Below are 71156 nucleotides of genomic sequence, written 5' to 3'. Positions count from 1 at the left end.
AAGGGATTACTTTCAGCACAGCCACACCATTGTTTTCCAGTTGTTCAGTAACTAAGGGGTCTCAAAGCTTGCTTTCATTTCAATCTCACTTATAGTTTCCATATTCTCAAAATCTTTTGCCAGGCAATCATATTTATAAGGCTTCTCTGTTTCATCTTCCCCAACAGGTTAGTAAGAATTAGAATATTCAACACAGAAGATTTATTGTATTGTAACAGGAACCTTGATCTCTTACCCTTCTACCCTTTTATCCTCTCATCCTCTCTCTCTCTCATCCTCTCTCCCCCTCTCTTCTCTGGGGCCTGCTCTGAGCTGTGCCTGGCAGCTCCCAGCAGGGCCCTGCACCCAGGCCCTTTGCAATAAACCCCAAATTCCACAACCAGAAGAAGATTTATTGTATTGTAACAGGAACCTTGCCCTCTGAGCCTGTCTTTTACTCTCTCATTCTCTCTTTACCATGATCTTGCCTTCTCTCTCTTCCTCTTTGGGCCTGCTCTGAGCTGTGGCTGGCAGCTCCCAGCAGGGCCCTGCACCCAGGCCCTTTGCAATGAACCCCAAGTTCCAGCCCTGGCTGCAGAGATCTCTCATCTCCATCCATCCCCACTGTCCTACCCCCATCACTCCTACAGTGCTGCTCTGAGGCCACCCCTCTGTGACTGGTTCTGAAGGTCAGAGGTGTGCCAAGATGAAAGGTGTCCCCAGGGCTGCTGAGGAACAGGCACAAGCTCTCAGCTTTGATGCTGAGAAGAATTCAGGAGCAGCATCTCTGTGCTCAGGGCTCTCCTGTGTGCCTTGACTGAGAGCAGTGCTGCAGAGAGCTGCTGCAGAGCTGGAACAGCCTCATTAAATCTGAGCCAAAGAGACACCTGATGAGTCACTGGAAGATAAAGGAAGAGCAAGACAAGGAGTAGAAAGCAGAAAAGGTAGAAAGCAACACGTAGGTAGGAAATTGAAGCAAAATGCCCAAGGAATGTTCCTTGTCAGCCTCTGTCCCTGTGAGGGATCTTCACTGGGCTTCCTCACTGAAACTGCTGCCGTGAAAGTGAAATTCCCTCTCCACCAGTTCCTCTTTAATTAAACAATTGGAGAGAATCCAGGTGAAATCCCCAAACCACAGTGCTACATTCGGCCTGCTCCCCTCCTGCACTGGTAACATGTCAGAAGGGCTTTGGGACTTGGCTGTGAGCTGTCTCTGATTCATCAGACCTTGGCCAGAAGAGGCTCAGTCCGAGCCCAAACCACTAGCACTCCACTGGAGATTAGTTTGGAAGGCTGTGCTTAATCAGAGCTTGGGCACAGGTGGTTCTATTTTAGCCAGTCTCCCGAATAATTATCTTTTATTGGTTGTCTTTGGTCTCAATGCCCTGTACCTAAGCTGTTGTGCAGGAATGCAAATATGGTTTGGCTTGGCTGGAGCTCCCCTCTCCACCTGGAATGTTCTGGGTTGATGCATCCCACTCTGTTTTTCCTTTTAATTTCCTGCCTTGCCCTGCAGCCCAGGCTGCTGTGGCCATCTCAGCCTGGAGGGGCACTAAACCTGCTGTGCCCTGTCCCACAGTGGGGGAACCCCTGGGGCTCCTCCAGCACCATCTCCCTCTCCACTCTGGCTGAGCAATGTCCATGGATTAGCCCTGGAACTCCACGTCAACACAAATTATCTACAAAACCCCAGGCTGAGGTGGGGAGCTCTGGCTCTGTCCTAGTTTTGAATGTGGTGCAGCAAAGGGACAAGGCTTTTATGACCTGGGGAAAACCCCATTATTAATTTCAGATGTGATTCATTTCCCAGTGGGATAAATAGTCACAGAGCCGAGAAGATACCTGGGATCTGGTCCAATGTCATATTTTATCTTTGCCCTCTATCTCCTTGTTTTCTGGGAATGCTCCCTCTGGGAGTTATTTTGAGACAGAAGAGGCTGTGGCTGCCAGCCTGGGGCTGGTGGGCATAGGCTGCTGCTTCCCTGGCACCTCCAGGGCTTGTTAGAGAGGACAATTTAATTTGGGTTTGCAAGGAGCTAATTCTGTCCTGTCTGGAGTTTTGGTTATGTCATGAGTTATGGCACTCTTCATCCCCATTCTTCAACATGCCACCAAACTGTTTTTCAGCCCTTTTCTATTTTTCATCTGGCTAATCATAAATGGTTTTATTTTGTTTTTTTTACACCACTTCCCAGGCTGGTTTGATTCCTTGGATCTTGGTGATATTACATCAGGGCACAGAATAGCAACTGTGTTTAGAGTAACCAAAATAAAAGTGACAGAGGCTGTTAATCAAGAGATGTCAACTGGGGTCAGGAAGAGTTTCCAGCCATTTTTCATGAGCCACAGATGAGGTTTGAATGGTGGTGCTAAATAAGATGAAATGTGCCTGTGGCCTCCTCCACCATTCCTGTGTGAAAATGTTGAAAAGCTGAGGCTTTTTTGCCTTTATTTTATGAAGTGTGGCAGCCAAAGTCACCAAGCAAAAGGTGCTGGACCCATTTCACCTGGGCTCCAAAAGCCCACGGCAGCCTGGACTTACTTTCAGTATCTGAAATCCTGCTTGGAATTTTCAATGGATATATTTTGAGTGGTATAAGAGCCTAGCTAGGGTTACACTTAAAATGGATTTAAAATGGTTATAAAATGGATGACTTGTCAAGGAGTCTCACACTTTTATAAGTTCTGCTCCATTTGCATAATGGAGTTAATTGTCCAATTCCAGGTTTAGGTTATGAAGTCCCAACCTTCTTGTTTTTATATCTTTATTTCACTGTTGTTTGTGCTCTTGGGCTGAGATTTGGATCATTTGTCCTTGGTCCCCAGCTGGAGCAGGAATTGTTTTGTCTCCCTGCTCTGTGCACAGAGCTCACCATCCCCTCATGTGAAGCTCAGAACTAAAGCAGCACAGAATCTGAAAAATATAAAAGCTGAACCCTGAGGCATTAATGATTCCTGCTGGCCTTTGGGGCCATTGTGCTGGGCCAGGGCAGCTCACTGGATGTGTCTCTGTTTCTCCAGGGCTCCCAAAGCCTTGCACACCTTTGAACAGAGCACGTTCAGACCTCCCTCCCCTCCTCCAGTGTTTCCCTTGGCACCTCTGCTACTGATCACAGCCGTGTCTTGTTTGACTGAATTGTTCCCTCTCTGCTTCCCCAGCTCTCCTCCCTCAGCCAAGTCGTAAATCTGGGTTTGTAGCTGATGCTGTTCCCAGGGAAGCAAACAGGGAAAGTGCAGACAGGAGGTTATGACTTCCCTGAGGGATGTGACTGAGTGGAAGGATTGGCCTATCAGGTGGAATAGATCCAGAGAAGTAGTCTGAAAAATGGGGCTAGTGACCCAATTTGGAAGGAAACCACCCCTGTTCTAAGTAGTGTCTACAGGGGAAAGCTTTTAATCTCTGCATTCCTCCCCTCTGAGATCTCATGCTGGTTTGGGTCTTTGAGTCATGTCAGTTGTTTCATCATTTGTATTGTGTGTTTCATTTGTTTTTCATCAGATATTTTTCCTTTACCAAGTTGTTCATGAGACTGAATTACAGAAAGTGATTTCCCAGTGGGGCTGTCCCCACCTGAGCTCTAAATGGCCTCACACACAGGTCAGAGAGCTCTCAGAAATCCAGCACAGAAGACTTTTGACAAGCAAGACCATGAATGTCTGGTGGCCCTGTGGGTTTGTATGGGGTCAGGGATGCTGTTTGTGGTACTGTTGGAGAGGAGCATCCTGAAGGATCAGTGGGGGAATGTGACTATTTCCACCCTGCCCTAGGGTTATCCTGCCCCACTCCCTGTGCTTTAACAAAGGCTGCTAAGGGAGCTTTGGAGGGGAGGAATTAAAGCATTTCAATCACAGCAAGAGGCTGTTTGCATCCTTTTTAACAAACACTGAAAAACCTTCCAGTGTGGCTTGTTGGAAGATAATAAATCCACACTGCATTTGGCTTTTCATTGGCATGTGTGAATGTGTCATATTCAATAGGGGAGGATCTCTAGGCTGGGGAAGAATCTTCCTAGAATTACAGAATGGTTTGGGTTGGAAGGGACCTCAAAGAACATCTTGTTCCAATCTCCCCTCCATGTGCAGGGAGGACCAGGCTGCTCAAATCCCCATCCAGCCTGGCCTTGAACATTTGCAGGGGATTGCAAATCAATCTTGGATCTTGGTCAGTCATGACAAGGGAGAATGGGAGAGATTCACAAAGTCCTTTGTCATTGCAAGGGGCAGTGCTGCCCTTCCCCACCTGGGCACAGCCTTCCCTTCTCCTCCTCTCAAATTGGGAATTCTCTTAGGGCAGCACTGTCCCCATCTCAGTCTGGCTGAGCAGTGATGAACACAGTGATGCCTCACCACTCTTATTGTTACAAAATGGCCCCAATAAATGCTTTTATGCACGTTGTGGATTCCTTCCATCTGCTTGGCACAGACAAACTGCAGATCAGTGGAGCTGAGATGGTGTGTTGAGCATGCAGTAAAGCCATGATTAGCACAGTTTGGCTGTGTAGCCCTGTGCACTATCTTCCACCACAGGCATAAAATATTTGGAGGAAGAGAAAGCCTAGATCTGCTAAATGAATCCTTCAAAACCCTTGGGCGTGATGCTATTTAGTAAAAGGATCTTTTGACACTCCTTGCAGCTGTAGAAACATTTGTGTGCTGTTTAGGGGCTGTTCTGTCAGCAGCAGAGTGCTCAGAGTCAGTGAAACAAAACCTGGCAGCAACTTAAAGATGGTTTGGTGCTCAGGATCCCAGGGAACAAACACTGAATTTGTGTCCCAAAGGAGCAGAGAGAGGAGCCCCAGACCTCTTTCCTGGGTAACAGGCCTGGGATCTCCACTCTCTGCATCTGGTGGGCATGAGCTAAAGAATTCTGGTGGGCATGAGCTAAAGAAATGTCCTGCAGCCTGCAGAGGAATTTAAGAGATTGCATGGACAGACTGGATTTACCACAGACATAAAAAATGCTCTCCTTTTGCTCCAGTTGCACTGAGTGATGTCTTTGTCCCTTCAAATAAATGTAGATGATGACTCCTTGTCCTCAATCGAGAGATTGGCTCTGGTGTGGCTGCAGGGATTCCTTCCTTTGCCCCTCCTCAGCAGGTGACAGATCTTACCCGTAAAACCCCTGCAAGCTCTGCTTCCTCAAAACTCTACAGCCTCAGGAGGGTTGGAGATGGGAATTTGTGTGTCAGCAGCTGGGAGGCTGAAGGAGTCTCTGGGTGCATGCAAAGGGCAACCAATGCAAATTCAGAAATCCAAGCTGGCAAACTGCTCAGTAGTCACAGATCAAACTCCTCACTGGAGGGTTATTAGCTATAGCATTTTGATAATGATTATCATCCTCCATTAAAGCCTTGGCTTAATCCCAGTTTTCCTCCCCACAAATTAGGAGCAGTTGCATTAAGGGCTGGTCTAGAGGGAAATAACAGAAAGGGGTGATGTTAAAGCACAGTGCTGAGGAGATCCAGCAAGCCTTGGTACCCTGCACTGGCAATGAGCACCAAACCTCACTAGCAGTTCATCATACCCTGATTTCAAGGAGGAAAAAGCTTTTCTGACACAAACAAGTTGTTTCCAAAGTGTTGACCCCAAGTGGTTTTGGACATTGTGGATCTTGATCTGTGACAGCTTCTGAGGGTGTTCTCTGGCCAGGAGTGTTTGGGTATTCATTGCCCTTCATGTTTATATAAGAAGTTCCCACTGCTGTAACCACAACCAACACTATGGGAGAGGCTGGAACTAACCCAGAGTGCAAATTTGCCCCATATTTGGTAAATTTCTTGACTTCTGATACGTTTGCAAAGCCACGGAAGCAATTACTTTGGCCAAAAATTTACATGATGAGTTTCTCCCAATTGCAGTGAATTATCCATGAGCAGTTTAAATTTTGATGACACACATATATAATTTAAAGTAGTTCTGACACTTGCATATAATTTAAAGACATTCACAAAATAACTTCTGGTTTGTAAATTGGAGCAACCAGTGCAGGAGCACATATGGAAAAGCTGAGCTTGGATCCCTGATGATTAGTGCTGGCACTGCAGGCACAGTCTGCTCTTAGTGCAGTTTGGAGTGTGACCAGTTCAAACTTTTAACAGGAAGAGTTTTCTAGAGCAGCTTTAAAGTGAATGTCAAAAGATCATTAGATGATATGCAAATAAAGAAATTATCTCTCATAGAAAGGACTTTTCCTTCCCACTGAGCAATTGAAACTTGTTTTGCCACTTAAAACAATCTCATCTCCAAGCCCTGCTTGTGTTACTTGGCAAGTGCTGCCCAAATCTGATAACCTTGGCAGCGTGTGGCTTTGAGATTCTCTGTTTTCAAAGATGAAATTTGCAGAGCTGCTGTTGAAATCCCAGCTGAAGGAAGTCACAGTCTCATCTCTCCACTGCCCACTAAAACATCTCAATGAGAGCAGGAAAACAGCTGGCAGGCTGAGAGGAAGCCTGGTTACTTCAGCCCATCCTCCTGGCCTGCAAAGCAGCTTTGCAAAGCAGGGATTTGAAATGGGGTCAGTGGGAACTGGGAGCTTGGATCATCTTTGGGTGTGCCTGGGCAACACTTTGATGGCAATTGTGCCCATGTGTGATGTGGTGGCCACAAATCTGCAGGGAGTCACAGCTGGAGCTGTAGGACCAGACCAGAGCCTGTTTGTTCAGCAGCCTCAGCTAAGAATGGCTTTCACTGCCCCTTCTGCAGCACTGGGTCATTGGGCGCAGAGGAAAGCAGGACTGTGGCATGCTCTGGGTGTCTCTGAGCAGTCATCCCTGGACTTGCCTTGTCGTAGGAAGGATTTTTCTTTTAGTCGAGACGAGGGGTCAGCGTTCGGGGTCACCATGTGTCGTAGGAAGGAGACCAGGACACCAGATGGTTCATCACAGGTCTGGTTTATTGAAGAAAGTATCAAACACTTATACAGCAAATAATAAGCTTATGAATATTCTGTAAGCCAAGCAATCTATTGGTTAAACTATACCATTAACTCATCCGCATTCCTTTGGGCCTACGTTCTCTACTTTTCACGCCTCACTGTCCATTTCTTTATCATACTCCGCTAGGCCCAAGGACACACTATCTTGCACCTACAAGATTTGGAACTAACCATGGTCTTGTACTTTTCCATTCTCTATCCAGCTACATTCTCAACAGACACAAAAAGGCCTCTGCCTGCAAAAGGGCCTCTGCCCTAGTGAGGACATCTTTACCAAATTAATTCGGCTGTGTCCTCTCTCCTCAAGCCACTCTTTGACAAAACTCTCCACATTGCCTCTGGCTCTCTTGTTCTTCCCAGACACAGGCCATCAGCAGTGTCTGCTCTGCTGGGAGCTGAGGGAGATTCTCCCCTCCCAATCCAGCCCTGGAAAGCCAGATGGGCAGTCAGTGGGGCAGCTGGGACACCTGAGCCTCTGAAGAGAGGCTTTTCCTCCTCTCCCTGCATCTCTAACTCAGAGCTGGGTGACTCACACTGAGGCAGACTGCACTCTAGTTTAAGGTGGATGAAAAATTGCTAGAAATAATGTGGTCTGACACTCCTGGGAGCCACCAGCCAGCACTGAGGCCACTGTTCCCTGTTACTGCTGTCCCCAGTAAAAACTCTTAGGGTGCCCAAGCAATGTGTGCTGAGGAACATGTACCGGCTCATTTATTCTCAATTTCTTTACAGAACAGGCAAAAGCCGAAGCCCCCAGGTTTAATTTTGGGCTCAACCCAGGTAAAAGCCAAAGGCTTCCCTGTGCACAGCAGTGGTTCTGCTGAAGCAGACTGGGGCACTGGCCTGTGGTTTGCTCTCTGGTTTGGTTCCTTGTGAGGGTTTTACAGCTCCATAATGAAAAACATCTCCCCTGTTCCCTGGTGCAAGAGCTCATGGTGCTGGAGAACCTTCTCTTGGAGGTGTGTGCATCTGTCTTAGGGGAAACTTCCCTACAATTCCCTACAATTTATACAAGTCCAAAACCTGGTATCAGCCCAAAACCTGGTATCAGAAATACCAGGTAGAACCTAGACTCTTCTACCTGGTAGAAGAAACTATAAGTAAAAAAATTCTTCAGGCATCTTCTGCTTCTGCTGCTCCTGCCTGCTGTATCCCACTGCTCAAAGCCAGCATTAGTGGAAATTCCAGCTCTGTTGTGTCTGCCTGCCACTGCTGCAAGGCTATTTATCTGCACACAGCTGCTGCTGCTGCTGAGGTTTAAGAACTTTGTTTAGTCCCCCAGTCTCCGATGATGTCAAGGATTTTTGTGCAGTTTGTAAAATTGCCCATTCATATAAATGTGTCTGAATAGTTTCCATGGGAACACCTGCTCCACGCAGGGAAATGTGATTTGCTTTATGAATAAATATGGAATCCTGCTACCTTGGAGAGCCTGGGCTAGAAAACGAATGGCTGCTGGCTAAGAAACAGTGCATGAGAGACCAGCACAAGCCCTGGTCAGCGCAGCCAGCAGCAAAACCAAAAGAAAAGAAGAAAAAGTCTCAGAAATTAGCTCAGTCTGAACCCTCAGGTGTAGCTTGGAGCAGGATTCCTGCTGCTATGAGAAGATTTGGACTTTTAATTTACTACCTGAGAGTCACCAAAGTGTCAGAGGTCTCACTGTCCCTGCTGTGCTACCTGGGGTGGGTCTTTGTGAGCAGCTTGGATTCCATGGGGAGAGCACCAAGGTCTGAGCTGAAGGTTTTTCAGTCATGTGGGGTTTCACAAAACCAGCTGTGATGGAGGGAGCTGTGCTTTTGCAGCAGCTCTGGAGACTGAGGGGAAAAAGGGCTGGATGTCCTTTCAGCAGGGAGGGAGGCAGGTGAGGAGCTTCCCCTGGAGCTGGCAGTGAAGCAACTTCTAAATTATTTTGCTCAAGCTTTATGTTGGAGAGAATAAAACAAAGAAGTGAATACTTCAGGAAGGTCTTGTTTTTCTCTTTTAAAGGATAAAGAACCCCTCTCCTCAACCCTCCTGTAGGATGGTACAGGTGCACTTAAATTCAAGTATTTTCATCCACATGCCAGGCAGGGATGCTCAGCTGGCCCCCTTTGCAGCCAGCTGCATCTGTGACCTGGGATAGGTAAAAATATTTGTCACAATGACAAGCTGAGAGCTTAGTTTTGTCAGTTCATTTCTGTTTGCAAGTGTTCAGCCATAACCTGAATGAATCACAAAGCAGCCAATAAAGGATGGGATTAACCTTGAGGCTTTGTTTGTTTGTTTGCTTGGATTTTTTGGATTTTTTCCTTGGTTTTGTTATTCTGGATATTAGTAATCCCAGAGACTTCTCTCAGTTCAGACTGGCAGTTCAGAGTTGTGCCTGTGCAGCAGGAGTTCAATATACAGCATAGCTGTGATCTTTAGAGTCTCCTTGGGATTAGTGGAATTAGAAAACTGGAAATATGAAGTAAAAGGCAACCGTAAATGTACAGGACCAACTCCATTCCTGCTGTATCCCTTCATGGCAGGGCTGCAGCAGTTGGTCATGGGGTAAGGGACCTTTATTTTCTGGTCACTTTTGAGGGCATTTGTCTTTATATTTTCCCTGCCCTCTGACTATCTCATGTTTTCTCCATTTTAATCTTGCTCTTTTTCTCTCTCATCTCAGTGTCATGCTTGTGCTGTAGCTCTATCTCAGCCTCTGTTTGTCCTGCTATTTGTCATGGTGATTCCACAGTGCTTGGCACCTTCTGAGAGAAGTCAGCTAATCCTACTCCCAGTCCTCAGCCAGAACCTGTGAGGAGTGATATTTTTCAGACTTTACTGATTCCAGAGAGTATTAAACTTGGAGATGAGGACTGAAAACAGGGCTGAGGAATACAGCACATGACATCTGGAGCACGTTATTGGATGTGTTGCACACAGCATCCACGTTAAAGCAGGATTAATGATTGCACACTGCCTGCTGCTTTTAACGAAGCCTGCATTTCCTAAGGGGCTGATGAGCAGCAGGGACGTGCAGAGGAGCACACCGCGGTAGGTCTCAGCAGCAGAGGCCAGCAGAGGGATCCCTGGGCTGCTGCTTTTCCTCCTTCCTGCTTTGCTGAGAAATTCCAGGTATGACAGAAGTGAAAACACAAAGTGATGGGGCAGCATCTGGCGCCTGCTGGTGCATCCGGGCTGTGGGCAGCAGTCTGTGTCTGATCCCTGTCTGCCCTCAGCCCCACCCTCGGTGCTCAGGGCGTTTGTGCCTGCAGGCAGGGCTGGATGGATTTTCCAGGAGCAGGGAAAGGCTCCTGCAGGCAGTGTCTGTGTCCCTGGTGTGGTGCCCACATGCCACGGATGCCGTGCGAGCGCGGAGAGCGAGGATCATTTCACAAAAACGGAGTTTTGTTTTCCATCCCTTCTCAGCACAGAAGAATTACAGTAACATGAGTCCCTCTGAGTGCCAGCAGAGCCCTCTTATGTGCTGGTGGGCTGGGTACCAAGTTCCTGCTCTGGAGCTGTGGAAGGGCTGGAATTAGAGGCTGAAGGCACGGACTGTTCCCTCAGCTCTGTCTGCATCCCAATTTTCACAAAGGTCAGCGCTGAGATGCCAGCCCAGTTCCCTTTCTCTCAGCTGCAATCACCACTGATGGCTCAGGGTGAAGCTCTCTTCCTGGAAGGTTGAGTCACTGGTGTTCTTTGAAGCTGGATCCTGCTGCTTCCCTTTGAATTATCCCCCAGACAAGAACTTCCTCATGCTCCTTTCCCTTCTGTGCTCGCACAATGGCCACGCTGTGCCCGGCTGGGGTGGCACTGGTGACACATGTGCCACACTCAGGTGGTGGCTTTCCTGCTGGGTGTGCTGCAGCTTTACACTCACAAGGGCAAAGAGTTTCCTTTGGGGTGAGGAGCAGCTCAAGGCCCCTCTCTGGTGTTTATCCCAAGGTGTGCAGATGTCCCTGGGTTCTGACCTCCACACCACCTCCTTTCTCTGCTTTCCTTGCCTGAAAAGCTGGTTCTCAGCCCACAGATGCTGAATTCCTAATCCCACCATGCCAATTTTCACCATTTTCTCCCTCTGCCTTTTTTTGTTACTGTGGCTCCTCCTGACATCCCTGGTCCCCATGTGGAGAGCTCTGGGCAGCAGCTGAAGCCACCTTCTGCCTTTTGTTGTCCTCTTTGAGATGTTGACAACTCTGAATATTTTACACCACCTTCCACCCTTTCTAAGACATCCATCTCAGAGGGAGTTTCACAAAATGGCTCACCAAATCCTGATCTCTAACAACCAAATGCTGTTTTCCTTTTGTGGCGGCGCGACCTCGTCAGGAATGGGCTGCAAACCCCCAAAATTTCTCTTGAAAAGCCATCATCACCCAGCCTGTCTCACCCTGACATCCTGAAGAACCACAGGCTGCTTAACATTTGATGCATTTTGGCACCCTGACTGGTTTGTGGCCATTTTTTTGTGTGTGTTAAATTTAAGATGTGTTTTGGCAATGTGACTATTTTGTGGCTGGTTTTCTGTGTGTTTTTTGAACTTGGGTATGAAAATGTCTGTGATGTATTACCAGCCAAGGTCAGAGACAGACCAACAGCATGATTTATTGTCTCCTAGAACTAGAAAACAGCTTCTGTCTCTATACAGGCTTATCTCCCATCCAGTATCTTAAATTCTTCCATTTAATAATAATTTAATAGATCTTTGAGAGCATTTTTATCTTAAAACTTGTGGGGTTTAAGCCCTGGAGAATAGTTTAATACTTAAAGTAAAAGCTGCACAGCTCTAAAACAACCAGGTCTGTGTTATTCAGAAGAGGGGATTTTTAACGCTAGAGAACATTTTCAGGTTTCTCTGATAGAAGCACTTGCAGAGAATTGAAGTAGTTTTAAATTAATTTATACAAGGTAAAAAGATAATCTGAGCCATCACTATATAAGGAGGCATTTAAAGCCTTGTAAGACCAATTAAAGTGTGTGTAGGTACAGCCAATAAATTATTTGACACAGGTTTTTGCAACAGCTTTGGAATAGCCAAAGTTTTGCTGTTCCATTTTATTTCTGCAGCTCACAGAGGCTCTGAGTCACTTTATCAGTGACTGTTGCATCAATCTGCTCTTGGCAGGATGGAAAAAAATAATGCCCCCGTGGAATTTTGTGGCTGTTTTTGACCCTGAGGCCAAATCTTTGCCAAATCTTTGCAGGCAAATGCTTTTGTGCTTGCTGAACAAGGAAAGCAAAGGTGGTGGGCAGGGATGCAGCTCTGTGAAGGATGATTTACAGTGGGCAGGGTGTGCCCTCACTCCATATTTTGGGGGAGTTTGGCTTATTTTGCCCTGCCCTGCTGGTGAAGTGCTTTCTTGACTATAGGAATGTTTCTGTTGAGCAATGCAGAGCTGCTGCTGGGATGAATAATTCATGGGAAATCAGGAGTGGAAAAAACTTGCAACATTCAATCAGATTTTTTACTTTTTCCTTTTAAAATTCAGGTTATTGCTGACCTAATTCATCTCGAGGATGAGTTTAGCTGATCTGGACAGACAGGGATGAATTTAACATTAGAAGTGGCGGGGAATGATGTGATAATGAAATATTGAACCCTTCTGCCACTCAGTGCTCTTCCCCTCCCATCCTGTTCTGGCTGCTCCTGCTGCCATCTGGCATCTGGATGAACATGTGGAGTGTGGAGCAGAACTTTGGGATGAAAACACAACAAAGGTTTGCTCTGGGAACACAGGCAGAGACCTCTGTACGTGGTTATTCCCAGGTGCTCTGGCTCTGGGCACATCCTCAGTGTTGTTGGGAGCTGCTGCAGCTTCACTTCAGGAAATATTTCTGCTGGTTTCATTGTACTTTTTGCTGTCACTCCTGGTGTTTGGATTTGTTTTTCTTGCTCTGGTAGATTGGAATATGCAAAGCAGGGCCTGATTTCAGAGTGGGAGGAGGGCCCTGAGGAATGAACATCAAGTCAGAGACAGCCAAGAAAACCTGTGGTGTAGGATGACAAAGCTCATCCTGAGACAGCAAGGCAGCCTCACTTTTCCTGATTATTTTCCTTTCTGTGTGATTAACAGCTGCAGCACCACAGTAATATTTTCTTTAACTCCCCAATTCCTTGTGAATAAAACATCCCCCCTTTGTAAGACATGGAAGAAAACAGTATGTATGACTCAAGGAGCTGCTGGACCTTTTTATACTCCATAAGACCATGGAAACATCAGCAAGTGCCAGCAGAGAGCTCAGAAACACCTGGAGCATTATCACACTACCTTGTTTGTGGCGAGGTGTTGGCCTGGCAGCTTTGAAAATGAACATGCAATTTTGAATCAATTAGAAGAAGCAGAATTGCTTAAAAATATCCCTTTTTTTTGGTACAATTGGAAGAGGGGTTGAGATACAATCCCCTGCAGCTGGAGGTGTGAGGTTTGCTGAGCATGCTGGTGATTTTTGATCTCAAATGTCAGTGCTGGTACTGATTGAGTGCATTGCTTCTCCACATGACTTTCAGCCAGTATTGACCCTGCTGCTGTATGATGTGCTTATCCTGTGATTTATCTGGAGGCACAGTTTGATTCTTGCCTGCTGCTCTTCCCTATCCTCCTGTGATCACCCAGGAGTCAGAGCTGGATGTGGGAATAGCTCCATTGCCACATCCCCTCCAGGAGAAGGGATCTGTGTGTGTCCTGCAGGTCACACACATCCCCCTCAGAGCTTTTCAGACAGTCAGAACTTTCTCAGGCTGGCACTGGTGTTTTTGCAGCCCCAGCTGCTGTGCCCAGAGCTGCACTTCCCATTATCCTCATGCTTCCCATTGTCCTGAGATGGTGCTCAGCACCTCAGCAATTCTGCCTTGACTCATTAGATATTCCTAAATGTGAGATGAGGCTCACAGGAGAACAAGCTCAGGCTTTAGTTACCAAGATTAAAGCATGAAGAACTTGATGCTTTTGCTGTAAACCTGGAAACAAGCAATTATAAGAACAATCAGTCCTAGATAATTGGGGGTTTTAGTGGTTTTGCTCCATCCTCTTCAATTCAAGGCCTTCTGAGTTGTACTGTGGGCTGGAGAGGTTTTCTCATGCTGCTTTTCCTTGGCACAGAGCCTGGGAGCTGAGGCATTTTATTCTTCAGTGCTGTGTCTGGAGTTGAGAATGGAGTTCACATCTCCTGCCTGTAATTGTCTTTTAAATTGCTTCTGCCCTGATTTGACTGAGATGGCTTAATAGATATTCCTGAGCCTTTGATAGAGTAACAGTTGTTTTTTGCACCATGCAGCAGGAAAGAAGAAGAGGTTAATTATAAATGCTTTCTGTGAAGCTTGGGAAGTGCAAGGCATTAATTACCAAAGCTCTGTGGAGACAACCCAGATCACCTTTTGGTTCATTATCAACACAGTTAATAAGGTGCCTTATCTGGATATGTCTGTGTGAGGAAACACATCCATCCCAGAGCCTCTGCTGGGATCTTGGGTGCTGCTAACTCCCTAATCCAGCAAGAATTGCCCTAAAATCTGAGATGGTGTGTGCTGAAGGGTTTGGCTGCTGGGGCTGTGTCAGGGGAGGCCAGCAGAGATGGGCTGGGAATCCTGATTATCCCCCAAAAGCTGGGAGAATGCAGTGGCTGAGGGGAGCAGGGATGGCAGGAAGGATGGTGAGCAGCAGGAACAGGGTGTCCATCCCTGCTGAGCTTGGGGACAGGGCTGCCTGAGCTGTGTGTGTGTCACCCCTGCTCCTGCCTGGAAGGATGATCCCACATGAGGTTATTTTTACAGTGGGAACAGTGCACAAAGGGTCACAGGACATCACACCCAGCCTCGCTGAGCCAATTTTGGGCTAATGATCACAGTCATTGGCCTCCTCCCAAAATCATGGTGATCATCACACAGGAATCCCTCACCCCAGGCTAACCTCAGCAGACATTGCTTCCAAGGACAAGAGAAGTTTAAGTGCCAGGTGAAACCTCAGCTCTTGGTACCCAATGCACCCTGAGGGAGCTTCCCAGGGCCTGCTGTGGCATCTGGGTGCTGTGGAGGCCCAGAGGATCACAGAATTCACGGAATTCACAGAATCACTTCAAGATCATCGAGTCCAACCCAGCCCCAACACCTCAACTAAACCCTGGCATCCAGTGCCACATCCAGGCTTTGTTAAACACACCCAGGGATGGGGACTCCACCACCTCCCCATTCCAGAACTTTATCAGCCTTTCTGTAAAACACTTTTTTCCCCCGCAATATCCAGGTTCTGACTGCTCTGGCTTAGCCAGGCCCTGTTTGAAGAGCAGAGGAGCTGTCACCCAGCAGGGTGAGGAATGGGGGAGTCCCAGGGTGTCCAGGACAGGGACCCTGCTCAGGCCATGAGGATTTTCAGCCCCAGGTTGTTCTGTGTGTCCTCTGTGGGGTGGTCATGCTGAGAGTGAGAGTGGTGGAACTGCTCAGGGTGAACTCCTGAGCCACGTCACCTGTTTATTGCATTTGTTTGAGAATCCCTTTCCAGTTAGAAACCAGAGCTAGCAGCAGAGATAAAATTTGGCTCGCATCTCTCGTCCTGTCAGAGGAGGAGGAAGACAAATAGGTGTGAGAAAATGCTTTGAGCTTTCATTTACAGTGACTTTGATTGTTCCATTGAGCTGACATCCCACTCTGATGCATTTCTACTCCTGCACATTTGAGTCATGTTATGGCAGTTAATCAAAACTACCTCTACTACTGATGCTGTTCCCCTGAACAGGCTGATAAAATCTCTGAGAAGCCCTAAGGCTGCTTCTTTTACAGCACAAATTATTACTGAGCTCAGTTTTTATGACCTGTGCTGTTGTCCTGCTTTATTTTCCTGCTCCTTGCTGCTCAGTGCAACACAGCTGCCAACTGAAGTGCACCCCAAATGGTGGGAATTAATCAATATGGTTATGACAAGCATGGCTGGATTCTTGGTGTGGAGCCACAGCATCCCAAAGCCTTCTGAAACCAGCTTGGCTTTTACTGATGCTGCTCTGATCCCATTTCTGCTCCCACACCCTCCTCCCTTTGCAATCCTCACCTGAGGGCTGGGAAGACCAATGGAGTCTCGGGAGAAAAATCCCGAGTACATGCTCCAAAGCACCATCATGTTTCGTAATTCCTCCTTCTCCTTGAGGAGGTTTGGGGACACATTCAGAATATCTCTTCCACAGTGTGCAGCTGAGTACTTCTGCTCTGTGGAAGAGCTCCAGTCTGTCCACAATTTAAGATGAGACTTCATATTTTATTCAAGTGTTACAAGCCAGGCTTGTCTGTGTGCTTTGGGGTTTTATTTCAATGAGGGATATTAAAAGTTAATTTTAACAGCATCCTGGGAGTGGTAGTTGATGTTTTGGAGCCAGACAAGGCACTGCAGAGTACTTTTTAAAAAAGCTTTTGGCACCAGAGCCCCATGAATTGAAAAAATTCCTGTACTATCTGCCCTAGAAATCTATTTTGTTTTATAAATTCTTATCTTTGTTATATATCTACACATAGATCAGTGCAATTCCTTAGACAGAGGAGATTTATCTAAGCTTCTATTGCAGTTTTCCTAAAAAAGCTGTGAGCAGCTCCTGTGCTCTTCTGGTCAGTCATAAACTTTCCAGCTGAAATCCATCTTTGGTCACATCATTAAAGTCCCTTTTAGTGGGTTACAACCTCCAGCTCAGCTGGAGGCAATTATTATCTGATATGTACCCTGAGTAGGACATAATTATACTTGTCACTAAGTGGCACTGTGTAAATTAGTCTTTAATTGCTGCACATCAAATGAGCAGCTACCCAGCCATTTTTCTGTGAGATAAAGAGTTACAGCATTAGCTTCATCACTCTGCCTTCACCCAGCTTCTCATCTGTTCTCTTTGGTGCCTAAGATGCAATTTCATGTGATGAGACCTTCTAAACTTATTTGGCTTTTGCCCTGTAAACCCTCTTTGGTCTTAAATATGGTGGTAGAGAGTTTAACATGAAAAACATAGGAGTAATGGGGAAGATGCGTCCTTCAACTCCTGCTGTTAAGATATAATTATTGCACATCTGGGGCCAGAAACCCTTTTCTGGCTGCTGTGTTGATAAAATGGGAGCCATCACAGGGCCTGAGGAATGCAACCCTTTAGGATGATTTAGGTGGGCTGTGCTTTGGGGGCTTTTGCTTTAATATGGGGTGGATCACCCTGTCTGAACCTCATTAATGTGTGTGAACTTCAGCCCTTTTGATAAGTTAGGGGTTAATAGAGGGGAGGAAAAGTCTGATTGCTGCAGTGCAGAGCTGTTTATCTTATCTGGCAACATCTGGACCTTGGACCAGACTGCTCTCCTTGGCTGCACTCCCAAGCCCTGGCTGTGTTTGGGATGGATGGACACGTATGCTGCTGGTTCCTGCTGCTGGGGCTGGGGCAGGCACACTCATGGTCCATGTACTGCCTGCCCTCAGCTGCTGGGGAGCCTCCCCCAGACCACTCAGAGTGGCACTTCTGAGCATTTCTCACCCGAAAAATTCCTTGCTTGGTCTTGTCTTGGTTTGGAAAGCCAGGTGTCTGCTAAGGAAGGCAGGAGCCTCTCCTGAAATGGAAAATGTAAACCCTCCCCAACCCTCCAAATTGCTATAAATTTTAAATTAAGGGGCTCTCTGGCAAAAAATATGGGAGCAGGAATAACAGTTCTTTATTAGGGAAGAAAACAAAAGGATAAAATAAACAATGCAGTAACCAAACCAACACTGCCAGAGTCAGAACCCAACCTGACACCCTGTGGGTCAGGGTGTTGGCAGCAGTCCCATTGGAATTGTGGCTCAGCCCTCCTGCAGTGTCAGGGCTGGTTCTGCTGGAGCAGGGATCCTGGAGAGAAGGATGTATTCTTCCTCTGAAGATCCAGGGGAAGAAGAGGCAGCTGCTGTTCCTCTGGGGAATCCAGTGGAGAAGCTGTGCTGGTGTTCCAGAATCTCCAGATTATACCTAGGTAGGAATGCTTGGCTCCTCCCTCTGGGCTCCCATCTCCCAGTGGGATGCTGTAGTTCTTATCAGCCATGCAGTGACATTCAATAGCTGTTATCAGCAGATGTCTGCCCTGAGAGAGGATTGGGTGTGGAAGAGATAAGGAAAACTGCCCACTGAACAGAAGACAGCTGCCACACAGATGGCAAATAGAACACAATTTGCTTGGCCATCCAGGACAGCTCTCCACACCAATGCTGGCAGATCAAGGAGCCATTTCAAGAGGCTCAGTTCTATGATTTTGGGGCAAAACCCAGATGTGGATGGAAACCTGAGGGGAGTGTAGTTGCTGGAGGATGTGTTTCATCCATGTGCTGGTTTTGGCTGTCTACAGTCCAAAATGTGGCTTCTATTCTCCCCTCTCTTGTGGCACAAAGCAAACAGAGCTGGTTAGTAGGGTGGATGGCTGCTGGAGCCAGGTGTTTGCTTTTCTGTGCTTCTGTCCCTCTTGCTGACACCAGATACCCCTTGGCAGAGAGGGCTGGAGGAGCAGCCAGGGCACGCAGCCAGCCTGGCCTGGGTTTACATTCCAGGCTGTAATTTCTAAAGCCGTTTATGCTGTGAAGTGTGGACAGACTGTTCAGAATAACAGGAGGAACGTTTCCAGTCAGAGAAAACCTCAGCATTGTGAAGCCTTTCCTGTCCTCTGCCTCAGTGAGCAGGGTCTGTGGCCAGAGTGAACCTTCCTGTCCTGGGAAGGGGCTGCTGCCCTGGCCAGGAGCTCAGGCACTAAATTCAAAGTTTTTCATTCAAAGCTTTCTACCAGTATGTTGTCATCAACATATAAGTGCAGCCAAAAGCCAATTTTCCAAATTCCTTGCAGTCTGTGAGCCTCCCATCACAAGGTTTTGGTTTGGGTCCTTTATGGTGGTCCTGTCACCAGAAATTCTGTCTGAGGAAATCTGCATCAGGAAGACACCAAAAAGCCTTTTTAGTTTGTTCTTCTTCACTATCTTTATCCTGCCCTTGTCTTTGGCACAAGATTTTCCCAGGATATTTATGCCAGGTCAGGGCAGTGAATCCATGGGTGCTGGGCAGCAGGAGCATTAGCCTTGAGCTGAGCCAGAATTCCAGCTGAGACTGACTTAGCATAGGACAGAGTGAAAAAATAGACCTGGCTTTCTCTTGATCTCCTTTGTCACACCTGTGAGCTAATCTGAGGGGCTAGAAACTAAACTGTATGTATTTTTTTAAAGTAAGGCCATGTTTTCCAACAATTCAGAAATTTCAGGAATAAGAGTGTTTAAAAAAAAATCACTTTACATATTGAGACTTCATAGAAGACTGTTGGAGCTGGTGGCACAATGTCCTGTTGTAAGCTTGATAGGGCAGTGACAAATCTGGTTTTACAAGTCCTTGATTTCCAATCCGTGGAGTCATTATTTCTGCCTTGTATGTACAATGAAAAACATAGATGGGCTTGGACATTTATTTTTCATATATTTGGTTCATTGAAATCTCAGCCAGGGTGCTATTTAAGTGATGAATTTACTGTTATACAACACTGGGGAAATTCAGGGCTGAGGCAAAGACTCTTGTGGTTTAGAGCTGTAGGTGTTTACTCTAGACACCCTACCCCTAAATGAGACCTCAACACTCTGACTTTAGCACATTCCAGCCCTGAAAATCATCACAGGCTGACCACACAAGTGTGCACTGCCAGTGAGGAGTCCTGGTGATGCCTCAGAGTTTAGTTTTTATATTTTTCAGGTTCTGTGCTGCTTTAGTGTGTGGGTCTGGGTTCACATGAGGGGATGGTGAGCTCTGTGCACAGAGCAGGGAGACAAAACAATTCCTGCTCCAGCTGGGCACCAAGGACAAATGATCCAAATCTCAGCCCAAGAGCACAAACACCGTGGGCTGGAGAGAGAAAAACAAGGATGGGACTTCACAACATAAAGATGTAATTGGACAATGAACTGCAAGATGCAAATGGAGCAGAACTGATCACAGTGAGAGACCCCGTGCCCGGTTGTGCATTTTGGGACCATTTTGGTTCATCTTGGGTGCAGCCCTGGCTGGGCTCTTGTGCTGCCCAAGGTGGATCCATTGAGGAGATCCTTTCAATAAATCCCTGCTTTATTCTTTAACTCCATCTAGTCTCTGTCCTAGGTCAGCCTTCTCAAGGCATCATGGCACACCCAGTGCCTTTGGTAATGAGCTGCTTCTCTCTGCCCCATGGAAATAAATCAAAATGTGGCTTCTGTCTCCTCCAAGGGAGGGATTGTGTTCCATCCTGAGCCAACACTTTATTTACCCCGTGGGTGTTGATCCTACAACCTCCATCCAAAGACAATCTCCATCCAAAGACAATCTCCATCCATTTCTCTTTTTTCGACTCCTGTGTGCCGAGATCCCCAGGACACAGTGAAACTTCTGGAACTGTAACAGACATAAATCTCTGTAATTACATAAACCAATTTTCTCAGACTTCCCTTTGAGAGGTTTCTCACTGTCGTCTGTGATGAATAAATCTGTGAGCTCCCTCAGCCTGGTGCCTTTCAAAACCTGCCACACTCTCCCTTCAGGCTGCTGCCAGGGACTTAATGATGGGTCAACATTTATTAAACACAGACTTCCGTAGCCTACAGCTGGCAAAATTTGTCCTTAAGGCCTGCCTGGGAGTTTGGCAAGGCTTTTGGTGGCTGGTTGCATAAGCTAGGTTTTACTCAAGGTAAATTTAGCTTCCCCCAAAGAATAGTGATGATTTCCTTTCATTCAGGGTTTCTAAATTGGACAGGCAGTGTAATTTCTGTGGGATGGTTGCCACAAGGGCTGGGTGCTGGTTTTTTGGGTAAATATTTGTCAAATTAAATGTTGCATTTGCTTCTGCTGGTTTTTGTATTCTTGTTTGTGGTGAAATCCTCAAATACCTGAGCTAATGCATTTGCTGTCAGGAATGCCTTTGGGGAAAGTCACTGTGAGTGATTTGCAGAAAGCAAATGCATCAATTTGCAAGTGTGAAAATTTTCATCAGAAATCCAGGTCTGTGAGTCTGTTGAAATCTCATCTGACTCTGGTGTCCAATCCAAACTGAATGGGATAAATCAGAGAATTCTCTGCAGAAATACCTGCTGGAAATGAACCCAGTAAATGATAATGGGTTCTTTTTAAATCGTGAGAGGCAAAGAAGAAAAATACAATGAATTATTGCCTTTGCTTCACTCTGAGACATGGCTCTGGGCACCTTGCACTTGCTGATGAGTTATGTGGGCATCAAGGGAGTGTAAAGCATCTCTCTACAAAGAGATGCAAAGAAGCCATGTCACAGGATGCACAATTGGGCTCAGGAACCAGTTAATGGCATCATGACAGGCACTTTCATGGTCTGTTTTATTGTGGCAAATGAGGATCATCTCCATTGCCTGAATCCTTGGAACCTGTCACTTGTAATACACTGTTAATACATCAGTTGCCCAGAGCATGAAGGTGATTGCTGTATCCACAGTGGTGCCTGCACACTGTTCCCATATTTGCCCTTTTCTTCTTCCTCAGGCTCATTAACTGAGGGGCAAAAAGTGATGTGGGGCAAATGCATGATGCTGGGAGTTTAATGAGTTTTTGGCTTCCGTTCCATAGTGCAGAATGACTGATTTAGAGGAGGCCATGAAAGGGAAAAGTGTACCTGTGGCTTTAGTGCTTCAGCATAAAGTACAATTCATTTTATCTATCCAAGGGAAGTAAATCCCACAGCCAGGCTAAGATTATAGTGAGAAACACAGCTGCTGATTTCTCTTTATGTTTGGATTACCTTCAGAGTTCCTCATTCCTGTGAAACCGTTTGATCCATTTCAACTGGGACCAGCAGAGGAAAAGCTGATCTTTAATAAATAAATAGCTGAGTAATAAATAAATATTAGTAAATAAATAGCAGATAAAAGAATATAGATGTATTTATGTGCTGTAGCTTGGGGGATGGTGTGTGTGCTTTCCAAGTCCTTCACATACATGGAGGGAATGACTTTGGAATGACCAAATGTCTAGGTTTGGCTGGGACAGCCACAGTATGTGGATATTATGTATGGATATCCAATACACTCTCATTCATGGTTTTGGTTTTGGCCATAGGATTTTCCATTTTTTGGCCAGGAAAGATGATTTTCAAATTGCCATAAAACAGCTGGACACCAGAAGCCATGGGAGCTTTAACCATCCTGACCCTGCAACGTGAGATACAAACCAGAGTTTGTTCTCCTTGTTGGGCACGCAGAGATCACAAATTCCTGGATGCAAATCAGGCTGGAGTGTTTGGATAGCTGCTGCTTCTGGGAGTAAATGATCCTGAGACATTAAATTCTTTCAAATGTCCATTCAGCATGACATCAGTGCTGGCACTGAGATGTCTGTGTGTTCTCTCTCCCATCACTCTCTGCTTTTTCACTCTGCTTTTTGCAGTCCAAAAGCCACTAGAGCTGTTGCTGATTGGAATAAACAAAATGCAGAGTCCCATCAGAGACTTAGGATTACTTAGAGGAAAAAGAGGGAAAAAAGAAAGAAAAAAAAAGCATGGAATAAATTTCAGTGCCTGTGGGAGTTGAAACCATGAGCCCTCTCCAGAGCAGGCACTGTGTGAGTGTGGATTTCTCCCAGTCTCAGTGCTGGGCCAAGCCCTCCTCCTCACAGGGATTTCAGTCTCTGCTCGCTCTTGGACAGAGAGAGAAATTAAAAACCCTGGTGATTTCATAAGGTGGAAAAGTGTCCACTTGTGAGAAAGATTACACTACCAAGCCCTTCTGAAAAGGCCCCATATTGGATGCCAAGGTAATGTTTCTGTGAAATGTGGCACTGCAGGATGACTCCTAGCTAATAAATCAGTGATGATAACATCCATCCCTCTAGGGAAGGATACAGATTCCTTTCCTGCCTGATGTGTATGGGCTTGAGTTCTCAACATCTGTCTACTTCATTTCTTGTCATTGCTGTAGTAGCACCAAGAGCCAAAGTGTTTGCTGTCCATCTCTTGACACCATGCCTGGAAATGGTCATTTGCTCCTCATGCCTCAGAAAAGGCAGGACCTGGATGCTTTCCTCACCCCAGGGTCCTGGCCAGCCAGTCCTGCTGGCAGCAGGGAGGATTTCATTCCTCCTATGTCTAGTCCAGTGTTTGGTGGGTATCTGAGCCTGCTGTCACCACCCCAGCTCTGCAGGAAGCCTTTCCTCAAAGTGATGATAGGAATTTCACTGGTGATCATTTTTAAGGTCACTCTTCATGTCAACACAGCTGCCCAAGGAAGTGGGAACCAATTCCCTCCTTTTTCCTTTGGACAGCGGTGAAATCTTGCAGTTTGTAAAATTAGAGGTTGACTTCTCAGACTTGGGATGTGCTTCCATATTGATGCCCCAGGTTTTGGCTTTCCTATTTTTGAGATTCTGTGCTGTAATTGGACAATGAACTCCGATGTGCAAATGGAGCAGAGCTGATCACAGTGAGAGACCCCGTGCCCGGTCGTGCATTTTGGGACCATTTTGGTTCATCTTGGGTGCAGCCCTGGCTGGGCTCTTGTGCTGCCCAAGGTGGATCCATGGAGGCCTTTTCATAAATCCCTGCTTTATTCTTTAAGTCTCTCTAGTCTCTGTCCTAGCTCAGCCTTCTCAAGGCATCAATATCTTGAGCATGAGGCAATTCTTTCTTTGAGGCAAACTTCAGCAGGTTTGATGAGAGGAGCAAAGGCCTGGGAATTAGGCAGGTGAGTGGATGTGTTTGGGACTGCAAATAAAGAAACACATTTGTGGGGATGTACTCAGAATTTTTGCTCAAACTGAGTAAAAGGGAGGAGCTGAGTGTATAATGGGGCAAACAGATCTCTGCATTTTCAAAGTGGCTTGAGGGAGAGTCAAAATCCTCAGAGAAATGTGCTTTACACCCATCATGGCTATGAGATAAAGGAAGTATTTCTGTTGTGCCTGTGTGAGCAGTAAAGACTCCGTCATTCCTGCTATTAATGTGCCATTATCTAAGTAGCTTCACATACCACATTGTTATCTAATAATTGATTTTAAAATGCTTATTTGAAAGCTTTCCCAGCCCTGTGCACACCTGCTGCTTCTCCCTGTAGCAGCTTCTTTAATTTCTCATGTTCTGAATGCCACAGGGATGCAAACAGAAAACACCAGTGGTCAGGACAGTGGAGAAGAAAAAGGAAAGAGGAAGATTTGCTCCCTGCTGTGTGCTGTGTCCTGCTTTCCCTGCTGGAGTGTGTGCCAGAGTGGGCAGCAATAATTTCACCCCAGTTGCAGTGGTCGCAGAATCTCTGCTGCTCAGAGTGACTCTGAGAAGTGTCAGAAAGTCTCTTTTCCCAGCCTCCAGTTGAAGAAGGAGTCAGAGCTCTTCTGGCCTCACTCTCAAGGTTGTTTATTGTTCCTTATCTATAAAATTCTTTCTCTGGCCTGCCCAGGTCTGTTCAGCAGATCAGACAGAGGCACTCTGCCTGCCCTGGGGCAGTGTTATCTTTATATACTAAAAACTACGTATGCATTATTTACAATAACTTCCCAATACCTATCACCTATGTTAGACAGTGAGCTTCTACCTTAAACCAGTCCAAAAGTGCCAACATCACCCAGAACATGGAGGCCAAGAAGAAGAAGGAAGAAGGACAGGGCACACACAAATTCCTCCACCTTGGGACCCCGAGCCCCCACTCTAAAAACCTCAAAAAATCTATTTTTCACCCTGTGACAAACTAACTATTATTCTACTTAAACTCTCTTGACTTGTAATTCTTCATATAAAGGTGGTAATTTTTTTCCATGGGTCAAAATCAAAGGCACAAGGGTCTTGTGCTCTGTGCCAGGGTCTCTGAGCCCCCTGGCAGGGGCTCAAGCCACCCAGGACAGACAGAGGGATGTCCTGGCTTCCAACACAGTGGGGCTCTGGGAGATGCAGCCATGAGCTGCAGGAGGTGGGCAGGGCTGGAGGCAGCAGAGCTCAGTGCCAGGGGAGCAGCAGAGGTCAGCAGGGTGCTCGTGCCCATCTGCAGCAGCCCTGGAGCTGGTGCCATATTCACAGAAATTCAAATAACAGTGATTTGCTGTGGGGCCTCAGAGCACTCCAATGCAGGGTTATGTGAAGCTCTTTGATTGTGGTTTGGGCCAGCAAGGTACAATTTTCTGCAGGACAGCCACATGCCTTGCAATGCCAATTACAGTGATTCTCTGCACAGTGACTGACAGCACCCAGGCCCCTTCAGCCACAGAATTCAGGACTGGGAGCTCCTGCAGTGTTGTTCTGCAGAACCAGCCACATCCTCTGTGACTTCTGTGCTGCACACAAAATCAGGAATCAAGTGGAGGCTTAGATGTGTTGATGTGATGCAGATCTAGCCCAGAGCTCTGGATGGGGATTCCCATTAGGTCCAGCCCCTGCTGAGAGAGAAATCCCCTGGAATGGGGAGGTGTGGGGGCTGTAGGAGGGGATGGACACTGAGGGCACCTGCCTGAAGCTGGGATGGGCTCTCTGGCTGTGGAGAACTTCTGGGCCACGCTGGATCTGCCCCTGAGTGTGGTGGGGTTCACAGGGGTCCCAGGACGAGGGGAGGGATGAGAATCTTGACTCCATCTTTCAGAAGGGTGATTTATTATTTTATGATGTATATTATATTAAAAGAAAATTATATATTAAAACTATACTAAAAGAACAGAAGAAAGGATTTCATCAGAAGGCTAGCAAGGAATACAAAGGAATGGAATGATAATAAAATCTTGTGACTGACCAGAGAGTCCAAGCCAGCCAGACTGTGATTGGCCATTAATTACAAACAACCACATGAGACCAATCACAGATGCACCTGTTGCATTCCACAGCAGCAGATAACCATTGTTTACATTTTGTTTCTGAGGTCTTTCAGCTTCTCAGGAGGAAAAATCCTAAGGAAAGGATTTTTCATAAAAGATGTCTGGGACACCTGTGGGGGTTTTAGGTGCTGTTATTATCAGGCTCTTGTGTTCCCCTGGCTTGGCTGAGCTAGTTTGGCACAGAGGTGTGCAGGTGATGCTAAGCAGATATGATACAGATCTCTGGGAAAGTATTGGAAAATTCTATGAGTGAAAGTCAAGGCTGGTGGGTTTCAAATGTCTCCAGTGACCCTTTACCCAAAGAATACACTTTCTCTTTCCAGGACTGAAAGACAGCTCTGTTATCTTTTGGTTTTGTTATTTTATTTATATTTTATATATAAATATTTTATTTATATATTTAAATATTTTATATTTAAATATTTTATTTCTATATTTTAAAGTTGGCAGGAAAAGAGGAAGTTTGTGGTTTTTTTTTTTTTTGTGTTTTTTATAGAGGTGTGCTTCATTTTTTAGTGGTTGGAAATTTTGTATCAATTTCTTTAAATGTTTTTTATGTAAAATGATGACATTTTATTTTTAGTTTTTGTGAAATATATATGTTTAAATTATTGTTAAAACTACATTTTATATATAATTTTTATGTATCATAATAAAATTCTTATATTAACTAAAAGGTGAAAAATTAATAGTAATTTTAAAATTTAGATATTTATTATAATTATAATTTTAATATTATTTTAATTAATTTTATGTTTGAGATGTAGTTTTGTTTTTTCTTTTTAACAGATCAGTTTGTGGCTGATCCGTCAGGAATGTTACCACAGTGGGTTAGCAGGAATATGGTGTTTTTCCTCACATGCACAGCCACGAACACTCCACTCATCTGCCTCTGTCAAGCACAAAAGGACCATCCAGCTGCTCTTCCAAACACATCTATGCTGACATGACCACATTCATATGCTCACAGCTCTGCATCTGCTCTCCCACGTGGTTACTGTGCTGTCCACGGAGAGTTTTGGATCCCCCTCAGTGGGCCCTGAGAGCCCTTTCCCCCTGTGCCATGCCCAGCCCAGAATGAGAGCTACACATTCACAAAAAGTCCAGAAATAAATGGAATGGAGACAGAGAAACCTCCACAGGAGTGGAGCTGCCTTGGATGGTGCCAGAGCAACCCTGTTCTGCATCCCCTGCCAAACTTCACTCTGAGCAAATGTCTGCCACTTCATTCAGCTGGGGTCTATTTTTCTTCCATTTAAAAGAGAGCCCTTATAAACATCGCTGCAGCTCGGGGGAGATGTGCCAAGGATAACTCAGCACTGTCGGGAGCAGCAGGGGCTGAGCAGGGCTCCCATTTCAGCAGAACTCCCATTTCATCAGTGTTCCCATTTCAGCAGGGCTCCCATTTTACCAACATTCCCAGTTCAGCAGAGGAGTTTTTCAACCCCCATCCACAGCCCTTCTCCATCCTGCTCTGGCAAACTCTTACCCCAAAACTCTTCTTCTCTGTTCACACCAACTTGTGTCTCAGCTCTGTGGGGAGATTTGGTTGCTCTGAGGCTCCCAGATATTTTGCCATTTGCTGAGTTTCAGCACAGCACACCCAGGAGCTCCCAGGCTTGTGTGGAATAGAAAAGACAATTTCTGCAGTTTTTAATCCTACAAAGCCATGTTTCAGGTGGATGGGCTGCTGCAATGGGTGTCAGTGCAGCTCTGGGAAATGCTGTGCGTAACTCAAGCTCCCAAAGCTGCAAATTCAGCAGCTTCTCTAAGGAGAAAAAACTGCATTTAACTAATCCTGGGTCATCTGAGCAGCTTGCTTTCCTGACTTATGCCTTTCCTGCAAACTGATCCCTTTGGGCAGCATTTTTAAATGTCACTGATGGATTTACCTGACCAGTGGAGAAGCTCTAAATATGCCAGTGCAGCTCTTCCATAAGTGCATATCCAGAGATATCCATTCTTTTCACAGCAGGGCAGAAAAGCTGCTTTATTACTCAATGAAATGAAAAAAAAAGGAAAAAAAAAAGGAAATTTGCTGCAATGACTCTGGAGGCAGCTGCATAACCTGGCTCAGGAAGGGCAGAGCCATCTCACAGAGAAGGTAACAAACACAGGGTAAGGTCTGTGTGGGAAACGAATTTGTAGAAAATTCTTAAAACCTAAGAAAAAACTTACATAATATACATTTATATCCCAACCTTAAGATAAAAAATACTAACTTAAAAATACCATAAAATAAAACAAACACTATTAAAAGAAAAATAAAACTAAAACCAAGTTTCAAAACATAACCTTAAAAATAAAATACTTAAAAAATAAAACTATAAAAAATACATTATAGTGAACCTACAAAAAATAATTTTAAATAATTTGCTTTAAAGCATTTGCAACATAGTATAACAAAAACTAATAAACAAGACCCACTTATAATGTATATATAATAAAATACATAATAATAATAATTAAAAATAGTTAACTTCTAATTGTAACAAAGTAAATTATAACATATATATTGTCTCACCCTTCACATAAACTAAAAAAATAATAAAAGTTTTTAAAACACCTCTCAATTACCCCTTTCTAAATAAAAAAAAAAAAACTTTATCCAACAGTTTGTTTTGCAGAGACAATGTCCTGTCCCTTCCATGCTCAGGAACAGGGATGGTGGGTGCTGTGGGCAGCTTTGTACAGGATTAAAGCCTCTCCCTAGAAAATACCTTTGCTTTCACCATTAGCAGCTGAAATGTGTTGTTTGTGCCACGCTGCTTTTGAAGTCACTGCTCACATTTGTGGCCCCACTGTTCTGAGCATCTTCTGCACAGGGTTTGTAAGAAGTACTCAGTGTGCTGGGGAATTTGTGTCCTGAATAGAGGGACAAAACTGGGGGAGAGAAAAGGCAGGTTAGTGATGAGAATGCCAAACACAGAAAAGTTGATTGACTGGCCTGGGTTCACCTGAAAGGCTGTGTTGGAGCCATTTTCACCAAAATTCCTTCGCTTTCAGCCAAGTGTCTTCAGCACATCTCCATTGCTCCCCTCCATGCTGTGGGGAGGGATTTCAGAGCACACAGTCTCAAGCTGTGCCAAGGGAAATGTAGGTTAAATATGAGAAAAAGTTTTTCACAGAAAGGGTGATAAAGCACTGGAATGTGCCCAGTGGAGTCCCCATCCCTGGGTGTGTTTAACAAAGCCTGGATGTGGCACTGGGTGCCAGGGTTTGGGTGAGGTGCTGGGGCTGGGTTGGATTCGATGATCTTGAAGGTCTCTTCCTGTCACCACATTTCTCTTCATAGAGAAAAGCGAGGCACAATTTTTCCCAAGAATATTTCTAGGTTTTACATTCTCTGAACCTCAGAGAAAGGAAAAACAATTCTTATCATTTGCTGTGCCTATGTTAGTGCAAATGGAGACTGTTTACCCAAAGTGATTTGTTTCCTTGGCCTGTCAGGGCCAAGTGTGTAGCCCCACATTTCTCTTCACAGAGAAAAGCAAGGAGCAATTCTTCCCAAGAATATTTTTATCTCATTTGCTGTGTCTGTGTTTGTGCAAAAGTAGGATGCAAAATGGAGATTGTTTATCCAAAGTGATGGTGTTTTGTTTCCTTGGCCTGTCAGGGTCTGGTGTGTGTGTGTGTTGGGACTGTGGGCTGACAGCCATGAGATTCTGTGCAGGGTGTGCAGAGTTGAGTGCTTGGCAGATTGAGTTTAGATATAATGTAATATAGTGTAATATAGTATAGAATAATATAGTATAATAAAGTAATTAATTAGCCTTCTGATAAGATGGAGTCAGATGCATCATTCTCTCCCCTCATTGGGGGATCCCTGCAAATTCAGTATCTTCCAACTTGGTCATTCTGCGAATTCTTCATGTGGGAAGGGTGCATTCACCACCTCCTGCTCCTGAGAAGGATATTTTGTTCTTCAGGTGTTGGGATATAAGCTAATCTTTTGCTTCTCATCACCTTTGAGAAGGTTCTTTTCCTCCAAGGAAATGTTTAAGGCAGATATTTATGATTCGTAAGCTATGCAAGACCATCCTCAATCGATGCAAACCTAGGCTTGGGAGCCTGTAGGTTTCTCTTTTTGGTCAAGGATTTTAATATTTTGGTGTTCCTGCAGAGTGGAAAAAGAGCCTTTTAGGCCTCTGCAGGCTGATCACAGCTGCTCCATGCACTGCAGTTATTTTTTCCTTTAGCCTGGGCAGGGAGCCTGAGGGTGGGAGCTCCATGGGTGGGATGGAGCCCAGCTGGGCACAGAACATGCCCAACCTCCCTGGGCAAGACAGCCATAAAGAACAGCTTCAGTTTGGTCTGCATGAGTGCCCAAAATCCTGCTGGTTCTGGTTGTTTTCTCAAAGGGGTAATTAAGTTTCAGCTCCATTAATCCATTAATCAGGGATGGCATAAATTAAAGCTCCTTCCTTGCTGCAGTGCAGGAGCGTGGCAGCATTTGGTGTTTGCCTCAGGGTTTGCTCTGGTGCAGGTTGGCCCAACAGCAGATCTTTCCAGACACAGGTTTCAAAGCAAGGAAGAAGTTTTAGGCAGCAGAAAACAAATCAAGCAGCTTACAAAGATGTTCTCTTCCTTAATTAGCTAAACTAAATCTTAATCAATGCACCAGTTGGCTTGCTAAATGCCAAAAGGGAAACTGCTTTTACTATTTTTGGTCCATCACAAAGAAGCCAGGGATGATGTTCTAATGAAGCCAGATGGCCAAAGCTGCTGTACTGAAACCCAAATGGAGGAGGAGGAGGCTGGAACAGCACAGGCTGCCCTTAAAGAGAGGAAATTTACCATTCTCTGATACTCCAAGGACTGGGAAACGTTGGAAATTCCACCTCACTTCAATGGTTTTGCACAGATTCTGGTGTGATGGGTAGGTCTCACTTGTGAATTTTTCAAATCCTAGTAAATGGAGTTACTTGTCATTCATGGGATCACTTGAGATCTTCACTGTTACTCATGTGGGCAGCTGAAATGCAGATTTCCTGGACTCAGGAGATCAAAAATGTTTGGGGTGCTTTTGGTTTAGACTTCAGAGTTTGTTTTTAGTATAAATTTTTACAACTGCATTAACTCCAGGGGAAACAAACCTGCTTTTATTGTTTAGAGACTTGTAGCTTTTCCTTGGAAAGCTTAATTGGCATGAAATAAGAAATTAATAGCCTCAGCCAAAAGCATAGGATAAGTAGGCTCTGTGGAAAATTAAACATGTATTTCTTCCAGAAATCTCAGCCTGAATGTCTCAGTCCTGGGCGCCCTGTGTGCTTTGGCCCATATTCCTCACACTCAGACTTTTCCTCGGGCTCCCTGCACATTTCAGCCAATGCCAGGTGGGCCCCACCTGCTGCTCTGCCCCTGCCTTGCTGCTCTCCAGCTTTTCCAAAGTGTTCCCAAACTACCTGAGGATGTTTTCGTCCCTGGGCTTCAGTGGAGATGCTGCTCTGAGGATCCAGGGATCTGCTCCTGGGATCCAGCATCTCCCAGGGGGAGTGGCTGGAATGGAGACCCTCTGAGCCCAGGGAGGGAACCTGGGAGGGAACCTGGGTCAGAGGCTGCTGGGGCTGCTGGTGATGCCTTGAGAAGGCTGACCTAGAACAGAGGCTGGACAGAGTTACAGAATAAAGCAGGGATTTATGAAAAGGATCTCCTCCATGGATCCACCTTGGGCAGCACAAGAGCCCAGCCAGGGCTGCACCCAAGGTGAACCAAAATGGGCACAAAATGCACACAGGGTCTCTCACTTTGATCAGTTCTGCTCCATTTGCATCTTGCAGTTCATTGTCCCATTCCAGCTTTAGCCCATCCAGTCCCATCCTTGTTTTTCTCTCTCCAGCCCACGGTGTTTGTGCTCTTGGGCTGAGATTTGGATCATTTGTCCTTGGTGCCCAGCTGGAGCAGGAATTGTTTTGTCTCCCTGCTCTGTGCACAGAGCTCACCATCACCTCATGTGAAGCTCAGACCCACACACTAAAGCAGCACAGAATATGAAAAATATAAAAACTAAAATCTGAGGCATCAGTGGCACCCTGAGCCTTGTGCTCAGAACTGAGCTCTCTACAGTCCCTGCTCTGGATCCTGAAGGAATTTCTCCTCTGAGGATACCAGAGAGGACCAGAGTGATTCACACAAACACAGCTTCACATAAACATTTTGCAGTTCACATAAACATGGAGCGATTCTGTTTGTAGAACGTTTGCAGTTAATGAATTAATTATGTTACACTCTCCTCTGAGCAGCAAGCCATGAACTGAGCTAAGCAATCAGCAGGAGGCTTTGCTGCCTGTGTTTCCTGTTGTGTTTCAAATAAACACAAACACAGAAAAAGCCAAAGTGCACTTCTGCTGCCCAGTGTGCTCAGATTTGGGCACCAAATTCAGCATGGAAAGGAAAGCCTTGGAGGGAGTGTTGCTACTTCAATTCCCAAAGCACGTGGGTGCATACTGATGTATGGATGAAACCTCCCTCCTTTTAGGTTTTTTTCCCCTTTGTGAAATAGTGATTAAAAATTAGAAACCTTTGTCATAATATTCGATTTTCATGTTCATAGGGCTCAAAGAATTTCCTTACTGATGCTCACTCCTGGCATTGCCTTTCTTTCCCACAAGAAAGATCCTCAAAAGATCCACAAGATACTAAAAATAAATTAATCCACAAAGAGTAATTTATTTATTATCATTCCTTTCTATTCTTTGCTAGCCTTCTGATGAAATCCTTTTTTTTATTATTTTAGTGTAGTTTTAGTATATCCGGGTCTGTCCATTGGAGGGTGCACCCCTCGTGCTGCCTTTAGCACACCAGAAAAAAAAACAAAAAAAAAGTTTTGGATGTTTTTGTGGCTGTAACTGCAGTTGATACCAGTGAATTAACTCTGTTATGGGACTTCCTCTGTGAAAGGGAGATGCCAGAACTGGCCAGGGATGGTTGTAAGTCAGAGCTGGTGTGGCAAATCCTGTCCTGTCTGCCCCTGTGCCAGGGGATGTTCCACTCTACCACTGAGGCAGGTCATTTCACCGATTTTTGTCATATATTTGCACTTATTGTGCTCTATTTTCATCTTCCTAGACAGCTTTGAACTAATAACAGCACTACTTGACACGTAATTAAAGCTAATAACAGCTGAAATTATGCACGCTTGAGTGGTCTGGTCTTTGAAACACTAATTGTGATATTTACACTTCCTCTTTTGGCAAAAACATGTGCTTTCCTCACAGACAGATGGCTTCACAGGTGATAAATGTTTGGGAAAAGTGGATTTAGCAGCGAGCCTTCAGTATGCAGAGAAAACTCTGAATTTTTGATAGGTGGATTCCCTGATCTTTGAGTACATTGGTGAGGTGTTTATTCCTGGGAAGCCAGAATGAAATTTGGATTTATCTGCTGCTTTGGATTTATCTGCTGCTCAGCCTTTACTCAGAGATGTGGGATTTATTTATTTATTTTCTGCAATGTTTGTAGTGAATTTTCATTTTTACTACACTGAAAAAACTGGGAGTCAGCAAAAAATCACCTGCTTTTCCTGTGCCTTGCCATTTCCAGCCCATTTTCAGATACCCTTTATATTCTGGCAGCATAATTCATTCTCTGCTCTTGCTCTTGATTCCACCACACTTCTGACGTGCCTGGATCAGCATCCTCAGCTGAAAATCAGCTCTAAGCAGGACTTGCAGATAAGATGCTGATTTTGGAGGTGCAAAGGTGGTCAGAATGATTTAGAACTGACACTTTTTTCCAGGATATGGCAGCTTGTGCAGTAAATAGATGGCAAAGATGCCCCTGCAGAGCTGGCCTGGGTGCAGGGCTGCACAGGACAATAATAAAATATCATTTTAAAGCAAAGCTGCAAAGTACAAGACAAGGTTTGATATTTTTCTTTCAATGAATTCTTCACCGTTGCACTGGAGATACAGCTGGAGTTTGACCTGGAGAAAGAGCAGTGGCTGAGTGGAGGTCTCAGGATTTAATTGTACATTTTGAGAAAGGAAAATGCCCAGAGCAGCCAGATCATTTCAGTGCAGACATCCTGGTGTGGCAGCCACAGCAGATGCCCTTGGGGCAGCACTGGCAGCAGGAATGGTTTTTTCCTAGGCAGCTCTGCCAAGGGCTGGATTTGCTCTCCAAGCTCTGCTCAGTTTTCCTTTTAATGTCAGCAAACACTGAATGGAGAAATTTCTGAGCACACACCCCAGGGAAATGAAAGGAATCACCTGATGTGGGAAATGAGTTTGTAGAGAATTTTTAAAGCTTGATAGAAGGTTTATGTGGTATATTTGTATGTAAATTTTGAGATAAGGGATGTTGATTTAGATATGTTGTAGAGCAGGATAGACATTGTAGAGAGAGAAGTGGAGTTAGAAATAAGTTTTAAAAGATGGTCTTGTAAATAAGACTAGATGCTTAGGAGAAATAGAACTATGAAAGATTTATTGTAGTAGGACTTATGAGGAGTAATTTTAGATGATTGGTTTTAAAGTATTTATAACATGGTGTGGTTAAAACTGATAGCTTGAGAAACACTTATAATGTAATTAGGAAATAGTTGGATTTTGATTGTGATGGCGTGACTTATAATATCTCTATTGTCTTACTCTTGACATAAAACCTAAAATGGAATAAAAGTTTTTAAAACACCTCTCAGTTGCCCATCTCAAAATGAGAAAAGGGCCTAATCCAACAACCTGACAATCTGGAGATTGTCACACATTGTCACACAGCCCTCACCCCCTGGCTCTGTGGGGTAATTGTGGCAATGTTCCTCTGAGGGCTCACCAAATGTGGAATTTTTCTTCACTCAGGGTCACCAAATGCGGTGGTGGTGTTCACAGGGGTCCCAGAATAAGGGAAGAGGTGAGAATGTTGACTCCATGTTTCAGAAAGCTGATTTATTATTTTATGATATATATTAGATTAAAATAAAATTATATATTAAAACTATACTAAAAGAATAGAAGAAAGGCTTGAAGGAATAGAAAGGAAAGATAATAAAATCTTGTGACTGACCAGAGAGCCTGAGCCAGCTGACTGTGATTGGCCATTAATTAAAAACAACCACATGAGACCAATCACAGATGCACCTGTTGCATTCCACAGCAGCAGATAATCATTGCTTACTTTTTGTTTCTGAGGTCTTTCAGCTTCTCAGGAGGAAAAATCCTAAGGAAAGTATTTTTCATAAAAGATGTCTGGGACACATAATCACTGAGAAATGAAAGGAGTCACCTGATGTGGGAAATGAGTTTGTAGAGAATTTTTAAAGCTTGATAGAAGGTTTATACAGTGTATTTGTTGCTGACCAAGAGCCACAGTGCTCCAGAAATCCCACCTCTCACCCAGCCAGCCTTGAGCTGCAAGTGAACCAAAATGTGCATAATACTGCCCAGAGCCTGTCTGGGAGCTTGTGCTGAGGTTTTTGTGGAGGCTGAGGAGCTCTGGGCTGGCTGTGTCCCAGCAGGACAGGGTGGCCTTGCACTCTCTGGGCTGCAGGGACAAGGAGGGGGCTCAAACTGAGCTCAGCCCAGGCTCCAGCAGCAGCTGAGGAGGGAGCTTTGTGCCTTTGTGGGCATTGGGCAGGGTGGCAGCTTGGTGGGCACCACCCTGTCCAGGCAGGGTTGGCACAGCTGCTCTCTGCTCTCCTGCTTGGACTCTTACAAAAGTCCTGTGGTCTGAACAAAATGGAAAAAGGCTTTTTAAAATTAAGTGTAAGCAAACTGATGGGTAAAGCTTCATCCTGAAGTGAGGAATTGTGCTGTTTTGCCTCCTAAAGGCTGGAACAAGACAATTCAGAATTTGGGTAAAGAAGAAATAAAAGAATTTCCAGAAGGATTCTTAAATTTCTGGGTGGATTTGCAAATCATTTGGGTAAACATAGACGTCATCCTTTGCTGGCAAAGAGCAAAGCTGAGAGCACTGCCTGGCCCCAGCTGTGTTTGCTGCCTGTTTCAGCCACCAGAGTGGGTACCTGGCCTTTCCTTGCTCTAGGAGCACTGATCTGGCCCTTTTGGAAAACTTTGGACTATTTACAACTACACTTTCTATGAGTTTTGAGATATTGTTAATGCTTCCTGGCTTAAATGGACAAAAATTTGGTGTTTTGGCTTCTGCTATCTGGAGATCTGCTGGTGATTCCAGCCTGTGGAGCATCAAACACCTCAGAGATGGGGGGACTTAAGGATTTGGGATCATGACAGAACTCCTGGCCCAGGGAAAAATGAACAAAGAGAGCCAGGTATGAGCTGTGCAAGCCCACAGCTGTCACAGACATGTTTTATGAAAAATCCTTTTGTTAGGATCTTTTCTCCTGAGAAGCTGAGAAGCCTCAGCAGCAAAGTTTTGCTGCTTTGGAATGTGATTTAGAGAATTGTTTACCCAGCATGTGAAATTGTTTTATTTGGTGACCAGTGACAGCCAGCTGTGTCAAGGCTGTGAAGAGTCACAAGATTTTATTATCATTCCTTTCAAGCCTTCTGATGAAATCCTTTCTTCTATTCTTTTAGTATACTTTTAGTATATAAATTTGTTTTAACAGAATTTATATAATAAAATAATAAATCAGCTTTCTGAAACATGGAGTCAAGATTCTCATCTTCTCCCTCATCCTGGGACCCCTGCGAACACCACCACACACAGCCACAGGTACAGACACTCCTCTTTCACACCAGTTTCAGATTTAATTTATGCAAAGGGCTGCTCTTGGGTCTTTGACTGATGATGGGTTTGTGCAAGGAGGAATAAGCAGGGCACAATAATTTTGCAGCTATCACTAAGCACACAATTAATCTGTGTCTTGGAGGAGGCAGCTCCTTCTTTGGCTCTCTCTGCTGCTCCTGCTCCCTGTTAATATCCAGCAGGCTCTGGGGGCTGAGCTGCTCTATGCTTTCAGGCAGACAGCAGCTCCCTGGTGTTGTCTGAGCATGGCTGGTGCTTTGTAGAGTTAGTTTGGGATGCAGGGCTGGGACTCAGCTGCTTGGGAAGTGCTCAGAGCTTTGCTCAGAGCTGCAGGCTTGGATTGCTGTTCCCTCATTGCTGCCTGAGCTGGGTGCTGAAGGAGGTGAGTGCTTGAAGGAGCAAAAACCAACTCCAGCCTGGGGTGGGAAGGGAAATGAATCCCCATCTCATCCTTCAGAGATGACAGGAGCATCACCCACAGCCAGTCCCTGACCTGGGGGTGCCTTTCCTCTTGGCTTTGTTGTGCTGATTTGACAAACACATCCCCAGCCCCTGCTGAGACAGCACAAGCTCCAAAGGAGAAGGGCTGAGGCTGTGTGTCCTTCCAGGGAAACAGGGAACCCCAGCTCCTTTCCCTGATCTCTGGCATGGCCTTGTGCCTTCAACACCCTGCTCAGGGTGCTCCCTGCACTGCCAGAGCCATGAAGGGCGTTTTGCAAAGCTTTTCTGTGAGATGGATTGCTTGGGGAGGGTTTGGAGCAGAAATCAGAGCAGAGCTGCTGAGGGTGAAGGGGTCAGACTGAATAATGGAAGGCAGATCTGCTCCAATGTATTTCAGTAGCTTCTGCACTGTCTGCATGGGTGGGTGAGGCCTGGATGAGCTGAGATTTGCAAACTCCCCGTCACTTTTGTGACTGTCTGATTTTAGGCAAGATGGACAGTGCTTTCTAAAGGCTCAGGCTGCAGCAGCTTTCCATCACAAACATGGGAACTGCTCATCCTGAGCTTATCTGGCTCTTCCTGGGCAAGGAGAAACTAAAACTGCCATTTGAAAGGAAAAAAACAAAGGAGGCTAAACTTTACATTCTGACTCATGTTAAACCCCTGACTATACAAGTGGAAAACGGGTTCAGGAAATTAAATTTGATATTAGGAAAAATTCTTCCGTGTAGGGGAGGTCAGGCATTGGAACAGGCTGCCCAAGGAGGTGTGGAATCACCATCCTTGGATCCTTGGAAGTGTCCAAAATGTGTGCAGTGCATGTGGCACTGGGGGACATGTGGTGAACGAGGTGGTGCTAGTAATGGTGATGGTTAATGTGGTGGTGGTGGTGGTAAATGGTAATGGTTAATGTGGTGGTTAATGGTAATGGTTAATGGTAATGGTTCATGTGCTGGTGGTGGTTAATGGCAATGGTTAATGGTAATGGTTAATGTGGTGGTGGTGGTTAATGGCAATGGTTAATGGTAAAGGTTAATGTAGTGGTTAATGGTAATGGTTAATGTGGTGATGGTGGTTAATGGTAATGGTTAATGTGATGGTGGTTAATGGGAATGGGTAATATGGTGGTGGTTAATGGTTAATGTGGTGGTGATGGTTAATGGTAATGGCTGGACTCAGTCCTGAAGATCTCCTCCAGTCTTTGTGATTCCATAATGAACCTCTTCACCCCATCCATGGGCTCCCACTCCCTCCCAGAGGGCTGAAGGTGCTTCACTCTCTCTAATGGGCTCTCACTGATGTGTCTCCAAGTTGAGATGATGTGAAAGCTAACAAGTGCTGCCAGCTCAGGAAATGGCCAAATCTGTGGTATTCCTGTCCCAGCTGAGCACACAGCCTCAAGCTGCACCAAGGGAAATACAGGCTGGATATCAGGAAAAAGTTTTTTACAGAAAGGGTGATAAAGTTCTGGAATGGCTGCCCAGGGAGGTGGTGGAGTCTCCATCCCTGGAGATGGTGTGTTTAACAAAGCCTGGATGTGGCACTGGGTGCCAGGGTTTGGGTGAGGTGTTGGGGCTGGGTTGGACTCGATGGTCTTGAAGGTCTCTTCTAAACCTAGTAATTCTGTGAATTCTCTGGGATCAGGAAGGGGCTGATCCTGAAGTGGGAGCTGCTGGCACACTGCACAGCAAGCAGGTAAAGCACCCTGACCCCAGGAGCACTGCTGATGGAGTGTGTGGAGGGGGCTGGCAATGAATCAAGGCTCCTTCCAGTTCCAGCAGAAGTTCAGCAGCACAACTGCATTCACCAGAGCGCTCTCTCATGTGTGAACCTTCCCCCATTCATAACAAACTTCAAGCCCATGCATGGAAGAGACAATGACTTGTCCAAGTGTATTACCCAGGGAGGCTGCATGCAGATCTTACCCTGTGACCGTATCAACACCTTGAAGGGGAATAGATGTTTAAATTCTGAATTCAGGCTCAGTCTAAGCAAACAGAGCTCACTGCCAGAGGGATTTCACACTGCAGTTCTGAGTTTGCTGCTCAGAATTCATTTGGTTCTAATTCTGTAGCTTGGCTGTGTTGGCATTGCATCCTCATATCCCTGCTAATGAGGAAGCAGGGCTGCTGCAAGCAGAGGACTCCTGTAGGGATGTTGGCAGCATCCCAGAGAAGGTATTTTTGACTCACTGGGGAAGTTCCAGACATCACAGATTATATGTTTATTCTAATGATGCCTCATCATTGGGGAAAGCCAGGACAGGCACTGTAATATTGGTGTGAGCAGGGTTATGTTTTTGTAGCTGAAAGGCAAAATCACTTCCAGTGAAGGGAACAAGTTGTCTCCCTAACCAAGAACCAGCACTTTTACAGCTGGGAGTATTAAGCACTTCAGAGAACATTGCCTGTGGAAAACCACATCTCCTCAACCCCCTCCTCTCCCTCTGTCCTTTCCTCCTGGACTTGGGGGTGGAGGTCTGGTGCTTCAGGCTGGATGCTGCAGTTGTTTGCCAGCAGATGCCCTGAGGACAGCCTCATCAGAGGTGCCCAATTCCTCCTTGGAGGAGGGCAAAGGGTGGAAATGCTTGCCCAGGGCAGATGATGCTGCTCCTCATGGCTGTTTGGACATGCTGAGTGTTCCCTGCCTGTGGCACTGCCATGGGAAGCCTGTGCTGCTGACAAGGACCATGGTGTAACTCCACACACCTGTGTGACTGGAGAACCCAGCCCAGTGCACAGACAAGAGTGCAGAATAATTGTGAGCATCACCCAAACCAGGACCAGCAACCCTGGATATGCCTCATCCACATTGAACACTCCTACCCCAAATGCAAAACTGCATGGAATTTCAAAACATCAGCTGCTTTTTCTTTATTTCATTGTCTTCAGTCCTCATACAACTACAAATTGAGCACTACTGCTAAAGGAAAAAAGAGCAAACTACAGCCATTCATGGGGTAACATAATTTTAAACGTTGTGAGACAGCTGATAGTATTAAAAATCATGGCCCTGTTATGGGCTTTCATTATTGATGGCTACTTGAGGAGACATCCACTATAAAATATAAAGATAAAAAGTGAAAGGCTATTTAGATAGATGTTCAGCTGAGTGCTGCTAGCATCAAATCAGTGGCACTGGAGAAATGAGAGCAGACACACGGCACAGCCTCTGGACTAAATGTGTGCACTGCCAAGGCTTGGCCTGTACAACGTGCACTTTAAATCAAAGCAACATTGAAGTCAGTATTGATTGTTCTTGGAGATATATTTTACCTTCAGGCACTGCTGTTTCCCAGAGGAGCGTGAGCAAGGACGTAAGTCTCTGTGCAGTGCTGGCTGCTGGTGGACAGGGATCTCCCTGAAATCCTCTGGAAACGATTCCTCCTCTGGAAGTACCCACTGCTACTGCTGAGGGACCTCTGCCTGTTCTTCAGGTACTCCCTGTAGTTTTTGGTGAGCAGGGTGTAGAGGAAGGGGTTGATGCAGCTGTTGCTGTAGGTCAGGCAGGTTGTCAGGTAATTAATGTTCTTCATCACCTTGGGAGATAAAGGGAAGGATTCATAATACTGGAAGAGGAGCTGCCATATCCAGAAAGGCAAGAAGCAAGCCCAGAAGACCAGCACTATGGTGAAGATTAAGTAGAGCACCTTCTGGTTGGGCAGCCTCTTGGTCTGCTTGAAGGAAGCAGTCTGGGACACCCAGTAAATCTTGGCCAGGCGGATGTAAAGGTAGCCAATGACCACCCCAGGACCCACGATGCTGGTGCCAAAAAGGATGCTGAGATAGACTTTGTAGGACAGCTTGCTCCAGGTGGGCAGGCAGATGCTTTTGTTGTCCCTTTGCACCAGCTGGATCATGATGAGCATGGGCAGGGTGAGCAGCAGCGACACCAGCCAGATCACCACAGCGATGGCCTTGCGGTAGCTCTTGGACCTCTTCACCGTGTCCAGGGGCTTCAGCACGGCCAGGTAGCGCTCCGTGCTCATCACTGTGAGGGTGAAGATGCTGGCGTGCATGGTGAGGAAGTCCAGGCTGAACAGGATGCGGCAGCCAACGTCCCCAAAGTGCCACTTCTGGATGAAGTAGGTGCCGACGATGAAGGGGATGGTGAGGAGGTAGAGCAGGTCGGCCAGCGCCAGGTTGATGATGTAGATGTACATGGAGGCGGAGGAGCGCAGGTAGTGGCACATCACCAGCAGGGTGTAGACGTTGCCTGTCACCCCAACCACGCACATGAGGGACAGGATGGCCCCGATGGTGCAGATGGCCACCATGTCCTCCGTGGAGCCGGCTGCCCACGTGCCGTCCCCGGTGCCATTGGCTGAGACATTGGGCCTGATTCTGAACACGCCATCCTCACCTGTGTCTGTCACCATGGAGGGGGTTGTGAAGTGGCTCTCCAGCTCGTCAGTCAGGGACATCCTCCTGGGTTTAAATGCCAGAGGCTTTGCTCATGTCACAGGGGTCTGAGGGGGCTCTGTCTGCTCTGAGAAATGCGGCTGCACGGAACTGTGGAACCATTTCCCAGCAGTGTCTCATCCAAGGACCATCTGCATTCTCCACTAGAGGAAAGACAGCAAAAACTACGTGTTAGAAATCTGCCAGAGCAACACAAAAGTTCATTTAGAAGTTACCTGTCTCTGAGCACGTATCTGCACTGCCTGAATGTACCAAAGGCCTTTGGCACTGAGGCCACTCTTGTAGGGCTTGTGCTCTCACCTCACCCAGCTGTGAGATGTGTGCATGGAAAAGAGACAAAAAAAGGTTGTGTGGATCACTGGAACCACTTACTGCAGTCCTTAGTTCAGGGCTGGAGGGAAAAAAAACATCCTTCCTAAATTTATAACAATGATTTAGAACCATCAGCATGACTGTTTAAACCTCTTTGCCACATTCTTAACTCTGAAGGAGCAGAAGGCCCTGAAAAGGGGAAAACAAACTTTAGATTTATCATTTGCAGCCAAATTGTCTGTTCTGTGTCAGTGATGCATTCAGAGTCCTGTCCAGCATTCCTGCAGTGTTTTCACAGAGCAGCTTCCCTTGAATGAGAAGCTCCTCCTCTGTCCTCCAGTTTCAAACAGCATTCGAGTGCTGGAGGAAAAGGCACTTCATAAAGCAAAGTGCAGTTTCCGTGTGGGATTTCTGTGTCTGTAAACACAGGGTTTTTCACTCTCTCTGTCCATGTGAGGTGTCCATGTGCCTGTAAAACAGATCTGTTTGAGCCAGAGCCTGGTGTGAACCTGCCTGAGCAGCTTTGAGCAGCGAGGTGTGAGACACCATGTGAGGCAACTCTGTACGTGGGAGCCTCTGCTGAGCTCAGGCTCAGCGCTGCACAAATCAGGATTGTGTTGCTCTGAATTCATTCCGGGTGTAGGCAAAAAGGGAGCAAACCTTCCTCAGAGAAATGCTGAAGAAGTGGCTAAAATGCCCAGATTTTAAGGCATACAAAAAGCCTGTGCAATCCTAAAGGTCCCTGCAAACAGAAGTGCGTTTGCATTGTGTGTTTTAGAGCACTCAGACTGTCTCTTTTTCTTTGGGAAACACTGAGGGGGAAGAGTGCTGGGCTGCCTTGTCCTCGTAGGGCTCAGCAGGCAGACTCCCCTCTGTCTTGTTCCACTGGGCAGGCTGGATTTGTTTAACCCTGGGAATTTGCAGCGTTTCCCAGTGAGTTGGGTGTCCCTTTCCCTCCTCCCCAGCTCTGAGTCCTTCGCCTCTTTCCTCCCACTGTCTCCTTGGCAGGAGAGCTCTCCCCTGCTGCCCTTGTGTCACCCTGTCAGTGGCCTCTGTGACCCTTGAGGATGGGCAATTTTCATCCTCTTCGTGACTTCCCTCACCTTCTCCCCACTACCATCTGCAGAGGTGTCATAAAAAAACTCTGGATAAGAGACGACAGTCCAGTGCAGAGGGAGATTTTCCCTCACTTAGAAGTTGGAATAAAAATACAAAAAACCAGAAAAACACACAGTGCCCATCTCCCACCCCAAGCCCTTGAGTACAGGTGAGAGATGAGCGTGGTTTTGCAGTGCTCCTTCAGGACACTGCTGCTCTGGGCTGGTCCCCACAGCCTCACCAGCATCAAGATCCATTTCTTGGACCCTGCAACCCCAAATCCTGCTCCTGCTGTGCTGTGCAGTGCCCTCCTGCTGTAGGGCAGGTATAGCCAGTCTGTCCCTCTGCCCCTTTGTTCCTTTTATCGGTGCTGGTGTCCGAGCTGGCAGTGACAGTGACTCCCACGAAGGAGACACAGCTGCTCCAGGATCTGTGGCTGCTCCTCAGCCTCACAACCAGCAGGAGGGCACAGAAATGAGCAGCTCTGCCTGGGATGCTCCAGCTGAGCCCAGAGCTGGTCCCACACACAGCTCTGGGCTCGGTGTGCTGGTGAGAGCTCATTTTCAGGAGCATATTTCCAAGGCTCAGGGGCTGCCGCCTTGCAGCTGCCTCTTTTGGTGTCCCAGGGACTTGTGGCAGATTTGTGCCTGTCTGTGCAGTTCCCTGGAGTGACAGCTCCTGCTGGAGAGAGCCGAGCCCACTGCATTTCCCTGCTCTGCTCCTCTTCTGCTGAACCTGCCTTCTGCTCCATTCATAAAATCCCTACAGCACCAATTCCATTCAGACACTTCACCCATCTCCAGACAGAGCTCGAAGAGGAAAATTAAGCCAAATGGGGAGCCCTTTTATAATTTTAAAGTTACCATCACTGCTGCTCTGGTTCACAAACACTCACACACATGCACACACAACACAGAGCTTGTTATTCCAAGCAGCCATTCAAGCATCTTACGGTGCAGGCGATTTTCCCAGCCAATCTTGCCTTCCCCTCTACGATATCATCCCACAGGAGTATACCATGCATATATACAGCTGTAAACAGAAACAAATTTCTCCTGCTCAAACCTTGCTTTTAAATCCGGCGGATGAAGTTTCCTATTAGAAAGAAAATAATAATAATAATAATAAAAATAAAAAAAAATCTATTTAGTAGTATCAAAGCTGAAACTTAAAGAAGGAAAAAGAAGAAAAAAAAACCAGAAAGAAGAGAATCCTTCTTCACGGGCAGAGAGTGAGAGATCCCAGAGCTCTGTCGCATCTGGAGCAGCAGGGGCAGGAAAGGAGCGTGCTGCCAGCCAAGTATGTTTGAAATCTGGGCGCTCTTAATACTCCCATTCCCCTCCCTCCACTCGTGCCGGCTATTTTTGCTCCCCGGTGACGTGAGGCATAGCGTGGCTTTGCTGCAGCCTGTTTAAAGCAGCAGGGTTTGATAAGCATGGCTTGCTCTGCCTCCCCTGCTCTGGGCAGCACAGGGGTTCGGGTTTCGGGTTGTTCCATCCCGGGAGCGGTGGAAGGCAAAGCACCCTCTGTACAGCACACGGAGAGGGAGAATTCCTGAATTAATTCCTGAATTAATTCCTGAAGCTGCTCGAGCAAAACCAGCACGGCTGGGGAAGGAGAGAGGGCCAGGGAGGGTTAAAATCCTGCGGGAGGGTGACATTCCTGCGGGAGGGTGGGTGGGCTGCCCAGGGGAGCAGCAGAGCTCCTTGATTTGGAGATCGATTCCAAAGCGAAGCTGAAGTTTATTTGGGTTGGATGGCGTGTGAAGAGATGAATCTGTGCCGTGGGGTCACACAGCACAGCATCTGAGACATTTCAGGCTGGCAGGAACAAAATATTACAGAAGTTGTTCGGGGCTAGGGTGGTTCCCTTTCCCCAGTGATACTTGTGAGAAATGATATTTTCAAACATTTAAAAGAGATTTAATAAAGCCTTATCAAAAATTACAACAGCAGACTGAATAGAGAAGATAAACACAGTGCTGGGAGCAGAGGATTTTCCCCACCATGTGCCCATCCACACAAGGGATGTTTTGCCTTTTAACCCTGTGTCCAGCTCTGGCCCCTCAGTTTGGGAAGGTCACTGAGACACTGGAGCACATCCAGATGAGGGCAACAAGGATGGTGAGGGGCTGGGAACACAAACCCTGTGAGGAACCCCTGAGGGAGCTGGGGGTGCTCAGCCTGGAGAAAAGGAGACTCAGGGGTGTCCCCATCACTCTCACAGCTCCTGAAAGGTGCCTGTGCTCAGCTGGGGCTGGGCTCTGTCTGCAGCAGCACTGACACAACCAGAGCACACAGCCTCGAGCTGCACCAAGGGAAATACAGGTTGGGTATTAGGAAAAAGTGTTTTACAGAAAGAGTGATAAAGTTCTGGAATGGCTGCCCAGGGAGGTGGTGGAGTCCCCATCCCTGGGTGTGTTTAACAAAGCCTGGATGTGGCACTGGGTGCCAGGGTTAATTGAGGTGTTGAGGCTGGATTTGACTTGGTGATCTTTGAGGTCTCTTCCAACCCAGCGATTCTGTGAATTCTGTGAATTCTGTGACTCCAGGGAGCAGGAACAGTCCCTGGGTGACCACATTGTCACATTGAGCACACTTTGTCAATGAAGCCATTGACAAGTGCTCACTCCCACTGGGAGTGAGAAGGGGATGTGGCAGTGTCCTCCCCCCAGGCAGAGCAGGGACAACCTGCTGCTGTCCTTGAACCCCTTTCCTACAGCCTGCATGTGGCCCAAAGGGCTGGGAGTGCAGGGATGCTGATGGGGACGTGGGTGCCTCTGCTCAGCACCTCCAGCATGTGGCAGGTGTGTCCAGGTGTCTGTCCAGGCACTTACACTGGGACTGCCACACTCCTGTCACTCCACTGTCCCCAAAGGGCCACTCATGTTGGTGTTAACCCATCCCAGGGCAAGGAAGGAGTAGTGGGATGCAGGAAGGGTGATCCATCTGGGTAATCCATCACTTTTCCAGGCCTGTGGATCCCAACTTGATACTTCCTTTTGTGGCACTTAAACCTTTCAGAAAACATGAAACCTGTGATTTCATTTATCAGGAAATCTCTGTGCCCACGGGGCTGCCACTGGGGGAAGCTGGGCTCCCATATGTCTGTGTCCTGCTGCAGTCATTAGAGGAGAAGTGGCTGGGAGCAGTGTGGGCAGTGTCAGCTTCACAGCCCTGGCTCAAAAGGGCTGTTGGTGGTCATAGTTTTGTGTGCTAATTCATTTGTGGGGAATTTTGGAAGGGATTTGAGACAGAACCTCTAAATTATTTTTGATGATGGGGTTTATTTTTCTTATTTTCTACATAGGCAGGAAGGGTGAGTTCTGCTCGCATCTTCACAACATGGTTCAGAAGGTGACAAGACCCTCAGTTACAATAACTTTTTAATAACTTTTTAAGGAGTTATTAACCAATAAAATACTGCTAACAGGATATTTATGTTTTTGACCCAATCCTTAAATATTTCATCGTATGAACTCATGCTACAGCATAAGATTTCTTATCCAATCATGTTATGCCACAGAAGCTGACAGTGCTGCATTCTACACTCCTTGTTTACCTCTGCAGGTACTTTTATTTTTTTCTATATCCTAAACTCTAAAACTCTAAACTTTCCTTTACTTAGCTTTACCTTCTCTGCTTTAAACTACAAATCCACATTCTCACTTCTAGCACCTGAATTTGGATGGTTTTCCAAGGTCTCAGACCAAATCCTGTGTTTAATTCTAAGCTTTGGTTTACAGGCCCAAAGTTCTGAGAAGTCCTTGCATTTTGGTTGCAACAGTTTTTCTGCTTCTCTTCCCCTTATTGGCTCACCTTTAAAGCAGGGATCACTGTCTTGGATTGTCAAGCAAATTGTGTTCTATTTGCCATCTGTATGGCAGCTGTCTTCTGTTCAGTGGGCAGTTTTCCTTATCTCTTCCAAACCCAATCCTCTCTCAGGGGAGACATCAGCTGATAACAGCTATTGAATGTCACTGCATGGCTGATAAGAACTACAGCATCCCATTGGGAGATGGGAGCCCAGAGGGAGGAGCCAAGCACTCCTACCTGGATATAATCTGGAGATTCTGGAACACCAGCACGGCTTCTCCACTGGATTCCCCAGAGGAGCAGCAGCTGCCTCTTCTTCCCCTGGATCTTCAGAGGAAGAACACATCCTTCTCTCCAGGATCCCTGCTCCAGCAGAACCAGCCCTGACACTGCAGGAGGGCTGAGCCACAATTCCAATGGGACTGCTGCCAGCACCCTGACCCACAGGGTGTCAGGTTGGGCTCTGACTCTGGCAGTGTTGTTCTGGTTTACTGCATTGTTTACTTTATCTTTTTATTTTCTTCCCTAATAAAGAACTGTTATTCCTGCTCCCATATTTTTTTTGCCTGACAGCCCCTTAATTTAGAATTTATATCAATGTGGAGGGAGGGGATTTACATTTTCCATTTCAGGGGAGGCTCCTGCCTTCCTTAGCAGACACCTGGCTTTCCAAGCCAAGACAATCACTCTGCTCACTGTCTCAGTGCTCTGAGTTTCAGGGGTTTTACCATTTGTGTGATGCTGTCAGAGCTACAGACAGGGGTGGCAGCCCCTGTGATCTTGTGTAGCAGGAGTAGGAGCTGCACAGGCAATGCTGGGTGAAGAGAGGAGTTCTCCAAAATATGAAACAGCTCTATTTGGTCATTCATTCAGCATCCACTGCTACAGGGCTGGAGTTCTGCACAGGAGCCTTCTGAAGTTACTGCACAGGCAATAACCATAATTATTCTATGAAATACTGGGCAAAAGAGACTCCTGTTCCCCTTTGATGTGAGGATTTATGCAAGTGCTATGTGAATTTAATTGTGTTACTGAATTCTCTTTATTGCAAAGCATTTGACATCAACAACAACAAAAATCACAGCAGAATTCTCCTGGAAATCCATCACATCATCATCAGGAAAGCCATGGGGAGTACAGACACACTGAGACACACCTTCCATGGGCCAGAAGCTGTTGCTACCCTAGAGAAAAAAGCCTCTTTGCCATTATTTTCTATCCCAAATATCCTGTGCAGCACCTCTGTGCTCTGCTCTGCCTGTGCTGACCACACCATTCCTTTGCAGTTTGGTTCCATGTCCTCAGCCTTTCCTCCTCTCTACAGCTGAACAGTTGCCCTGTGCCCTCCTGGGACACCATTCTGTACTCCTCAGCCCTCATAACTGGGATTAGAAAATTTAGGAAAGTGCCCTGGGGTCAGAAGTCTGCTAGGAAAAAGTCAGGCTCTATAATTTCCAGCTGCTGCTGATCCCAGGTGTTTTCTCATCATGGAGGGCAGCACACAGCCCCAGCCTGGCAGCAAAGATTTCTGCTGGAGCTCTCCAAAACCCTCTCACAGGAGACAGGAGATGAAGTGTGAAAAGTTCTCTGGCAGTGCATAAAGAGCAGCAAATGTCACCACTCTGAGTTCGTGCCACTGTGGACTCGCTGGTGGCATTTGCCATCCTGCACACAGGGGATGGAGCTGGGGATGGTGACAGCTGGTGCTGCTGTGGGTCACCTCTCTGGAACAGCAGATGCTGATTCAAATACTCCTTAAAAAGCTGCTTTTCTACAAGAAATCCCACATAATTTCTGCCCTTGCTTGCTCTGATGGGTAACTTCCATTCCCAGTGGTGGTGGCTCAGTGCTGCCTTCACTCCTCAGAGGGGACAGTAAAGGAGACAATAAAGTCCTTTTTTTCCCCCTTGTGGCAGCATCACCAAACTGAGCCAGAGTCCTCCTGACACTGTGTGAGCCCCTCTGGATCTGCAGCCCCTCTCTGCTCTGCACTGAGCTCCCCTGACTCTTGCAGGGCAGCCAGGGGCAGTTTGGGGTCACGGAGCAGGGGCAGGGCTGTGCCCCCTCCAGAAGCCATCCCAGCTGCCTGGGCTGCACACAGTGGATGTCCTGGGCCATGGGCAGCCCCAGCTGACCCAGCTGCCTGTGCCCTGGCCAGGGTTTGTCCCCGTGCTCAGGGTGTGGTGTGTGGGGCCATCTCAGTCCCACAGGTTGGGTCGGATGGAAGGGAGCACCATGGCTCATCTGGTGCCACCTCCCTGCTCAGGGCACAGGGTTGTACCCAGGTTCTGGAATTTCTCCAGTGAGGGAGACCCCACACCCTCTCTGGGCAATCCAGTACGAAACTGGCAATGTTCTTGTGGTCACACAGAAATTCCAATTAGCTCTTGAGGATCTGCCCTGACTTTGGGGTCAACCCAGAGGAGAGAAAGGATTTGCAATGTTGTGCTGAGCTCAAGTCCTCCTGAAGCTCTGCTGGTGGCCAGGAATGGCAGCAGCTCCTGAGGAAGAGCACTGGTGAGGCCTGGCAGTCCCCTGGTCATGTCTTGTTCCAGGGAATGTTGTATTTAAATCCCTCTGTTCCAACACTCATGGTCTTGGACACATGGAAATGTGATATTCAAGTTCCCAGCTGGTTCCCAATTGTTGTCTCGACTCTTCCACTGTCTGTCCCCACTGGTGGGCACATCTGTCCCTGATCCTGTGCTTGGTCACTGCACAGGAAATTCTTCCTCATGTCCAGGTGAGGTCTCTGCCCGTTCCTCTGGTGCCATTGCTGTGCCCAGCCCAGCAGAGCCTGGGCCCTGCTCTGAGCCCTCCCTGCAGGCACTGACAGACAGGAATGAGCCCCCCAGGCTCCCTCAGTGTAAGAACCTGAATGAGAGATGTGGGACTCCAGGCAGCTCTCCAAAATGCAGTTTATTGTACCCAGGATGTCACAGCAGTCCAGGGTTGAGGGTGACAGAGCTGTGCCTACAGCTGTCAGCTCCAGCTGCAAACAAGCCTTTAATTTTTGTTACAATGCATTATAGACTTTTCTTTGCTGAGCATCTTAATACAGAACCAATTTTTACTTTAACTTTTATCTATAGCCTATCATAACTACCATAATTACCATATTCATGTTACTGTTCTCCAATCACTAAAGTTAGTGCATTACAGTTTAAGCTAGAAGTTGTTTTTCAGTTTTCTTGTAGTAGATAATTCTGAGACCTTTTTTCTACTTGCAACATCAATAATCTTGTTTGCCTGTGCTATCTTTCTGTTTGGTAAAAACATCTTCTTGTTTGTGGTCAGCTTATCCTTTGCTCTAAGTCATAAAATCTCTTTGCAACTCGACACAGCCTTTGCTTTCTTAGCTGTCCAGCAAGGCTGGCTCAGCAATTGTCAATTTACACATCTATTATTTTTCTGTATCAAAACTTGCTTCTATCTCTATTCCTTCTTCAGATTCTACATTCAAAAATCTTTCTGCCAAGCTGTGAAACTTTCTTGTCAAACTTTCATCTTTCCCAACACCTCAGCCATGTCTTCTCAAGGTTGAGTTGATGGAGGTGTCCCTGCCATGCTGGTGGCACTGGGTACCAGTCTGTGCTCAGAGAGAGCTGCAGGGTCACCCATTGCTGGGTGATTTGAGTGAGATAAACTCTTTCCTTGTGGGAAATGGATTTGTAGAAAATTCTTTAAAGTTTCATAGAAGGTTCACATAGTATGTATTTGTATGCAAACTTTGAGATAAGAAATGTTGGCTTAGAAATGTTATGGAATAAGACAGACATTGTTGAGAGAGAAATGGAACTAGAAATAAGTTCCTTTCCTTGGAACTAGGTGGAACTAGAAATAAGCATCCTTTCAAAGGATGGTTTTGTAAATAAAACTAAATACTTTGGAGAACTAGAACTATGAAAGATGTCTTGTAGTAGGACTTACGAGGGGTAATTTTAGATGATTAGTTTTAAGGTATTTATAGTATAGTGTGGTAAAAGCTAATAAGAAATACTTATAATGTATTGGAATTAGAAATAATTTGCTTCTGATTGTGATAGCATGAGTTATAACACCTGTATTGTCTCACCCTTCACACGACACTGAAAACAGAATAAAAGTTTTTAAAACACCTCTCAGTTACCCCATCTCTGAGTCAGAAAAGGGCCTAATCCAACATTTCCTCACCTCAGAATCCAGCAACTGGGTCTCTGTCCTCAGGGATTTGCTCATGAACATCCTGTGCCCCGTGCACTGCTGTGAGCTCCCTGCCCAGGCAGGTGGGAACAGCTCTGTGCAGGGGCCTTGAAAAAGAAAAGACTTGCAGCTAAAAGCACTGCCAAAAACGACAGGTGCCAGTTAAAAGACTCAAAACTATGTGCCAGTTTTTAAGTCAAGCATTTTTGCCCAAAATGTAGCTTCCTGGGATGAGGAACAGGGAGCAGCTGCCTCCTCTGTGCTCTCTGCAGGGACATCTGTGCCACAGCACAAGGTCTGGGGACAGCAGAGGAGCCTGCAGGGCACAGGGGAGGTGGCTCTGCAGTGTTGGCTCCTCTGTTGGAACTTTTGATGTAGGAACAGGCTGGAGGGTGTTGGCTGAGCAGTGGATGTGGCGCTCCACCTGTGCCATGCTCTCCTGTGGTTCCTTCTTTCATTTCCCTTCTCTCAGGGTGCAGCCCTCCCCTGCCCACTGTCCCTCCCCAGCATTGTTTGCTCCTGCATTTTGAAAACCCTCCTTCCCAGGGAAGTGGCTGCTGGCATTTTGTGTCAGAGGGAGATTCCTCTGGAAATGGCTCTAATGTAGAATAAATGCCTTAATTCCCTGCTCCAGAGCAGTGGGGACACTGAGCAGGTGCCTGGTTCCACAGCTGGAAAGCGTGCTTGATTGTCTCAAAATGCTTTTCTTTGCCTTGCTTTGGACCAGAGGAACACTTCACCTGATGGAGGCTCTTTTGTTTCCAGGTGCTGCCCCACTCAGTGGGAAGCCCAGAGCAGATCAGGGGGCTGAGAGTGGGCTTGGGGTTGCTGAGGGCTGACCCCAGCCCTGGTGTGAGGAGGGGGTGCAGCCAAGCCCATCTGCAGCCCAGGCAATGCCCCTGTGCCCCTGTTAGACTGCTGTGCTGCAACTCCGTTTATTTGGAGTTTGCATCACTGCAAGAGAAGCTCTGACCTGCCCCAGCTGTGCTGCTCCCACCCCATTGTGACAGTGTTCACAGGGGTCTCAGGTTGAGGGAAGAGACAAGGATCTGGCTCCATGTTTCAGAAGGCTTGATTTAATATTTTATGATATATATTGCATTAAAACTATACTAAAAGAATAGAAGAAAGGATTTCACCAGAAGGCTGGCTAAGAATAGAATAGGAAGGAATGATAACAAAGGTTTGTGGCTCAGAATCTCTGTCTGAGCCAGCTGGCTGTGACTGGGCATTAATTAAAAACAACCACATGAGGCCAATCACAGATGCACCTATTGCATTCCACAGCAGCAGATAACCATTGTTTATATTTACTTTCTGAGGCCTTTCAGCTTCTCAGGAGAAAAAGTCCCAATGAAAGGAATTTTCATAAAATATGTCCATGACAGTTCAAACACCTGTATTATTGAATAAACACCCCAAGGGATAAAAAAAGCCCCACTCAGTGCAGAAATCAGCAGTGGTCTGAAATTCTCTGTGTGTCTCCAGACCCTGAGCACATCAGCTCTCCTTTCCCTCCAGGGTGCTGGGGGATGCAGTTCTTCCCCCCATCATTGAGCTGGTGTCCCTGGCAGCGGCTGCTCCAGCTGTCCTGGTATTCTGCTGTTTAATCCCCTTGTTTTGCACCCTGTCTCATGCAGCAGCACCCCAGGGCTGTGCAGATGAAGAGATGCAGGTGAAATGAAGTGCATCCTTTCACATGCTTACACACCCTGGCTGTGCCCACAGCCACCCTGGCTCCACCATGAGTAAACAGGGAGGGGATGTTGCCTCTGAAGGGTGTGCTCAGAGCTCCAGGGAGGTTTCCAGAGCACCTTCTGGCCTCAGAGCACTTCAGGCTGCTCTGGTCCCCTCCTGAGCCCTGGCAGAGGGAGCCTGGCCCATCCCTGCAACCCAAATCTCCACAGTTCCTCCTAACCCACAGCCTGGCTATTCCCAGTTGCCAGCAGTGTTTTTGGCAGGGCTGAAAAGCCAGCACTGTCTTGAGCAGGGATTTTGGGGTCAGATGGTTCTCCAGCTGGGGCACTGAGGGTGAGAAAAGCCAGGCTCAGGGGCTGGGGCTGGTAGGGAGCCTTGAAGCTCTTTTTGAACCCAAATGAGAGAGGCTGGACACCTGCTGCAGGGGAGGGTGGTTCTTGAGAGCCTTTAAACAGGCAGAGGGGAGCCTGGCCCATCCCTGCCACCCAAACCTCCACAGTTCCTTGCTAACCCACAGCCTGGCTATTCCCATCTTGCCAACACTGTTTTTGGCAGGGCTGAAAAGCCAGCACTGTCTTGAGCAGGGATTTTGGGATCAGATGGTTCTCCAGGCTGGGGCACTGAGGGTGAGAACAGCCAAGCTCAGGGGCTGGGGCTGGCAGGGAGCCTTGAAGCTCTTCCCACTTTGCAATTTTGCTGTGTTCAACCCAAATGGGAGAGGCTGGGCACCTGCCGCAGGGGAGGGAGGTTCTTGAGAGCCTCTAAACACCTCCAGTGTTAAGTGCAAGCCAAACATTGGAGGATTTTGGTGGCTTGGAGCTCCTTTTGCCAGCCTGCATTAGCAGAGTGTGACTCAGTTCACTAATGACTGCAATTAGATGTCCCACAGCTCTTTGCAAAGAGGCTCTGGGTGACCTTGGCTGAGTTCCTGTCCCCTTGGGCCATTATCCAAGGGATGCTCCAGGACTCTGTGCCAGTGCAACATCTGGCTGTGCCTCCTCCCCTCAGCACAGCCCACAGAAATGCCTCAGTTGTGCACGGAAAGCAGTGGGAGCTGACAGACCTTCACTGGGGGAGAAGGGAAGGGCAGATTTTTGCCTTTACTACCTGTGCCACCTCTGCCCAGCAGTCTGAAGCATCTTCTCTTCAAACCTTCCTTGCCATGAGCTACTCCTGGCATGGCTGTGTCACTGACATATTTTATGAAAATCCTTTTACTAGGATTTTTCTCCTGAGAAGCCTCAGAAAAGAAATGTAAGCAATAATTATCTGATGGCTGTGGACTGTGGTCTGGAGGTGGTTTACCAACAGGTGCATCTTTGATTGGTTCCATGTGGACCGTTTTTACTTGATGACCAATCATGGCCCAGCTGTGTTGAGGCTCTGAGTCTGTCACAGGTTTTTTATTATTCATTCCTTTCTAGCCTTCTGATGTCTCCTTTCTCTTTCTTTAGTGTAGTATTAATATATCATTATAATAAATATAATATGAGATATGATATGATATGATATGATATGATATGATATGATATGATATGATATGATATGATATGATATGATATGATATATAATATAATATAATATAATATAATATAATATAATATAATATAATATAATATAATATAATATAATATAATATAATATAATATAATATAATATAATATATCAGCCTTCTGAAACATGGAGTCAAGACTTTCATCTCTTCCCTTGTCCTGGGGATCCTCAAGCACCTCCACAGCTGTGCCTTGGCAGCCCCACTGCCATGCCCAGGGCACAGTGCAGGGACCCACTTGGCTGTTTGATGCCAATGTGAGCACATTTATTACATGGCAAGGGCTTGGCATGGTCAGTGTGAGCACAGAGCAGCATTTGCTGCTGCCACTGCAGCCCTAGATACGCAGGGAGACTCAGATATTATCAAGATCAAGAAGCAAACAGGTTTAATGTTTCTGTTGGACTTTACTCTCCAGAATCTCTCTGCAGCATCAGTAAACGTTGTCATTTTCCCCTTCAATCCTTTTTCCCCTGCTCCCTTAGGAAGCTGCTGGATGGTTGGACACCACAGCTTTGTCTCCTCTGAAAATTGGCCCCCCACACTTTGTTTTTAAACTTTTATTCAATTATATATTTGTCTGATGACCTCTGCTCTGGGCTCGTGGAAGATTAGCTAATGAAGGACTTTGAGTGCTTTCTGATAATCCAAACAAACTGCTGGAATTATTTCTATATTTCTACACCTTGAGAGAGCTCCAATCTATTCCTGAGGCAGAGCTTCCCTTTCAAGACCCAGAGCTGCCTTTTCCCTACTCTGCTCACTCAAGTTCCTGTGTATTCTCTTTACTCCACTCTCCTTACTCCTCCGTAGTCCCTCTACTCATCAGTGAATCCTCCTTTGGCAAACTGGCCTCACATTCTCACATTCACCTCTTTTTAGTTCTTCACTACCCAGAACTTGAGGCAAGAAGCAACACTCCAGAGTTAAAGCTGAAGCTGTTTCATCCCTGGGCTCCTTCACGGCTTTTGGGTGAATACAGTTCTGGCATGCTTGAAATAAGCTCATACAGCAGGGGAGATCATAGTCAGGTGTATTTATTTTATTTCATTGATTTTCTGGCTTTCAACTCACTGGATAAAAAGAAATCTAGCACATACAGTGCTTTCACTGAGTTAAGAATACTTGGACTGAAAATGTTGCTTTTACAAAACCATTTGAAGATACCAAGTCTGGACTGCTGACCCCAGGTCCTTTCAGAAGTGATAAAGAAGCTGTTAAATGCACCAGAGAGCATTCTTTGACATCTGCAGCCCTTAATACACAACTCCTGGTGTTTCCTGGAGGGATTTAGAAAGAAAAGGAACAATGAACAGGAAGAAAAATAATAACAAAAATCATCTTTCTATGGTACAGAACAAATTCTTTTGTGCAAGGGCTGGTTGTGCCCAGGCTCTCACTCCAGGCTGCCTTCACAGCTCCCTCTGATCAGAGATCTTGTTGTGAATCTGGGTGTTTCAGTGTTTTTACACACTCCTAGATGCATTTTCTGTCAATTTTGCACACATGAGCCTGGAAAATATGTCCCCACAGGGTGTGTTTATGCAAATTGGTGTGTTTAAGCTGAGGGAGCTTGGGGAGCTGTTTGTGAAGTTAGGCAGTGAGGAGTGACAGGGGAAGCAGAAAATCTGGTGGGTTCTTTGGGTTGCTGCAGTTCAGTGACCTGCTCAAGTGTCCACTGGCTTCCCTAAAGATTACTCAGGTTGCTCAAATGCATCTTTAAAAGTCACTAAAGCCCACCTAGACCTTGGTGAAACCTTGAAATGTTCTGCTCACACAGCTGAGGATAACTTGGACGGGCAGGTTTGGTGCATGGGGACCCTGGTTTGGGGTTACCCAGACCCACCTTGATGGGAGGAGGAGAAACCCTTGTCTGCACCAGCTGGGCCAGTCAGTGTTTGCCCTGGGCTGCTCCTGCAGGGGGGTGACAGGGAGGGAAATTCTGTGCTGTTTCTTCCAGAAGTTTCTGTGGGATGCACCTCTGCCCTTGGCGTGGCTCCAGGGCGTGAGGAGCAGCAGCAGGGAGCTCTGAGCTGTGCCTGCCTGTGCCAGGCTCCATTCCCCGAGGCAGGGCAGGGACAGCAGCTCTGTGTGGTGCCAATTAGCCCTGCTAATCCCTACAACTGCTTCATTCGGGTGCTGATGTGATTATGCTGCTTCTGGTCCCCAGGCTGGCATTACAGCACTGAGCAGGGCGGGGTCTGGGGGCTTTATGCACAGAAATGAGAGGGGAACTGCAGGAGGGGAAAGATGGAAAGGAAAAGACCCCTTGGGGTGAGCAGTGGTTGGGTTTGATGCTCTTTTTGTGGAGGGATGAAGCAGCATTGAACAGACGTGTCCCAGCACTGCCCTGGTGTGGGAAATGGATTTGTAGAGAATTCTCAAAGCCTGACTGAAAGTTCACACAGTGTGCATCTGTATGCAAAATTTGAGATAAGAAATGGTGACTTAGAAATACCATGGAATAGGACAGACATTGCTGAGAGAGAAATGGAGCTAAAAAGACAAGTTTGAAAGGATGACCTTGCAAAAAAGACCAGATACATAAATGGTGTATATATATATATATATAATATAGATAATATAGATATATATGGAGAAATAGAACTATGAAAGATGCATTGTAGTAGGACCCATAAGGGGCAATTTTAGATGATTGGCTTTAAGGCATTTACAGCATGGTGTGGCAAAAGCTGATAGGCCAAGAAATGCTTATAGTGTATTGTAATTAAGAAATATGATACAGATATATATGGAGAAATAAAACTATGAAAGATGCATTTTAGTACGATCCACAAAGAGTAATTTCAGATTATTTGCTTTAAGGTATTTATAGTATGGTGTGGCAAAAGTTGATAGGTTAAGAAACACTTCTAGTGTATAGTAATTAGGAAATAGGATATAGATGTATACATGGATATAAATGGAGAAAGAGAACTATGAAAGATGCATTGTATTAGAACCCACAAAGAGTAATTTTAGGTGATTGGCTTTAAGGTATTTATAGTATGGTGTGGCAAAAACTGATAGGCCAAGAAACAGTTATAGTGTATTTTAATTAGAAAATAGTTTGCTTCTGATTGTGATGGCGTGAATTATAATACCTGTATTGTCTCGCCCTTCTCATGAGACTGAAAATGGAACAGAAGTTTTTAAAACTCCTCTGATTTGCCCTTTCTCTGTGTCAGAAAATGGCTTAATCTGACACCCTGGAGCTGCTCAGAGCACGGTGCTGTGCTGCTGGGATGGGCAGGCTTCCCATGGAGGGAAAAGCAGACAGGCTGGACAATGTGATACCTTGGCAATAACATCTTGTGCACTGTAAATGAGGAGCTGGCCTGTCCCTTCCTCCCACAGCTCAGTGTTGCTCCATGCTGGTGTTATCAGCCCAGCTGTGGGGAGCATAATTTGCCCAAGTCCTGCTGCCACCTCCTGTGGCCACGCTGCTGTGCTGACATCCCACACCCCACCCTCCCATTGCTCGGGGTAATGAAGCCAGGGCTCAGCTCTGTGTGCACTGAATAACAGAACCACCACAGGCTAATTCTTCCCAGCCAGCTCTCTTGCATTATTTATAGAAGAGGAGTAGCACGCTGTCCATGAGGGAGACATATGGACACTTGGCTGTCAGTCTGCCATCCTTCTGTCTGGCAGCAGCCTCTACTCAGGTATCTCTATTTTCCATCTCCTCTTTCCAGTAAAGTTAGCTAAAAAAAAAAAAAAAGGCCAAAAAATAATGATGAAAATGTAGCTAATAAGACTTAGAGTTCAGAAAGACAAGCCCTTGTCCCACTGGACTTAACAACTCACAGCTCCCTGTGCTGTCCTTGTTCCCTCAGCCTGAAATCCTTCCTGTGGCTGCACTGAAATCCCTGCAGCAGAGCAGTCCTCACATCTCCACTTGTCTCCTGGCTGTAATTCCTGCCTCCAGATGATGCAAAGATGACACAAGAGCCCTGCTGAAATGCTGCTCTCCAGCAGCCCTGAGATTTCACAGCTCAGAGCTCTCCTGTGGAGTTAATCAGTAATTCATACACCTCCTCCCAAATCCCAGCCTCCTCCAAAGCCTCTTAAAATCACAGATGAATAATGTTTGAGAAAAGAAACTTCTGTAATTAAAAAATGTGCTTCCACTGATATTTTCCATGGTAAATATTCATTGAGACAAGAATTTTTAAAAGATTTTTTCCTATTGCTTCACCTCAAACCTACTAAGGGTGTTAGTATTTAGCAAAATACTGTGATTCTTTTGAAAAGAAACATTTAATTTCAAACTTTCTCATCCAGGGCTCCCTAATGTCTCATTTTCCAGCTCACAAGAGACCTCAGCATTCCAGTTTTCCATTCTTGTTTGGAATTGAAAGTAATTTCACATATCTAAACTCCTGGTTTAAATTCCTTTTTGGAGGCTAAGTGATGATTTTCTTTATCAAAGTTTTCTATTCTCTTTTCTGCTTGGTTTTTACTGATGAATGTGTGCAAATATTTCCCTAATCTAAAGAAAACCAGCATCTACAAGCAAATTAATTTTCTTCCTTTTACCCTGTGCAGCTTTAATTTCACCCAGCTCCAGCTTCTGCCTGGTGCTTCCCAGTGGGAATTGTGAGGCTCGTGGTTTCCTCAGCATTGGCTCTGGCCAGGGAAACAATTCCATAAAAACAAATAGGTTTATTTAATAGCCTTAATCATATTTTTACGTATGGAGAGACAAATAGAAATGCTGTCAAACACAGATTTCCTCTTCCCTCTGCACCTGGAGCCTGGCTGATCAATTTTAGAGTCTTTGCTGGTTTTTTTTTGCCAGGGTTGGGATTAAATGCTCAAGATGGAATTTCTTGTTTGGACTCAGATGTTCATTAGCTCTTATCTATGTCACAGTCTCACAAACCATGAGTTCTACTGCATTTCACTCTAACAAACTAAAAATGGAGCCCCATCTCTCTATACAAGGCCTTTGAAGGATAAACTGTCCAATTAAGAAATGACACCTCAATTATTTTTACTTTTAACCCAATAACCAACTACCCATGGCCCACAATGGGGACTTTTTTATCCAATTACACAAAACCACCCAAACCCATGGAGGAGAAGGTGAAGAAGAAGGAGAAGAAGAAGTGAAGGAGAAGGATCAGCCTCCATCCTAAAACCTCCATCTTGCTTTATATATATTACCATATTCTAAACCCTTAAACTCTGAGTTTCCCACCCTGTGATATCACACACTTCTATTCAAACTCCACACCCACAATCCCAGTTCTATCATTCCATTTTGGAAGCTTCTCCACAGCCTCAGGTCAATGCAGTGTTCTCTCGGGGGTCAGTGCCTGGCAGCACAGAAAGTCTGAAATTCTCAGCATCCAGGGTTCCAACAACTGATAGTACCTGCTGGAAAATAGCTCTGGTCTGCAGTCAGAGCCTGTCGTGGCAGCACTGGCAGCAATCCAGTCCCCTGGGACTGCATTCAGATTTGCAGGCATGATCCCTTTTCCCATCAGGAATTCTCCCTGCCCAGCTCTCAGTGTCTCACTCCATTCCTGGAGGCATCACCTGCCCAGCAAAGCAAACTGGCACTGTGGGGACCTCACTTTGGGAGCAGCTCCCTGAACTCAGGTGCCCTGAGTCTCTGCTTTGCTGTTTATCTGTTGGGTGATGTTTTCTGGCAGCTGGATGGGCTCTGTGCCCACTCTGCTGTGTTGGGCTGGGCTCTGTCCAGCTGCTTTTCTCTCTGAAGCAGAGATGAGACCGTGACAAAAAGTGAGGTTTTGTCTGGCTCCTATAAGGAAAATATCTCTGCACTGATCCATATCCAAGGAAACGTGGAGCCATGGCAAAAGTTTGTGCTCTCCAGGCTCCTATAGCAGAGAAAGAAGGGAAAAAATGGGACTTAAAAATTCTCCCACTGTAATTTTCTGCTTTAGGGAATTAACAGCTGTTGGAACTTGCTGCTGCTCACAGCAATTCATGAAGAATTATTGCCTGACAAAAGTTTTAAGCTTCTGGGTTGCTCAATTCCCCCAGATCCTATCTCTGTGTCCATATTTTGGAAACTGCAGCAGCTTTGGAACAGCCAATACTTTTATGTGTGCTCGCACTCTGAGGGTGAAGCATTTTGTCTTTCCTTTCCGGAGGTGTTGCCCTGCTTGCCCAGGAGATCTGAGGGCTGTGGTTCTGCAGGTTGGGGCAGCTGCTGCCAGTGCCCTGGAGAGCAGCCCTGGGAGCCTCCCAAAGGCTTTGCCAGGATGTCAGAGCAGGTGGCAATGCCAGAGGGCAGGCAGGGTATGGCACTGAGGGATGTGCATCCTCTTTGCTCACAGCAAGCAGCTCAGAAATCAAATTTCATCTCTGTGGTGCTGTTCACAGGGGTCCCAGGATGAGGGAAGAGATGAGAATCTTGACTCCATGTTTCCAAAGGCTGGTTTATTATTTTATGATATATTTTATATTAAAAGAAAATGATATTTTAAAACTATATTAAAATAATAGAAGAAAGGATTTCATCAGAAGGCTTGCAAGGAATAGAAAGGAATGGAATGATAATAAAATCTTGTGACTGACCAGAGGGTCTGAGACAGCTGACTGTGATTGGCCATTAATTAAAAACAACCACATGAGACCAATCACAGATGCACCTGTTGCATTCCACAGCAGCAGATAATCATTGTTTACATTTCATTTCTCTCAGCTTCTCAGGAGGAAAAATCCCAACAAAAGGATATTTCATAAAATATGTCCATGGCACATCATCTCTCTCAACAGCCTTTCAAAACAGAGTCAATTTAACTTGCATCAGTCCAACAGCAGCACCTCATGGGGTTTCTCATGAGGCAAATTTGTCCTCTCTAAAAGGCCACCCTGCATTGCTCCTTCCTCACAGGTCCTTTGCAGAGCAGCTGCTGGGATTTGAGTTCATTGTTCTGATGGGAATAACCAGGAAGGAGGAAGATGGGCTTTGCCTTAGTTTATTTTTTTCTTTTTTTACCCTAATTTCTCATGACATTTGGGCTGGCAGAGCAAGGAGTAGCTGGACAGAGGTTGAGCATCATGTGTGGCAGCTGCTCCTGCTGCTGAGGTGGCTGCAAGGCTGGCTCAGGAGCCAGGCACAGGTGAGGATGCTCAGACTCCCTCCTTTCCAATTTCACACTTCATTTGAATGCACGGACAGGAGAGGAGATTACTGCAAAGCCAGCCCTCATCTCTCCTGACTGCAGAATGGAAATCTCTGAACCCTGAACTGGCTCACTGAAACCTCCTCAGGGTGAAGGACCTGGAAGTATTCCCTGTTCTGCCTCTTCTGGGAAAGCTCTTGAATGGGTGATGCCTCTTTTACTTGGAAAAGACAAAGATTTGTGAATATTAGGCTGGGGGTTTAGCTGCAGCTGTGTCTTAAATGATTTTGGAAATAAGAGCTGCACGCTTCTTCTCTCCCCTCCCTTTGCTCTCAGAACCAGTCTTAAAGGTGCAAAACTTAATTCTGGGCCAAACAGGATGGGGATATGAGCATCATAAAGTCAGCAAAGGACAAGTGTTTAGAGTGAGAATCTGCAGTCTGAGCAGGTGGAGGGAGGATGGAGTGTGGCCATCTCCCTAGAGGGGATTTGGGAAGCCTCCCTGTGTTTATCCTGCCTGTGGAGCAGAGCCTGGGAGCTGCTGGTACACATTGCAGGGAGGAGAAGGCAAGGGATGGGGAAATAGGAACAAACAGACTGGGTTAGTTGATAAATGGATGAGAAGGTGACAGTTTAAGGGTCCCTGGGACATTCCTGCCCAGAGGAGGCTGGAGGGACCAAGGGGAGCTGTGCCAGTGCTGGAGTTGATGGATTTACAGCAGCAGTTGTGTGTCTTGGTGTTCCCACTGCAGCAGACCTGACAAAGCCATTTTCTGACCCAGACGTGCGGCAACTGACAGGTGTTTTAAAAACTTTCATTCCATTTTCAGTCAGGGTGAGAAGGGTGAGGCAGGGTGAGACAGGGTGAAGGGTGAGACAATACAGGTGTTATAATTCATGCCACCACAATCAGAAGCCAACTATTTCCTAATTACAATACACTATAAGAGTTTATTGGCCTATCAGCTTTTGCCACACCATGCTGTAAATGCCTTAAAGCCAATCCTCTAAAATTATTCTTCATGGGTCCTACTACAATGCATCCTGCATAGTTCTATTTCTCCAAAGTATCCAGTATTTTTTGCAATGCCATCCTTTGAAACTTGTTTCCATTTCCATTTCCCTCTCAGCAATGTCTGTCCTATTCCATGGCATTTCTAAATCAACATTTATCTCAAGGTTTGCCATACAGATGCACACTGTGTGAGCCTTCTGCCAGGCTTTGAGAATCCTCTACAAACCCATTTCCCACATTTGCCCACCCAGGGGGCTTGGGCTTGGCCAGAGGTGTGTGCCAGGTCCTTGCAGGTGTGCCAGGTCCTTGCAGGTGTGTCAGGGCTGTGTCCTGGCTCACCTGCAGCACTGGGCTGAGCAGGGGCTGTGAGCTCCTCAGCTCTGCAGGCACCAGCTGGGCTGGGATGCTTCACTCTGTGAGTGCCTTCTGGAGAAGCTGCTGCATTTTCCCACTGCAGGTCCCAGGAGTGTTTTGGATCAGGGAGTGCTCCTGGCTGGGAGGAACCACAGGGCTGTAAATGGGAGCAGCAGGAGTTGGTGCCCCTGCCCTGTGTCACACCACAGATCCCTTCCATGCCCATCCCAAGAGGAGCAGCAGTGCCCAGAGCCAATCCTGGCACTGGGTAGAACATCTGTGATTGCTCCTTTCTCATAACTCCAGAAGGGTTTGGAGATGTCTCCTCATCTGGAACTCATCTCTGGCTCTGAATCTTGGCACATTTGACTGAGTAATTCCCTTCTTAAACTGGAAAACCTGAATCCAACAGGGCAGAGAGTGGTGAGGAGGGGAATGGGGGAGTGGGGTTTGTTTGATGGCCTGGGGTTCTTTGTTTGGTTTTTTCCCCCCAGGCTTTTCTGTGTTATCAGCACATGCCCAGCCGTGGTACTTGCTTGAGCAGCTCTAATTTCCTTATTCCTTCCAGTGTGAACCTGCCCAGCATCTCAATGCTGCCATTCCATGTTTCCTCTAAAGTGTGAGAGGCAGCAGCAGTGCAAAAATCATCCTTTATATTGGTGGACCTGCTAGTCAGGATTATGGGATAATCAATTCTTTATTTATCTCTGCCATCTCTGCCAAGGTCAGGATTTACACTAATTTTTTTTTTTCCCCCTCTTTGGTAGATCTGTCTCTGCTTTAAAAAGCCTTGAGAGCATGGTATAGCCAGGTTCACTTTGGAAGGTGCTGAATTTGAAGCAGCAGACTGAAGATATTAATCCCCCAATTTCTATGCAGTTATGCACTGCTTGGCAGCAACCTCAAGAAATGCAAACCGGCTTTTTTTTTTTAATACTTGTGAGCATTAAGAGGCAAAGATGCTCTGCTGCCAGCCTAGAACCACCCCCCAGTGCAGTGGTTTTGGTTTATTCATTTGAGATTTTGTTAATTTGGGGATTTTTTGGTTAATGTATTAGTGAGTGTGGTGGGTTTAGTGTTGGTTAATGATTAGTGTATTCACTTCTTGTTGTGAGGTAGGATTAGGAGAAAGGTGAAGTAGGTTTTAAATTTTAAAAGGGTATAAAGAAAAATTTATGAATAGTAGTCAAAAGAAAAAGTAATAATAATGGAATAAAACCTTTAGAATACTTCTTTTCTCCTTATAACTTTTTAAAATTGATAATGTAAAGAAACAAGACTTAAAATGTTAGCATAGTTTTAAAAATTTTATTTTGGGAGAGAAGTCTTTTTTGTTAATGTTATGGAGACTTTTCTATAAGGAAAATATTTTTTTTTTGTGCTTTTGTACCACAGCCTGTTCCCTGGAATGCTGCCCAGGTAAATTAACATAACCCATAAACACAACTATAAGAAAAACTTAAAGAAAATTTTAAAAACTTCACAATTACAAATTTCCACAAACAACTACTGTTCATGAAAAAATTAAGATATGAAGATGATTGGGTTAATGACTGGCAATTTTGGTTTTCTCCATCCAGCAGCCCTACCCTGCTTGAGCTCAGTTTCAGTGCTCCTGGTCTCAGTGGTGCTCTGTTACTCTGAGCCTGCCTCTCTTCTATCAATTAGCCCAGCATCCGGGAGGGAGGGCAAATTTTAAAACTGAATTATCTTCTTTTATTTTATTTTTTAATATAGAAAACACTTGTGCAGGAGGGACTGTTTTTTCTCTTGCAGAGGGCAATTTATGTGGTGAAATAAAGCCTCAAATTCAATATTTCCCATGCAACATTGTTAATGTTTCCATCTGCTGAACGGGTTTAATTTGATTGACAAAAATGTCTCTAACTGTTGTTAGAGAGTGAGTTGACAATGGCAAATAATCCACACAAAATCCTTGTGGATTAGTTCTGTATTCAGGATGCTGGCACTCTTGGTATTACTATTTTTACTTTTTCTTTTTTTCTGACGATTTTTCTTGCTGCAGAGAACTCAAGAGGCTGACGTTGTGAATGAGACTCGGGAGGTCTGTGCTCAGCTTCCAGCTCCCTTAATCCTCCTGTAAGCCTTATTGCAAAGGATTCAGCTCCTTTAAATTGCTTTTGCAAAAGCTCCAGGTCGAGCTGGAGCCTTGTGAGCTGATGTGCAGAGAGAGCAGAGTTTAACACCTAATTGGGGAAAGCAGGGAGCTCTTGGCTTTAAAAGTGTCAGGCTGCAAATACGTGGCTGGGAGGCAGCCAAGCGTTCCATGAGGGATGGATCTCCCTGGGAAAAGGGTCGCTTTCTTGAGGTTCCAATAAAAAAGGTTCCAATATCTACAGCCTCCCAAAAGCTCTGCTTGACCCACACGGTGATGGTTTCTATTTTGGGGGTGTTGCTGGAAGGGGTGGCTGCTTTGTCTGGCAGAGTCACTGGGGAAGTGGGTGAGTGCTTGAATAGGAGTTTGAATTGTGATATTCAGTAGGAGAGTTGCAGCAATAAATAAAATCTTGTGAGAAATGGAGTGATGACTGTAAGAACCTGAATGAGGGATGTGGGACTCCAGGCAGCTCCCCAAAATGCAGTTTATTGTATCCAGGATGTCACAGCAGTCCAGGGTCGTGTGTGACAGAGCTGTGCCTACAGCTGTCAGCTCCAGCTGCAGGCAGGCCTGGAGACCCTTTGGTTTTGGTTACAATGCATTACAGACTTCTTTGCTGAGCATCTTAATACAGTAGAACCAATCTATACCTTAACTTTTATCTATGGCCTATCATGACTACTATAATTACCATATTCATGTTACTGTTCTCCGGTCACTAAAAGTTAGTACATTACAGTTTAAGCTAGAAGTTGTTTTTCAGTTTTCTTGCAGTGGAAAATTCTGAAACCTTTTTTCTACTTGCAACATCAACATGTCTTCTTTGCCTGTGCTATCTTTCTGCTTGGTAAAAACAACTTCTTGTTTGGGGTGGGTTTATCCTTTGCTCTAAGCCATAAAAACCCTTCTAACTAACACACCCTTTGCCTCCTTGGTTATTCAGTAAGACTGGCTCAGAAATTCTTTTCTTCTATATCCATCTCTATTTCATTCTCTGATTCTACATTCAAAAATCTTTCAACTAAGCAAACATATCTGTGAGACTTTCTTGTCAAACTTTCATCCTTCCCAACAGATGACCTTCTCAGCAAGAAAAACCCAATCTGCTCAGTGAATAAACTTTACAATTTGCATTTCCCTTTTCCAGAAAGGTGAGAACTGTTTCAATTCCTCCTCCCTTGCAAAGTCCTTGGCTGTTCATTGGGGGTCTGCAGGAGCCTTTTGGGTACGTGGAGCTTCCTCCAGGTAAGGAGAATCCCCAGAGGAGCCCAAGGGGGAAGGAGGAGCAGCTCTGCAGCTCTCACTGTGAATAAGGGACAAGAACTTTGAAGTGAGCCAAGTGGGCTGTCAGTCTTCCCAAGAGCTGCCAAAGGGGAAGGGAAGGAAGGTCCAGATTGTGTGATGATGCTGTCTGAGGCTCTTCCTGTATCTGCTGGTTCCTGGAGGAAGGAACTGGGTCTCTGCCAGGGTTTGAGTCATCTCCTTATCTGCAGCTCCCTCTGGGCTGCACTCTGCATGGTGAATTCCCAGTGAGATGGAGACACCTGGAATCCTGTCCAGGCAGGAGTCATTGATTCTTGTCACCCATAAGTGCCCTGTGGCCCTGAGGGAGAGGGAAAAGAGCAGGAAGGAAGAGAAGGCACTGCCTGCAATGTGGATAACTGGAAATGGGGTGGTTTTCCTTTAACACTGTTAAGGCTACAAATAATTCTGTCCTTTCCTTGCCCTCTGCAGAGCAACCAAACCTTCCCCTGCACAGGGCCCAGGGCTGTTGGAACCCTGGATGCTGAGAATTTCAGACTTTCTGTGCTGACAGGCACTGACCCCCAAGAGAACACTGCATTGACCTGAGGCTGTGGAGAAGCTTCCAAAATGGAATGACAGAACTGGGATTGTGGGTGTGGAGTCTGAATAGAAGTGTGTAATATCACAGGGTGGGAAACTTAGAGTTTAAGGGTTTAGAATATAGTAAAGATGGAGGTTTTAGGGCAGAGGCTGGTCCTTCTTCTTCACCTTCTTCTCCATGGGTTTGGGTGGTTTTGTGTAATTGGATAAAAAGCCTGCATTGAGGGCCATGGGTGATTGGTGATTGGGTTGAAAATAAAAATAATTGAGGTGTCATTTCTTAATTGGACAGTTTATCCTTAAAAGGCTTGTAGAGAGAGAGATGGGGCTCTATTTTTTAGTTTGTTAGAGTGAAGCGCTGTAGAACTCATGGTTTGTGAGACTGTAACAGAGATCAGAGCTAATAAACATCTGAGTCCAAACAAGAAATTCCATCTCAAGCACTTAATCCCTGGCAAAACCCTGGCAGAAGCAGAAGCAAAGATTCCATACAGGTCCTGTCTCACTTTGGTTTCTGTGGCACTGCAAGAGCACAGGGAGGGCTGAAGGGATGTCCCTAAAGGGCCACATCTGTCCCTGCTCCTTGTATGGCAGCTCTGGATTTTCTGTTTGCTCCTGCTGCTGGGTTATGATGAGCTGGGCAGTGGGGACAGGTCTTGCATCACTGGTGACTCAGCATCCCACTGAGTCATGGCATTAATATTCCAGAGTGAATTAGCACATGGGTAGGAGTGTGTGCATGGGCCAGGAAGGAGTTATATTCAGCACTGATGTTGTAAATGAAGTGATCTCTTTATCAGAGTGGTGTGAATATCATTTTTACATTCAGGGAACTACTGAAGTATTTCTGTAGGCCTGAAGGAAATGTCTGCTGGATAATAAAAATTAAAAATTAATTGCAAGGCGTTTGGATCTTCTACCATGAAGTACAGCAATCCTGAGCTGTAATTGTAATGATTATGAGTACAAGTTACTAAAATAGTTTTAATGTAAAAATAAATTGCATTTATCATGGAGTGAACACTATACTTGGCTGAAGAAGATAAAAGTCCATGCTCAATATACATCAACTGCAATTCATGAAACACTTTTGAGGACCACTCAAGATTTAGAGTGCTTGAAATGCTGCTTCTGTGTTACAAGTATTTCTAGGAAGGCTTGTGCAGCTCTGAGTTGGTACGTGTGTAAAATCCTTTGGTGGTTTGTGCCCTGTGACTCACATTTGAGTCATCAACCTGAGCATCTGTTTAAGTCTTGAGGAGAGATCAGATGCATTCTTACCTTTTATAGAAGCCCTGGTGGCCTTATGAAGTGAAGTAATCAGTGAGAAAGTGCTGGATCCTGAGAGGATGTGTTATCCTTGTTATCCCTTTGGATTCATTACTCCATCCTCAGAGCATGCCAACCTATTTTTCCCAGCTGAATGTCCTTCTTATTAAATTTAATCTCCTTAAAATGTTTGTTTTATATTCCTACCCCTCACAGGGGTGTTGCATTGTGCCATTTTTACTCTTTCTTATTTGCTATCCTGTTCTTAATCTCTTTTTCTGAACTTGGAATGAAACAAGTCTTTCAACTATTATGTGATTAAGAAAATGAGCTGTTCTCCACAGATTCATGTGTTCTTGTAAAGCCCCAGCTTTGCTCCAGAGGACACATTCTGCTGATAAACAAGTGCCTGTGGCACCCCAGGCTAGGCTGAGCAGGTCTCAGCTGCTGTCACCTCTTCACTGGCTGTGATTTTGATTAGTGAAGGCACTCTGTGACAGCTGTCACCTGTGTTTAGGTCCCTCACTTTATTTGTGTCCCTGCTGGTGTATTGATGGAGCTGGGCCATGGCTCTTGTTGTGGGGACAGCCATGAAAGCTTGGGGACAGTTTGAGCTCAGAAGTGGCACAAAGAGGATCTGTGGCCAGGGAGAGGTGATCTTGTTGAGAAGGGCTAAACAGGGGGAAATCTGCTGGAAATGTCTTTACCTGTGATTGGGCATGGCTGAGCAGGTTCTGGGAAGTGAAGTTATTGTTCTGCTCGCAATAACTTTTTCTGATTGCTGTTTTCATGACCTTTGCTCCTCTTTACTTGCTAAGGACTGAAGTTGTGATTCTATTACAATGTTTTTAAAAGTTATCTGATAAAGAGTATTTTTTTCTTTGGGGTAGTAATTACCTCATATCTTGTAGAACACTTGCAGATTAATGTTTACAAAGTTGTAATGTGAAGGAGTGATTTTGATCTCTAGTGACTAATGTGCTGAATAATTTTTTTTTCTTGAACATGAGTCACTACAGACATGCTGATGCTCTGCTATAAAGAATTGCAAACACAGGTGGTTCCCCTGTGTTTAAGGGTAATGGTATGATTAATATTAGAAAGGCTTGGGTTGAATGGGACATTAAAGCCCATCCTGTTCCATGGGCAGGGACACCTTCCACTATCCAGGGTGCTCCAAGCCCTGTTCAACCTTGCCTTGGACACTGCCAGGGATGGGACAGCCACAGCTTTTGGGGCTCATTTCCTCAGAGATGACCACAGCCCTGGTCATCCTGATGGTCCTTGGCATTCCCTCCTGGTGGCATTTACCCTGTCCTGCCTTGGCACAGGAAAGAACAAACTCTACTTTCACTGCCCTTCTCGTGTGCTGTGCCCAGCAGAGCAGCTGTTTGCAGGCATGAGGGCTGCCTCCCTAGCCAGCTCCTCAGAAATTCTCTGTGACTTGGAAGTGCTGTGTTTGGGAATCAGCAGCGTGGATTTCTCTTCTCCTTCCTGGCTCAGAGCAGTTAAAGGATGAGAACCCTAAATCTGATTCTGCCATGACTTTCTTTAGTGACCTAGGGCAAAAACATTATTTACACTCATCTGATGGCAGCCTGTTGGGCTTGAGCTGCCCATGGGAGAACACCTCCTGAGGGAGAAGTCTCTGGTGGAGCTGAGCTGAGCTGACAAGTGCTGATGGGATGTCTTTAGTGCACTGAGGCTCTACTGCTTCTCCAGGAGCCAAGCTGTGCTCTGCAATGTGCTCTGCAGGGACCTGACTGAAGGGTTTAACACACACTCCTCTCATAACCAGGTCAGGAGCTGCAACAGCCCCATTATCCTGATTGTGCTCATGAGAGGGAGCACAGGCTGCAATAAATGCTGGGGAGGCTGCTAAGGCAAATAAACCTCTGTGAATCTCCCAGCTAGGATCCTCCCAGTTGAGCCCAGCTCCTGCAGACTGGAGATGCTCCCCATGAGCTCTGGAAAGGCTCTGCTGTCCCAGCTGCCAGCAGTGCTGCCACAGAAATGAGTGGCATCTTCCCTGGCTGAGCCAGACAGCTGCTCCATGGAGACAACCACTCCTTTTATGTCACATCCCTGCTAGGAGTGTGGGTTTTCTACCTGTGGCTGCCAAAATGTTGAGGGGAACAGGGGAAGTGAGGGAAATGTCTCAAACTTTTCAAAGCCCAAAGCAGCACATACTGAATCCCATTCAGCTCAGCTGGGAAGTGTTTACCAGGAAAGTCTTTAGAAAGCACAAGAAGGCAACAAAACAATTGCACAAACACAGACTGTTTTATTCCCAGCGATAATCTAATCATCAAAAAGGGAACTTTCAGTTCTGTGACTCCTCAGCCTTGGAAAGAGCAGATAGAGCCAAAACTGGTTAGAGCAGCACGCCTCGTTTCCTTCAAGACCTGCTTCTCATTTCACCTCCTGTTTTTCCTGGAAAGCAAGGAGACTCTTGTTTCTTTTGGACATAATATGTCTAAGAGATGCTAAAACATTTTCATTTTTCAATTTTCTATCACATTTAAATGTGGAAGCAGTGCTGTTGCATGGTGGGAGATGCTTCACCATCACAGTTGGTGTCTGAAGCACATGGGGCTGGGATGTGCTTTGGCAAAATTTTTGGCTGAGTTGTTGCAGGAGAGAGCTGTGGAGCTGGAGGGGTATTTGGTTTCAGTCCATATTACCCTGTCTTGGTTTGGAAAGACAGGAGTCTGCTAAGGAAGTCAGGAAATTCCCCTAAAATGGAAAATGTAAACCCCCTCCTTCCAAATTGTTATAAAATTTAAATTAAGGGGGTCTCAGGCAAAAAATATGGGAGCAGGAATACCAGTTCTTTACTAGGGAAGAAAATAAAAAGACAAAATCAACAATGCAGTAGCCAAATCAACACCGCCAGAGTCAAAACCCAACCTGACACCCTGTGGGTCAGGGTGTTGGCAGCAGTCCCATTGGAATTGTGGCTCAGCCCTCCTGCAGTGTCAGGGCTGGTTCTGCTGGAGCAGGGATCCTGGAGAGAAGGATGTGTTCTTCCTCTGAAGATCCAGGGCAAGAAGAGGCAGCTGCTGCTCCTCTGGGGAATCCAGTGGAGAAGCTGTGCTGGTGTTCCAGAATCTCCAGATTATATCCAGGTAGGAATGCTTGGCTCCTCCCTCTGGGCTCCCATCTCCCAGTGGGATGCTGTAGTTCTTATCAGCCATGCAGGGACATTCAATAGCTGTTATCAGCTGATGTCTGCCCTTAGAGAGGATTGGGTGTGGAAGAGATAAGGAAAACTGCCCACTGAACAGAAGACAGCTGCCATACAGATGGCAAATAGAATACAATTTGCTTGGCCACCCAGGACACACCCCAGTGCACAAACTGTCATGGGCTGTGCTCTCACATGATGTGCTCCTCCTGAACCAAAAGCCTGCTGGTTTAAAGACAATCCCTCAAAACTCTGCCAGAGGCAGGTTCCCTGTGTTATGGCACCCTGGTGCCTGGAAATGTTTCTGGGGTTTGAGCTGCAGCCTCTCTCACCCACCTGGCCTGCCCTACTGGCATCTCTGAGGTCACTGGATGGGGACAGGGGAATAAGAGGCACAATGCAAATTCT

The 71156-nt window shown here is 46.0% G+C and overlaps 1 protein-coding gene across 3 annotated transcripts; it reads right to left on the bottom strand.

The window, feature by feature from the left end:
• Positions 1-39633: 39633 nt before the first annotated feature.
• On the bottom strand, positions 39634-43889 carry UTS2R (urotensin 2 receptor). Of its 3 annotated transcripts, none has more exons than XM_064728506.1 (3): positions 43672-43787; positions 40425-41339; positions 39634-40313 (listed from the first exon to the last, which is right to left on the bottom strand). In XM_064728506.1, exons 2-3 carry the CDS (start codon positions 41196-41198, stop codon positions 40053-40055), a joined length of 1035 nt encoding a protein of 344 aa, XP_064584576.1. In that variant the 5' UTR covers positions 41199-41339; positions 43672-43787; the 3' UTR covers positions 39634-40052. The 3 variants fall into 3 exon arrangements, with proteins under 3 accessions (XP_064584576.1, XP_064584577.1, XP_064584575.1); XM_064728507.1 differs by having other exon boundaries at positions 39634-40990; positions 41138-41339; XM_064728505.1 differs by having other exon boundaries at positions 39634-41339; positions 43672-43889.
• Positions 43890-71156: the final 27267 nt, after the last annotated feature.

Source organism: Zonotrichia leucophrys, chromosome 18 (genome assembly GCF_028769735.1).
Source record: "Zonotrichia leucophrys gambelii isolate GWCS_2022_RI chromosome 18, RI_Zleu_2.0, whole genome shotgun sequence".
Taxonomy (NCBI): domain Eukaryota; kingdom Metazoa; phylum Chordata; class Aves; order Passeriformes; family Passerellidae; genus Zonotrichia; species Zonotrichia leucophrys.
The sequence above is the reverse complement of the archived record's forward strand: the minus strand, read 5'-3'. Positions and strand labels throughout refer to the sequence as shown.

What these genes read in the sequence shown, in the direction of transcription:
- UTS2R (XM_064728505.1), bottom strand. Translation starts at nt 41,198, where the DNA reads ATGTCCCTGACTGACGAGCTGGAGAGCCACTTCACAACCCCCTCCATG.